Here is a 60,948-nt window from a genome sequence, read left to right on the forward strand (position 1 = left end):
GGCATTCTCGAAATTGGATTATCTTTCTGTCGTTTTTCTGAGAAACGGCCAAAGATAGCTGCCTTTGGATTTATTTAGAATATTAAAAAAGCCATAATTTTCTCGTTACTCGTGATAATTGACCACTACAGGAGTCTTTGGAAACCTTATTCCATGGGTAACAGTTGGGCATTCTCGAAATTGAATTATCTCTCTGTCGTTTTTCTGAGAAACGGCCAAAGGCTACTGCCTTTGGATTTATTAAGAATATTAAAAAGTCCATAACTTTCCCGTTACTCGTGATAATTGACCACTACATGAGGCTTTGGAAACCTTATTCCATGGGTAATAGTTGGGCATTCTTGAAATTGGATTATCTCTCTGTCGTTTTTCTGAGAAACGGCCAAAGGCAGTGCCTTTGGATTTATTTAGAATTTTAAAAAGACCATAATTTTCTCGTTACTCGTGATAATTGACCACTACAGGAGTCTTTGGAAACCTTATTCCATGGGTAACAGTTGGGCATTCTCGAAATTGAATTATCTCTCTGTCGTTTTTCTGAGAAACGGCCAAAGGCTAGCCTTTGGATTTATTTAGAATATTAAAAAGTCTATAATTTTCTCGTTACTCGTGATAATTGACCACTACAGGAGGCATTGGAAACCATATTCCATGGGTAACAGTTGGGCATTCTCGAAATTGGATTATCTCTCTGTCGTTTTTCTGAGGAACGGCCAAAGATAGCTGCCTTTGGATTTATTTAGAATATTAAAAAGGCCATAACTATCTCGTTACTCGTGATAATTGACCACTACAGGAGTCTTTGGAAACCTTATTCCATGGGTAACAGTTGGGCATTCTCGAAATTAGATTATCTCTCTGTCGTTTTTCTGAAAAACGGCCAATGACAGCTGCCTTTGGATTTATTTAGAATATTAAAAAGGCCATAACTATCTCGTTACTCGTGATAATTGACCACTACAGGAGTCTTTGGAAACCTTATTCCATGGGTAACAGTTGGGCATTCTCGAAATTGGATTATCTTTCTGTCGTTTTTCTGAGAAACGGCCAAAGATAGCTGCCTTTGGATTTATTTAGAATATTAAAAAAGCCATAATTTTCTCGTTACTCGTGATAATTGACCACTACAGGAGTCTTTGGAAACCTTATTCCATGGGTAACAGTTGGGCATTCTCGAAATTGAATTATCTCTCTGTCGTTTTTCTGAGAAACGGCCAAAGGCTAGCCTTTGGATTTATTTAGAATATTAAAAAGTCTATAATTTTCTCGTTACTCGTGATAATTGACCACTACAGGAGGCATTGGAAACCATATTCCATGGGTAACAGTTGGGCATTCTCGAAATTGGATTATCTCTCTGTCGTTTTTCTGAGAAACGGCTAAAGATAGCTGCCTTTGGATTTATTTAGAATATTAAAAAGGCCATAACTATCTCGTTACTCGTGATAATTGACCACTACAGGAGTCTTTGGAAACCTTATTCCATGGGTAACAGTTGGGCATTCTCGAAATTAGATTATCTCTCTGTCGTTTTTCTGAAAAACGGCCAATGACAGCTGCCTTTGGATTTATTTAGAATATTAAAAAGGCCATAACTATCTCGTTACTCGTGATAATTGACCACTACAGGAGTCTTTGAAAACCTTATTCCATGGGTAACAGTTGGGCATTCTCGAAATTAGATTATCTTTCTGTCGTTTTTCTGAGAAACGGCCAAAGATAGCTGCCTTTGGATTTATTTAGAATATTAAAAAAGCCATAATTTTCTCGCTACTCGTGATAATTGACCACTACAGGAGTCTTTTGAAACCTTATTCCATGGGTAACAGTTGGGCATTCTCGAAATTGAATTATCTCTCTGTCGTTTTTCTGAGAAACGGCCAAAGGCAGTGCTTTTGGATTTACTTAGAATATTAAAAAGACCATAATTTTCTCGTTACTCGTGATAATTGACCATTACAGGAGGATTTGGAAAACTTATTCCATGGGTAACAGTTGGGCATTCTCGAAATTGAATTATCTCTCTTTCGTTTTTCTGAGAAACGGCCAAAGGCTACTACCTTTGGATTTATTTAGAATATTAAAAAGTCCATAACTTTCTCGTTACTCGTGATAATTGACCACTACAGGAGGCTTTGGAAACCTTATTCCATGGGTAACAGTTGGGCATTCTCGAAATTCGATTATCTCTCTGTCGTTTTTCTGAGAAACGGCCAAAGATAGCTGCCTTTGGATTTATTTAGAATATTAAAAAGGCCATAACTATCTCGTTACTCGTGATAATTGACCACTACAGGAATCTTTGGAAACCTTATTCCATGGGTAACAGTTGGGCATTCTCGAAATTGGATTATCTCTCTGTCGTTTTTCTAAGAAACGGCCAAAGATAGCTGCCTTTGGATTTATTTAGAATATTAAAAAAGCCATAATTTTCTCGTTACTCGTGATAATTGACCACTACAGGAGTCTTTGGAAACCTTATTCCATTGGTAACAGTTGGGCATTCTCGAAATTGGATTATCTCACCGTCGTTACTCGTGATAATTGACCACTACAGGAGTCTTTGGAAACCTTATTCCATGGGTAACAGTTGGGCATTCTCGAAATTGAATTATCTCTCTGTCGTTTTTCTGAGAAACGGCCAAAGGCTAGCCTTTGGATTTATTTAGAATATTAAAAAGTCTATAATTTTCTCGTTACTCGTGATAATTGACCACTACAGGAGGCATTGGAAACCATATTCCATGGGTAACAGTTGGGCATTCTCGAAATTGGATTATCTCTCTGTCGTTTTTCTGAGAAACGGCCAAAGATAGCTGCCTTTGGATTTATTTAGAATATTAAAAAGGCCATAACTATCTCGTTACTCGTGATAATTGACCACTACAGGAGTCTTTGGAAACCTTATTCCATGGGTAACAGTTGGGCATTCTCGAAATTAGATTATCTCTCTGTCGTTTTTCTGAAAAACGGCCAATGACAGCTGCCTTTGGATTTATTTAGAATATTAAAAAGGCCATAACTATCTCGTTACTCGTGATAATTGACCACTACAGGAGTCTTTGGAAACCTTATTCCATGGGTAACAGTTGGGCATTCTCGAAATTGGATTATCTCTCTGTCGTTTTTCTGAGAAACGGCCAAAGATAGCTGCCTTTGGATTTATTTAGAATATTAAAAAAGCCATAATTTTCTCGTTACTCGTGATAATTGACCACTACAGGAGTCTTTGGAAACCTTATTCCATGGGTAACAGTTGGGCATTCTCGAAATTGAATTATCTCTCTGTCGTTTTTCTGAGAAACGGCCAAAGGCAGTGCTTTTGGATTTATTTAGAATATTAAAAAGACCATAATTTTCTCGTTACTCGTAATAATTGACCATTACAGGAGGCTTTGGAAACCTTATTCCATGGGTAACAGTTGGGCATTCTCGAAATTGAATTATCTCTCTGTCGATTTTCTGAGAAACGGCCAAAGGCTATTACCATTGGATTTATTTAGAATATTAAAAAGTCCATAACTTTCTCGTTACTCGTGATAATTGACCACTACAGGAGGCTTTGGTAACCTTATTCCATGGGTAACAGTTGGGCATTCTCGAAATTCGATTATCTCTCCGTCGTTTTTCTGAGAAACGGCCAAAGGCAGTGCTTTTGGATTTATTTAGAATTTTAAAAAGACCATAATTTTCTCGTTACTTGTGATAATTGACCACTACAGGAGTCTTTGGAAACCTTATTCCATGGGTAACAGTTGGGGATTCTCGAAATTGAATTATCTCTCTGTCGTTTTTCTGAGAAACGGCCAATTGATACTGCCTTTGGATTTATTTAGAATATTAAAAAGGCCATAACTTTCTCGTTACTCTTGATAATTGACCACTAAAGGAGTCTTTGGAAACCTTATTCCATGGGTAACAGTTGGGCATTCTCGAAATTGGATTATCTCACCGTCGTTTTTCAGAAAAACGGCCAAAGACAGCTGCCTTTGGATTTATTTAGAATATTAAAAAGGCCATAACTATCTCGTTACTCGTGATAATTGACCACTACAGGAGTCTTTGGAAACCTTATTCCATTGGTAACAGTTGGGCATTCTTGAAATTGGATTATCTCTCTGTCGTTTTTCTGAGAAACGGCCAAAGGCAGTGCCTTTGGATTTATTTAGAATTTTAAAAAGACCATAATTTTCTCGTTACTCGTGATAATTGACCACTACAGGAGTCTTTGGAAACCTTATTCCATGGGTAACAGTTGGGCATTCTCGAAATTGAATTATCTCTCTGTCGTTTTTCTGAGAAACGGCCAAAGGCTAGCCTTTAGATTTATTTAGAATATTAAAAAGTCTATAATTTTCTCGTTACTCGTGATAATTGACCACTACAGGAGGCATTGGAAACCATATTCCATGGGTAACAGTTGGGCATTCTCGAAATTGGATTATCTCTCTGTCGTTTTTCAGAAAAACGGCCAAAGACAGCTGCCTTTGGATTTATTTAGAATATTAAAAAGGCCATAACTATCTCGTTACTCGTGATAATTGACCACTACAGGAGTCTTTGGAAACCTTATTCCATGGGTAACAGTTGGGCATTCTCGAAATTAGATTATCTCTCTGTCGTTTTTCTGAAAAACGGCCAATGACAGCTGCCTTTGGATTTATTTAGAATATTAAAAAGGCCATAACTATCTCGTTACTCGTGATAATTGACCACTATAGGAGTCTTTGGAAACCTTATTCCATGGGTAACAGTTGGGCATTCTCGAAATTGGATTATCTCTCTGTCGGTTTTCTGAGAAACGGCAAAAGATAGCTGCCTTTGGATTTATTTAGAATATTAAAAAAGCCATAATTTTCTCGTTACTCGTGATAATTGACCACTACAGGAGTCTTTGGAAACCTTATTCCATGGGTAACAGTTGGGGATTCTCGAAATTGAATTATCTCTCTGTCGTTTTTCTGAGAAACGGCCAATTGATACTGCCTTTGGATTTATTTAGAATATTAAAAAGGCCACAACTTTCTCGTTACTCTTGATAATTGACCACTACAGGAGTCTTTGGAAACCTTATTCCATGGGTAACAGTTGGGCATTCTCGAAATTGGATTATCTCACCGTCGTTTTTCAGAAAAACGGCCAAAGACAGCTGCCTTTGGATTTATTTAGAATTTTAAAAAGACCATAATTTTCTCGTTACTCGTGATAATTGACCACTACAGGAGTCTTTGGAAACCTTATTCCATGGGTAACAGTTGGGGATTCTTGAAATTGAATTATCTCTCTGTCGTTTTTCTGAGAAACGGCCAATTGGTACTGCCTTTGGATTTATTTAGAATATTAAAAAGGCCCTAACTTTCTCGTTACTCTTGATAATTGACCACTACAGGAGTCTTTGGAAACCTTATTCCATGGGTAACAGTTGGGCATTCTCGAAATTGGATTATCTCTCTGTCGTTTTTCTGAAAAACGGCCAATGACAGCTGCCTTTGGATTTATTTAGAATATTAAAAAGGCCATAACTATCTCGTTACTCGTGATAATTGACCACTACAGGAGTCTTTGGAAACCTTATTCCATGGGTAACAGTTGCGCATTCTCGAAATTGGATTATCTCTCTGTCGTTTTTCTAAGAAACGGCCAAAGATAGCTGCCTTTGGATTTATTTAAAATATTAAAAAGGCCATAATTTTCTCGTTACTCGTGATAATTGACCACTACAGGAGTCTTTGGAAACCTTATTCCATTGGTAACAGTTGGGCATTCTCGAAATTGAATTATCTTTCTGTCGTTTTTCTGAGAAACGGCCAAAGGCTACTGCCTTTGGATTTATTTAGAATATTAAAAAGTCCATAACTTTCTCGTTACTCGTGATAGTTGACCACTACAGGAGGCTTTGGAAACCTTATTCCATGGGTAAAAGTTGGGTATTTTCGAAATTGGATTATCTCTCTGTCGTTTTTCTGAGAAACGGCAGCTGCCTTTGGATTTATTTAGAATATTGAAAAGGTCATAACTTTCTCGTTACTCGTGATAATTGACCACTACAGAAGGCTTTGGAAACCTTATTCCATGGGTAACAGTTGGGCATTCTCGAAATTGAATTATCTCTCTGTCGTTTTTCTGAGAAACGGCCAATTGATACTGCCTTTGGATTTATTTAGAATATTAAAAAAGCCATAATTTTCTCGTTACTCGTGATAATTGACCACTACAGGAGTCTTTGGAAACCTTATTCCATGGGTAACAGTTGGGGATTCTCGAAATTGAATTATCTCTCTGTCGTTTTTCTGAGAAACGGCCAATTGATACTGCATTTGGATTTATTTAGAATATTAAAAAGGCCACAACTTTCTCGTTACTCTTGATAATTGACCACTACAGGAGTCTTTGGAAACCTTATTCCATGGGTAACAGTTGGGCATTCTCGAAATTGGATTATCTCACCGTCGTTTTTCAGAAAAACGGCCAAAGACAGCTGCCTTTGGATTTATTTAGAATTTTAAAAAGACCATAATTTTCTCGTTACTCGTGATAATTGACCACTACAGGAGTCTTTGGAAACCTTATTCCATGGGTAACAGTTGGGGATTCTCGAAATTGAATTATCTCTCTGTCGTTTTTCTGAGAAACGGCCAATTGGTACTGCCTTTGGATTTATTTAGAATATTAAAAAGGCCATAACTTTCTCGTTACTCTTGATAATTGACCACTACAGGAGTCTTTGGAAACCTTATTCCATGGGTAACAGTTGGGCATTCTCGAAATTGGATTATCTCTCTGTCGTTTTTCTGAAAAAGGCCAATGACAGCTGCCTTTGGATTTATTTAGAATATTAAAAAGGCCATAACTATCTCGTTACTCGTGATAATTGACCACTACAGGAGTCTTTGGAAACCTTATTCCATGGGTAACAGTTGCGCATTCTCGAAATTGGATTATCTCTCTGTCGTTTTTCTGAGAAACGGCCAAAGATAGCTGCCTTTGGATTTATTTAGAATATTAAAAAGGCCATAATTTTCTCGTTACTCGTGATAATTGACCACTACAGGAGTCTTTGGAAACCTTATTCCATTGGTAACAGTTGGGCATTCTCGAAATTGAATTATCTTTCTGTCGTTTTTCTGAGAAACGGCCAAAGGCTACTGCCTTTGGATTTATTTAGAATATTAAAAAGTCCATAACTTTCTCGTTACTCGTGATAGTTGACCACTACAGGAGGCTTTGGAAACCTTATTCCATGGGTAACAGTTGGGTATTCTCGAAATTGGATTATCTCTCTGTCGTTTTTCTGAGAAACGGCAGCTGCCTTTGGATTTATTTAGAATATTGAAAAGGTCATAACTTTCTCGTTACTCGTGATAATTGACCACTACAGAAGGCTTTGGAAACCTTATTCCATGGGTAACAGTTGGGCATTCTCGAAATTGAATTATCTCTCTGTCGTTTTTCTGAGAAACGGCCAAAGGCCCCTTTGGATTTATTTAGAATATTAAAAAGGCCATAACTTTCTCGTTACTCGTGATAATTGACCACTACAGGAGTCTTTGGAAACCTTATTCCATGGGTAACAGTTGGGCATTCTCGAAATTGGATTATCTCACCGTCGTTTTTCGAAAAAACGGCCAAAGACAGCTGCCTTTGGATTTATTTTGAATATTAAAAAGGCCATAACTTTCTCGTTACTCGTGATAATTGACCACTACAAGAGTCTTTGGAAACCTTATTTCATGGGTAACAGTTGGGCATTCTCGAAATTGGATTATCTCACCGTCGTTTTTCAAAAAAACGGCCAAAAACAGCTACCTTTGGATTTATTTAGAATATTAAAAAGGTAGTAACTTTCTCATATTTTGAGTAATTATTACTGTATTATACTTAAATTTTTAGTTTTTTGGTTCTATAAAAACCAATGTTAACCGAACCAAAAATTCAATTTTTGATGCGAAAATTTAATATTTTGATGTGGTGTACTTTAATTATTCGTATTTAGGGTATTTTGCTCACTCGTGATTAAGTCTCTGTTTTTCTTTTCCTACTTTTGTGCTCCCTAAAAGAGTTTGAAATAGACTTCACTGAGAAAACTGGATCCATTTTATTACAATAAATATAGTAAACAACAACGCAAAGCCGTGGAGAAGGAACATGATGAAGGGTATTTACATAAGACTACTGACTACAGTACTAATCTTCATTGTTTCTCAATGAAAACCTGTCTGTTTGGATACTGCTCTCGTATCCGCTGCTATCGCCCGCTTCTCCCACGTGCTTCTCCATCTCCCTCCCACCACGATGATGTGATCGTACGTGCTCCCTTCCGCCCCTTCGATCCTGTAAAACGGGTAGCTTTATACGTATCAAAACGAGGCACCAACACCCACAATGTGATATCTACCCAACTGAACAACATTCACGAGACTCAATTTTATATAATCCTTGTGTATTGTTAACCGTTGCCAAAGAAGAATCACATGTTCACATAGTGGCATGTGCAGTTAGGCATATGTAGCCATTAGCACGAAGATAAGGTTTAAACGATGTTTTGAAACTTACATCTCGGAAAGGGAAATCTTCGGCCTCGAGCATATGCACCACATGCCCCATCTTCGGCCTCTTTTGAGCGTTCGGGTCCACACAGCGTAAAGCTACCAAAAGGACCCGCTTCAGTGCTCTCGAAGAAGGCCTTTCGGGCAACTTAGGATCCAAAACCCCCTCAGCGTTCCGACTGGAAACCATTGTCTTGAGCCAGTCAACAAGGTTCACCTGAGAATCCGACCCATTAGAACACGAGAGCAGCCAAAAAACAGTTATTTGAAATCAAGTAAAACTCTTTGTATGTATAGGAACCTCTCCCGGGGGACGACTATAATCCACCGGATTCCTCCCCGTGATCATTTCCATTATTAGAATGCCAAAGCTGTACACGTCACTCCTCTCGTTCAGCATGCCAGTGCTTGCATATTCAGGGGCGACGTAGCTAGAAAAGAACGAGTGCAAAAAGCTATTCATTCATGTGATTTTGTTAAGGCTAATAGTAACAGCAAATCAACAGAAATGACTCCTCACCCGAATGTGCCCATAACTCGAGTCGTGATGTAACTCCTTTCCGAGCCTATCAGCTTCGCTAGACCAAAGTCGGACACTTTAGCGTTCCATTGTTTGTCCAGTAAAATGTTGCTCGATTTGATATCACGATGAACGACCTTAGGCTCGAGGCCCTCGTGCAGATATGTCAACCTGTAAATCACTCAACTTCTTAGTTCCAAAATCGAACCAAAATAGATTATGAAGTTTCTGAAATAGCAATCCACACCTACCCCTTAGCAGTTCCAAGTATAATATGGATTCGAATATCCCATGTAAGGGGGCTTATAGGCCCGACATCTCCATGAAGCCACTGCTCCAAATTCCCATTATCAACGTACTCGTACACGAGCATCCTGAAAGAAAGTTTCACACACCATGTGTGAAATTCCTATCATAGCAACTTCCGACACAAGTTCTTTAACAAAGAACACCATGTTCGAGTTGGGAGTACCGTACCTATGAGCTCCCTCAGCACAATAGCCAAGCAACCTCACCAAATTCTTGTGGCGTACACGCCCTATAGCTTCGACTTCGACCTTGAACTCTCTCTCTGCTTGACCCCTGAAACCACCACTCAAAACTATCACATAATTGTTGTTCTCTTTGATGGGAAACGGTGGAAAAATATGTAACTTTCACCATTTTCCGACTCTTTTCACTTATTCTGTCCTGGAAAAACGCAAGACGGCACGAAGACAACCAAGCTTATACACTAAAGAATAACAACCCCTTCACGAGGAGAAAAAGATCACAAATTGTCACTCCCATCTTTTCTTATTCCTCAATTTCTTTACTAAATTTGCATTCAAAGAGAGTACAAACCTAAATTGGCAACATTCAAGACTTACAATAACTCAATTCATTCCATATATGAATCATTCAATTACCATCTTTTAAACAAAGACAAAAATCAATGTGGACTAACAAATGAAGTCATGCAAATTCAACTCATAAACAACAAAGTCCAAGATTTCGAAGTGGTTACAAATACACAACAACTCAATTCATCCAATCAAAGCATCAACTATACAATCAACAATAAAGTAGTGAAAATAGTTAGAAGAAGAATCTGACCTATTATTGAGCAGATTCTTGACAGCTATCTTAGTATCATCCTTGAGCACACCATGATACACAATTCCATAGCCTCCTTCACCAACAACATTCTCATCACAAAATCCATTAGTAGACTCCTCCAGCTCCCTCAGAGTGTACCACTGGCCCCACCCCAGATGGGAAACCTCCGCCGCCGCCGCCTCGCCGCTCCCCTGACCCGACCCGGAACGAAGACCCGGGTAAGCAATCACGTTTCCCTTCACAATCTCAATGTGGGCCTCTTTCGGGTCGGGCTCCGGATGCAACTCTTTATCCGGGTCGACCCGGATTTCTTGAATTTCTCTTGAAACAGTTGGGATGACGGAGCTTTTGGCGGCGGGGGTGGTTAAAAATGGAGTCTTTCTGCTTCTTTTCTTGGTGGAGAGGTAGAGGGAGAGGAGGAGGAGGAAGACGACGATGGCGGCGCCGACGAAGAATCCGAGAACGACCCATAAATGCAGGCCGAAGATTGAGGTGCGTTTCCAGAGCTGGTCTGTGAGAAAGGAGGAAGAGTCGGCGTTAGGCATTGGTGTGAGTTTGGGTGGAAAGGTTTGACATTGGTATGTGGGTATGTGTAAAGATAGAATTTTTAGAGAGAGATAGTGAAGAATGATGATGAATTGTGTGACACATAGCATAAACCATTGAATACAGCTGCTGTACACGTACGAGATGTTTTGTCCCAATCGAATTTGAGTGATGATTAATGGACTCTATTAATGAAGGCTATTGTCGTTTGTCAGCTGTTGGGAATTCAGCTGAGGATTGTTTGTGGATTCTTGATGATTCTCATTTCACTAAATTACTTGGCCGACGCCAAAAAATTGTTTGGATGGATGCCACGTGTTGTTCTGAATTGAGTTTAGAGTAACAACAATAGCGGATAGCGCGCGACAAGCGACCGGCGAGCCGCTCGTCAGTAGCGCTCGTCCACTATTGCAACCGGCGAGCGCTAAAAGGACAAGCCAGACGGACGAGAGGTTGTCCGTCCGTCTGCTCGTTGGCTCGTTGCACTTCATTTCATTTGCACAACTGATGAGCGACTGGCCAAAAGGACGACTGGGGAGTGGGAGGGGGGGCGCGTGTGTCGAAGCTTTGAGATGATTTTTTCTCTTCGTGAACTATGTATTTTTTTTTATTTAATTATGCATGTTTTTTTAAAAAAATTTGTATAAAATGGTTACATTTTCACTGTATTTTTATCGAAATTTTAATTATGTATTTATGAATTTGTTTGTTGGGAGTCCTAGTGTTTGTCCACTATTATGCACTAAGATATTCTAGTGATGTGGCAGTGCAGTGGGATATCCTAGTGACATAGCAGGAAGTGTTTTGGGGATATCCTAGTACTTGTCTGGCGAGATATCCGCCCTATCGTGGATGCTCTTAGAAGTTTAAGATAAATATATTTTTTTTTTCATTGCAATAATTTGAGGTCGTGCATAACGACCAAAATATCAAAAATTCGAATTTAATCTTAGCCAACACTAGTCTTTAAACCTTAGTATTATCATGCTACATACAATTAATATTACCAAATTACAAATATATAATCTTAACCAAAACTAGTCTTTAATAATAAATAAGTATAAATTGGAAGACTTGGTGGAGAAAACCTTGGCATTTCGGTAGTCAAAGCGTGGTTCAATTGATGTAATTGTTTACTAATTGGAGCTTAAAAGTAAACGTGCATTCATAATTGACTACTAAGTAGTGGATTTGTGTCAGAAATGATTGTGTTGAACCCAATAATTTTGTCCACTCAAATTGTCAATCTTAGGAAAATTAAACTTTATCATCTACACTTTTGGGCACATGCATTTTTAAATAGTACTCCCTCCGTTCCCTCATAGTTGAGGCGGAACTTTTTGGCACAGAGTTTAAGAAATGAATGTTGAGTGTGTTAAATAAATAAATAAAAAAGTAAGAAAGAGAAAAAGGTAGAGAGAATAAAGTAAAAAGTGAATAAAGTAGAGAGAATAAAGTTGGAAATGACTCAACTATGAGGGAACTTCCCGAAATGGAAAAATGACTCAACTATGAAGGAACGGAGGGAGTACTAGTAATATTATATATTTTATAAATAATAATAAAATTATAATTCAAATTGATTTCTTTAAATTCGAATGAAATCCGAATTCAAGTTATCTTTAATATACTTGACTTTTCACTTTTTTGGGGATATTTTTGAAATTTAAGATTTTATTCAAAGTATTTCATACCGATTCAAACTTATATTCTGTCTTAAAATTTGGATTTTTAGTAGGCTTGAATTAGATAAAAATCTAATCTAAAATACGACTGGTATCCCTATAAATAGCATAGCCCACCAATAATCTCTTTTTGTTAAGATATAGCTATACTATTGACAAACAGAAGACCATAAAAGGATAAGCTAAAACAAATTAAATTGGTACTGTAAACAAACTATAAAAGCACATCAAATGATCAAATAAAAAACAGTTATTTTCCATAACCTAATGTTAATTCAACTTTCATTTAAAAATAAAATAAATGTATTATTGATCCTCCACATAAGGAGGGCACAATAAATTCCTTTCTTTCTTTCCTTTTTTTTTTGTTCCTTGAATTTCTGTGGATGGAGTCATGCGTAAAGGCATAACAAGAAGCAAATCAACAAGGTTTTTAGCCTTCAAATGACTCGAGATAAATGACTTGTGTTGAAGAGCAGCTACGGAGAGATGGGACGGGACGGGACGGGACGGGATCTTCATGTAGACAACGCTGCCCTCTTGCATATGGGGCATAAGTTCTTGTGCGTGAGCCATTGTTTCACACAGTCTCTGTGAAAATCATGCCCACATTCCAACGTGCCAAGATCTTCCCCGTCGTTGTACTCCTCCTGCATCAGATAATGCAGACGACGTCAGGAGCGGACGCAGAAAAAACACTTCGATGGGGCTGAATTTTCTAAATATTCAGTTTCAGATTTCGTAGAAGATTATTTCAAGTGGAAGGAAAAAAAAGTTAGTACCCGACAGATACTGCACGGCTCTGTCTCAGCTTGATCTGCCCGTCTATCACCATATTTGCGTTGCTTCAAACGAGCCATTATGGTTTCTTCGTTCAATCCCATGGATACATCTCCAATGCGCTCCCCCAAGGCCAGAAGCTCCTGGAATTTGAAACAAAATTTGTGATTTTGACGAGAAAGAATGTTTTGAGCAAGGTGTAAAAATGGGTGTGGCGCGCCTCACCTCATAGGACATATTGTCGACATCTAGTCTCATGTCCCGGTGACGATCATGTACATCACCCATCCCGAAGAAGACTGACTGATCAAGAATCATCATATCCTAGCAAATGACACGAAAGATATGAAGTTTGGAATCTCAACTGCATTTTCTCAAATCTTGACTGCAATCTAGAAACAAACAAAGTTGAGGATAAACTAACCTCGAGTCTCAAGCCCTCTCCCCTTCGCATGAGATCTATGACGTGACGAATCTGCTAAAAACGAGATACGAGTATAAGTTACTAACAGCAGTTTTCAAGATGATATTTCCAATACTTCTCTTGTCAAAACAGTTTTAAAATTGAGATTTGACAAGAAAATTGGCATCTCTTTCATGAAATCTAATACATGTGCTGTGCAACTTTTCGATAAGTTTCTAGTAGATTTTGACATGTTAAATAGTCCCACACGAAACTCCCGCATCATTAAATGCATCATTTACTTGTAGCGTAGACATAATAATCAAGTTTGTAGCACAACTACATGCATCGTGGAGTAAAACAAAAAGCATCATGGTGGCGTGGATTCAAGCACGATTATTCACATAATAGAAATGAAAATGCAGATATTTAACACATCAATGTACCTCGGTCATCACGCTGCCTCTCCCTTCACCAGCGGCAGCCATGCTCCAAAGTGAATGAGGTAACGCGGAAGCACTATCCAGATGTCTCTCCAACAATGCTGACCTTGTGTTTGATGAACGAGGACCGCGACTGCTAGATCCGGATGGAAGCTCTGTTTCTTGTGATGTACCGGGTGCTGTGCTGCTCTGACCTCCACCTGGTTCGGTACCTGCTGCAGATAATAGAGATCTTCGAACAATTTCTGATAATCTACGAGGATATTGTGGATGATGACTCCTATGGGACCAAGAAGATGAAGGTAAAGATGAATTAACCCCTGCAGTGGGACCTGCCCGAGAAGCAGATGCCCCGCTGGATAAGTTCCAGTTTGGAGGTTGTTGAGACGAACCCCCTGTCTCACTTGGTGGAATAAACATCGGATGATCCGACCAGCTTCTGGGAATATTTCCCAAAAAAGGTTCTTCGTAAAGAATAGGATCCCTCTCCCTCTCGAGAGAAATAGCAGCAGTAGATGAATTGCTAGTTCTTGAGCTAGAGGCTCCACTCCATCTAGAATGATGATTTCGACGAACAGAAGGAATATGCGGAAGAATTGGCTGAACATGATGAGTTCCATTCTCCACAGGAGGGTTTGGGTTCAGACGATTTCGAAGAAGTACCCTTGATGAATGCCGAGAAGAGGAAGACGCATGCGCTTCTCTTGGTGATGGGATATGACCCTGTTGATGGGTGTTACTGAAACGCAAGCGTAAGTTTCTGCGAGAACTCCCAGCAGTTTCTCTACCATTTGAAGACAAAGGATTTGAGGAAACAGCTTCGCCGACTCCAAGCCGAATCCTTGAGTTTCCGTGCTCTGACAAATTGCTGAGGACCGGGCTGTTTGCCGGTGGAGTTGACATAACAACAGTACTAGCAGCAATCGGGGGAGGGGCTGACATTACAGCACGACGTTGACTTCTTTCAGCATGTCCAGAACAATTTGAACTTCCCGCTCCAGAAGACTGTCCAGCTTGTACATCAATGGCCTTTCTCTTGCGTCGACCATCCAAAGAACGATACCCGGAAGACATACCAAGAGCATCGGAGGAGCTGCCAGTAGAAGGCCTTTTCTCGCTCGATGATCCAACAGATATATGTCTATTGGGACGCTCAATTATCTGATGCCCGTCACCTACAGGTCCAGCAAGCTGCAGAGGAGACGAAACGTTTGATGCCTGATTGCCTTGTCCATCAACTACAACATTGTCCAATTGAGGAATATTAGATGATTCAAGCTGACATTCTTCCAAGTCGAGAGCAGCTCGAGAGGGAACACTCCATCTGTGCTCTCTTTTTCTCTTGTTGCGATCAAATGGACATTGTGCTGCACCAGAACTAGTTTCACCTAAACTCCACTGACTGTGCCCTATATGATGTGGATGCTGAGTATCAGTCTCACTTGGCGGGATTTTGTACTCTGGTAGCCGAGCATCTGCAGAAGTCTGCATATTATTCCAGGGCATTCGGGAATCTATGTTGGCATCACTTGACGCAGACCCATGATCATAAGTTAGATCTTCGGGCAATGTACTGATAGAATTCCGTTGCCCTTGCATTAGGCCTCCAAATGAGTTTATCCCAATACTCAAAAGAGAAGAAATGTATGGAAGACTGATTATCTAGAACTTTCGTTCTCAGAGAATCTGAAAGAAAAAACAGAAGGCGAATACCATGTAAGTACTTGAAAAACTTATAGAAGAAGACCGTGCCTAGTAGTATAGCAAAACGAAAGAACGAAAAACAAAAACAAATAAACAGGAACGAATCAAGAAAGGTTAACTGAACTTCGAAAAACCTTGTTCAATTTAAATAGCCGTACAGGGATTAATATCTTATAGGTTATCTGTTTAATGCTAGGTTCTTTTTATTTCAAATGGCTGGCATTGCTCACATCATGTTTACAAGAAGCTCAATTTATGATGAGTTATAACAGGTATCATAACAGGTGGAAGTTTTCCCAATCGACCAATGCCACAAGGCCACACAGTTTTCTTAGTTTTATGTCACTGATATCATAATCTCAATTGTTCAGAGGATCTTAGTTCAAACACGCACCATTATCATATTCTGAGAAATGTGAAACCAGAGGCATCAACCCGTATTGCCATCAAACATCATAAGCAAATAGCAAAGGAAGATAAACGAAACAATCAAGCAATATGCTAGATAGCACTGGAGTCAACAAGATCAAGAACTCAAGATTCTAACTAATGCACCAAGATATGAAACGAAAGCTTCAAAAGCATCGCGAACTGAACACTAATGTAAAAGCAAAGAAGTGAGGTAGAAACATGACCAACCAAACAGAAACATTGAGCTAAAGTTATCCAAAATAGAGGAAACAAAACACACAAATGCTCAAAGAAGAAAACAGCCTTATAAAATTTCATCATTCAATAACCAAACAGCAATTGAAGTTTTAGCTTTATGGTGAATCTCTAGGGAGAAAGCAAGAAACAGTATTTGTTAGGCAAATGAATAGGAAGATGGTACAAAACACTGTTGAGATTAATTAAAACCTCATGTTCTAAAACAAATTATTTCCTCAATCAAGCAGGTATACATCAAACCATTCAATTTTTCTTGATGAAACAAACAGAAAAAGAAAATATGCTAAACCCATCCAAAATTTTGACAAAACAACCAAATAAAGGGTGAATTGCATAAACCAAGAAAGATAAACAGCACCAAAAAACTCAATTTTTAAACAAAAAAAACTAGTTCACATAGCATCAATCAACGATCAAAGGAAGATGACAAATTTTACCAGCCAAAGAGAAGCAGATGAGGCGGTAGATCTACAGCCGATACCTGAACAAATCCAGAAACAACAATTAAAACAATGTTCTTCAAAATTAACAATCTTTAAATTAATTAGATGATCAAAAAAATCCCCTCTCCTCATAGAAAACATAAATAGATGACAGATTGAACACAAACCTCAACTCAGACAACAATAGATATTCAAGAAATAAAAATGGAGGATTCTTAAATGGGATTATTGATAGAGAGAGGGAGGGAGGAGGGGTGGGGAATGAAACTGGTGGGTGGTGTGAAAATATAAGAGATTGGTGGAGGGATTAATGAGGGCAGTAATTTTTAATCTTTAATTTACTCATAACACCCCACCAATAATAAGCCCACATCCAAAATTCATAGGTATAAATTGAGCAATAATACAAAGATGGAAACTTTTTCAATTTTTATGAATGCCCATGTAACAAAAAGTCAGTCAATGAGCCATGAGGTGATTTTCTCTCCCACGTAGTAGTTTCCAGTGATGGGATGAAAACGAAATTAGATTAAAGATAACAAGATTGGGTTGAAAATGAGATTAGATTAAGATAATAAGATTGGGGCAAGAGAAAAGAATAATAAAAAGGGAGAAAGATAGATAATGAAGATTGCAATTTTATGGTGTCAACTGCCTTGTTTGTACACAAAGTAGGTGCTCACGGTTTCAAAACTGCCGGTCTAGATTGAAACCATCAATTCCAATTTGATGAATTATGAACCGCAATCACAATTAGATCGTTAAATATTTTGGCGGTTTCAATTTTTAAACGAACTACTTGTGAATGATAGGGCCAACAAAAAATAGCTAAATGCTTGACTTGGAAACGAAAATAGGTTCTATCGAACAATGTTGAGAAACAGATCCAATCAAATTGATTATTGTGTCGAGGTTTGTTAGACTAGTATCTGTGTGCTCTATCCTGTTATGCATATCACCAAGACCATGCAATTAATATCTTAATTCAATCAGATAATATTGTAATCATCCTCAATAACGAGACATGCATCATGCATGCCACGTTCCGCTGAGAGAGGTCTTGGCCAATGTTGAAAAAGGAATCCAACGAATCGATCATGAGTTCGAGGTCTGGTCAATGGCTTGTTTCCTATGCGATGTATCCCATTATACGAGTCACTAATTAATATCCTAATTAAAAATTAATCACTCTAATTAATATTATACGATGTTTGTTAGACTGGTATCTGTGTGCTCTATCCTGTTATGCGTATCACCAAGACCATGCAATTAATATCTTAAATTAAATCCTAATTACTATTATTAATATCGTAATCATCCTCATTAACGAGTCATGCATCATGCATGCCACGCTCCGCTGACAGAAGTCTTGGCCAATGTAGAAAAAGGAATCCAACAAATCGATTATGAGTTCGAGGTTTGGTCAATGGCTAGTTTCTTATGCGTTGTATCCCATTATACGAGTCACTAAGATCATGCAATTAATATCCTAATTAAAAAATAATCACTCTAATTAATATTATAATCATCCTAAATACTGAGCCATGCATCATGCACGCCATGCATCGCCCAGAGAAGTCTTGGTCAATGTGAAAAAAGAATTTCCAATCCCCTGCATTGGTGCTCCATGACTCGATTGTGCCACCGAAATGACAATCAAGAATAATTTTCATGCTTTATATAAAACACAACGATTTAGGTTGAATTCGGTCTTGGTTTCAAATCCACTGCGGCCCAAAATTACAATTTTTGCATTCATACATTTCCGCATCAAATTCATACACATATTCCATTAAGAATTCATAGCCTGCAATTCCTATTTTAAAAGTGTTTTTCAATCTAATCCTTTGTTTGGGATCAACTATTCTCAACACACATTAATCCTTCTTTAAAATTAATATTTTAAGAATTCATGGGTAGAAGAACAAATTATTGTCTTTAGTTAATAATAAATGAGAAAATATTTACCTCATGTTAAATTTTTGTTTATCCTAGGCGTTTGATTACATAAATCAAATGAATGAATAATAAATTTATTGTAGAATTCAATTGCAGTAGTCTACAGATGCCATATTTAGATTTTATTATGGACTCATCCCTCTAAACATAGCTTTTTCTGGGCTCGATCTTGTTGGATTGCTTTCTTTTGGGCCTATTGACTATTGACTACCTAGTTTTATTAATTAATTTCGAATTATCAAACTAATTAGCATGCCCTAGAAAAGGTTATACCATAGCAAACAGAGCAATTCAATGGCGCAACAAAAACCTTACAATCTTCAAATTCGAACCTCAATTCGATTTGTGTCGGGAAACTTTAATTTCGTGAAAAAAAATAGTACTTGTGTAAAAATTGGGCCTGAAATTTATGAGCCGATTAGTTATATTGGGCCTCAGCCTAACAGTTTAATTTATTTGTCCAAAATTTGATGAATCCAATTTGGACAAAAAATGTTGATTAATCAAGAATTTCCATTTTCTAGAAAAATATAAGCACCGTTTTCAAATAGTTGATCAATTAAATCAATTGTACTACTAATACAATTGATAAAATCAGTAGAGGGTGTTATAGATTTAATCATTGACCCTTTCCAAAACACTATGCACACACTCACCCTATTCCCCACACACTCATCACACACAAATGAAACCAATCTCTCATCAAAACAGACAAAATATACACACAACACCCCCTAAATCTTTACCAAAAAGACAATATGCAAACACACATGTATGTGGTCCCCACAATCAATATAATATTGTCCATGATCTCTTCCACCATGAATGGACTTTTCATTTGGCTCTTCATGCTTCTCTCTTTTGTAGTACTAACATATGACCTTGAAATCTCCTATTTCATGGACACACTTCTACAATCTTTTTCAATCTTCTTTAATCCCAAGATCTCAAGATTTTTCCAACAAGATCATCATTAGATCTTTAGCTTCTTTCGAGATCTTATAGTAATTAATTTTGTCACAATCACATAATTCTTGGTTTTATTACTATATTGTAGGGGTGATGGGGCGATGGTATTAAACTATAATATCAGAAGGGCAAATTTATTAAATGAACATGTTTAGATCTTATCTGCAATTTGACTTAAGGAGCTATTTATTAGCCTGTCAAACTTTTGAAACTTAGACTTAGATAATATTATCAAAATAATTGAATCAAACATTTAGTGTCGGCGGGACCAATCTCCAATCAATTGCCAGCTAATGACATCCAAATATCCAATTGCATGTTGAATTTTCAAACAGATATTATAAACTCACAATGTTGATAAGATAGTAATCTTAATCTATATATCCAGTTCATTTATTTCATATGTTTAGAGCACCAAAAATGAAGCTCCCTTTTTCCATTTCTTTCATTCTCTTCTCATTTCTTGTTTGGGGCAATGATGCTTCATCAAAAAGATCAACTTACATTATCCACATGGATAAATCCTCCATGCCCAAGGCATTTTCAAGTCACCACTCTTGGTATCATTCCCTTGTCAAATCCGCCTCATCAGCAGCTCCGTCTGGAGCTGTTGATGAATCGGGGGCGAAGCTCATCTACACCTACGACCACGCCTTCCAAGGATTCAGCGCCGTAATGTCGAGCGACGAATTGCTGGCTGTAAAGAAGTCGGACGGCTTTGTCTCCGCCTCCCTCAGCAGATCCGTCACCCACGACACCACGCATTCCACCAAGTTCCTCGGCCTCAACACCGTAACCGGGCTCTGGCCGGCTTCCCAATACGGAAAGGACGTGATCATAGGCATCATCGATAGCGGCATCTGGCCAGAGAGCCCCAGCTTCAACGACGACGGGATGACTGATATCCCGTCGTCGTGGAAGGGCACCTGCCAGACAGGCCCGGATTTCAATTCTTCCCTATGCAACAAGAAACTCATTGGAGCCAGATTCTTCGATGCCGCAGCTCGAGAAGCTGGCTCAGAGTTCTATACCTCAGCCAGGGACAACAGCGGCCACGGCACCCACGTCGCGTCCACGGCCGCTGGTAACTTCGTGAACAACGTATCCTTCTTCGGATACGCCCCTGGAACTGCCAGGGGAGTTGCTCCGCGAGCTAGGCTCGCGGCCTACAAGACCGGAAGCTATGAGGCCGACACGCTAGCGGCCATCGACCAGGCAGTCGCTGACGGAGTCCATATAATATCCATATCCTTACGATACGAATCAGCTGATCTGTTTCGGAATACCATCGCAGCTGCTACCTTCGGCGCCAGAGCAAAAGGGATCATTGTTTGTAAATCTGCCGGAAACAGCGGTCCCAGCCTTGCCACGATGGAAGCAGGGATCCCCTGGGAGATCGTCGTGGCGTCTGGGACCATTGACCGATGGTTTGCCGGTACGATCACGCTCGGAAACGGCAAAACCATCACAGGATGGACCATGTTTCCTGCCAGGGCAAACGTGATCAACTTGCCTCTCGATTACAACGAGACTGTCTCCGCCTGCGACTCCAGCGAACTGCTGTCGCAGTCGTTTATAACCCGAATCGTCGTCTGTAACATTACAGACGAAGCCATCAGTTTCGATTCCCTAATGGGGAATCTAGTGGGTTCCAACGCGGCCGCAGCCGTAATAATTTCAGAAGATACAAGCATACTCAGATCAAATTTGTTCCGTTTCCCTGGGGCTGTGATCACCCCAGCGGAAGCAGTGAATTTGATCGAGTATGCGACAACTAGTGTGTCCCCAACGGCCACCATATCGTTCCAGGAAACGATAATCGGGCCAGAGCCCCGGGTAGCTCCAGCCTTGTCTGGATCATCATCCAGAGGGCCGGCCCAGAGCTACCAGGAGATCTTAAAGCCCGACATCATGGCGCCAGGAGTGCTAATTCTAGCAGCATACAGCCCAGTCCAGCTCGGCCCACAAATCGGTAACATATTCCTGTCGAGCGACTACTCTCTAGAGTCCGGCACATCAATGGCGACCCCACACATAGCTGGGGTCGCGGCCCTTCTGAAGGCCGCGCACCCAGAGTGGAGCCCTGCGGCTATACAATCCGCGATGATGACAACCGCCAATCATCTCGACAGCACGAACCAGCCGATCAAGGATCAGGCGTTCAGCTCTTACAGAGTTGCTTCCCCGCTGGGGATCGGGTCGGGGCAGGTAGACCCGAACAGGGCGCTTGATCCCGGCCTTGTATACGACGCGACGCCTCTGGATCTCGCGAACCTCGTCTGCTCGATGAACTACACCCGGGAGCAGGTGCGGGCGATCATAAGGTCGAGCTACAACTGCTCGGGGGCGAATTCGGATCTGAACTACCCTTCGTTCATCGGGCTGTTTAACTTCGACCAGAGAGGGCTGACGCTCACCCGAACGTTCAAGCGGACCGTGACGAATGTGGGGAGCGGGGCCGCCACGTATAGAATGAAACTGGAGAAACCGGAGAATGCGACGGTGACGGTGACGCCGCAGACTCTGGTTTTTCGGAAGAAATATGAGAAGCAGAGCTATACGTTGAGGATGCGCTATACGGGAGATATTGATTCGACGTTCAGACAGGGATCGCTGACGTGGATTGAGAAGTCCGGCAAGTACGTGGTAAGAAGTCCGATTGTGATCGCCGGCGGAGTTGATAATTATGGCTAGTTTTTATTTTGATGCTGTTTAGAGTAGTAATGAATAATGGGTGTAAGAAAATGTGAAAACAAGTGATAATATTGAGGCTGATATGCCCTTCTTTCCTGCCACCCAATATTTTAGTATGGTAATTTATTTATGTAGTATAATCAAACCTAATGTAAATAAGCATATTATATTTTTATTGGGTATATACTCAATTAAAACACGAATTAACCATGAGAAGTTAATTCACCATAAATTATTAAGTTGTGATATCTCTTTCTACTAGTTCGACTACATCAATATTTCTTCATGAGATAATTCTAACATGATTATCATTAACTCTTTTGCTTATCTCAATATCATATTCCCCGTACCACAAAAATATGTGCACTTTCCATTTTTTTCGGTCTCATAAAAATATGAGCATATAGAAGGTTATCCCAATATATTATCCATATACATCAATTTATTTACAACTTATACCACCATCAAACACTAATAATATTGTGGGTCTTACCATCCACTAACACTACTTTAACTATCATTCTCCTCTTTTATATTATCTTAATTCTCATGCTATATTATCCGTTCATATTTTTATGGGACAGTGGAAGCATATAATTTGGTATATTCTCATATTATAAAGGTGATGGTATTAAAATATCTATCACATGGACAATTTGGTAAAGTGAATATGGGGCCAAGGATTTAATTGTGTATATGTACGTTGACTCAACAGAGATGTTTATTTACCTATGAAACCAATTAACACAAACTTAGGTATTATTATAAAAAATTATTGTACGTAGCACAAATTACAGTGTCGGCAGGACCAATCTATAACATCAATTGCCAGCTCGTGCCATCCAAAAACGGTTATGATATGATGATCTCATGCTCAAATTTCCATCTATATGATGATATTTCAAAATATAAAACATTTGATTAAATTGATATACAATATGGATATGGACAAGGTAGGATAATCAATGTAACCCATTCATGTATTTAATGTTAGAGCACCAAAAATGAAGCTCATTCTTATCAATTTCTTTGATTTTCTTGTTTATAATGAGAAAAATTAGAAAAAGAGAAATTCCAGTACTACAATACAGATTAAAATTAGCCTAAAGTTCATGAGTTTGCCGACAGTGATCCCATATTCTAATGGATCTTATAGCATTAAAATATGCTCAAATTAAGTATTTAGTTTTTGTCATTCTGTGGACTTCCACTGCCTAGATATTTATATATCTCTATGTGGACCACTGCTATATGTTCATTTATCCATACAGGGCAGAAATGTTCATATATGATTTGTGAAATGAATTGATGTTGGACCCATCACTAATCAGTTGAAGACTTTAACTTACATTTCTTGCCCCTTGTTTCTACTTCATGAAAGAAAATACTACTCCTCCCACGTCCTACTATCATTTTATATTTAAAACTATTTCCATTATATGAAAGTTATTGTAAATACTAAGTAATTAAATTGCATCATTCCACATTTTTTAGCGAGGCCATAGCGAGAAATTGCAATGTTTCCCACCTAATTTAAATATATTTCTACGACTGCATTTAACTTTTGTGGAAGTTTCTTGTAGTGTAACACTACGAAAGTCCAAACCTCCCTCCCTCCCTCCCTTCCTCTCTCTTTTTTCACACAGTTTCATATGCTGTGCATCCAAAAATGCAGCTTCCTTCAACAATTTCATTGATTATCTTCTCCTTTCTTGTTTGGGGCAATGATGCTTCATCAAAAAGATCCACTTACATTATCCACATGGATAAATTCTCCATGCCAAAGGCATTTTCCAGTCACCACTTTTGGTACTCTTCCATTCTTGCCAAATCAACGGCTCGGGCGTCACCCGAGCCCAAGCTCATCTACACCTACGACCACGCCTTCCACGGATTCAGCGCCGCGATGTCGGCAGAAGAAGTCCAAGCCTTGAAGAACTCAGCCGGCTTCATTTCCGCGTACAAAGACAAGATCGCGGTCGCAGACACCACTCACTCCACCAAGTTCCTCGGCCTCACTAGCGCGGCCGGCCTCTGGCCGGCCTCAAACTACGGAAAAGACGTGATAATCGGCGTTATCGACTCCGGCATCTGGCCGGAGAGCCCGAGCTTTAATGACGACGGAATGACTGCGATCCCGGCAAGGTGGAAGGGAGCTTGCGACGGCGGTGTGGGTTTCAATTCTTCGCTGTGCAACAAGAAAATCATCGGAGCCAGATACTTCAACCAAGGAGGTCGAGCAGAGAATCCTGACCAAGAATTCATAGATTCAGCAAGGGACGACGATGGCCACGGCACCCACGTGGCGTCCACTGCCGCCGGAAACTACGTGGACGGAGTTTCCTACTTCGGCTACGCCCCCGGGACAGCCAGGGGCGTCGCCCCGCGAGCTAGGCTCGCGGTCTACAAGGTCCTTTTCTTCGGAGCCGCCGCTTCCGACGTGCTGGCCGCAATGGACCGGGCCGTGGCGGACGGTGTCGATATAATCTCGATCTCCATAAGTAGCTTTCCAATAGAGCTGTATGAGAATCCGATCGCAATCGCTAGCTTCGGTGCCAGGGAAAAGGGAATCATGGTTTGTATGTCGGCGGGAAACAGGGGGCCTGGTTACGCCACCATACGATCGGGGATCCCGTGGGCTGTAGTGGTGGCCGCGTCCACCATTGACCGTTGGTTCGCGGGTACCTTAACACTCGGCAACGGCAAAACCCTCATCGGATGGACTAGGTTTCCAGCGAGAGCCCGTGTGAGAGACTTGCCACTAATTTACAATCAAACTCTATATTCCAATTGTCAGTCAGATTCATTACTAGCCGAAGCGCCTTCTCCGGGCATAATCGTCTGCGATTTCACCGAGTTCTTCTCCTCCATCGGTGATCGGACCGGGCCAGTTATCCGGCCAGCCGTCATCGTCTCCCAAGACCTCACTGTGTTCCGATTCGTTTCGTTCCCGTACCCTGAGATCGTGATAGCCCCAGCACAAGCCCGCGACTTGATCAATTACGCGACAAACACTTCTTCCCCAACCGCAACAATCGAGTTCCAGCAAACGATTTTAGGTCCAGGGCCGAGAGCTGCTCCGTTGCTGTCGGATGATTCGTCGAGAGGGCCCGCTCGAAGCTACGAACGCGTCCTGAAGCCCGACATAATGGCCCCGGGAGTGATGATTCTAGCTGCATTCAATCCTCAGATCAGAACAACCACTCTGCTTGGAAATTTAGAACTTTCTAGTGACTACAACCTTCTCTCAGGGACATCAATGTCATGCCCTCACATATCCGGGGTCGCGGCCCTTCTGAAGGCCGCGCACCCGGATTGGAGCCCTGCGGCCATACAGTCCGCGATGATGACGACCGCCAATCATCTTGATAACACAAATCAACCTATAAGGGAGCAAGACACCCTGCTTGCTCCCCCGCTAGGCATGGGTTCAGGTCATGTTGACCCGAACCGTGCCCTTGATCCTGGGCTCGTTTACGATGCTTCTGTCCAGGATCTGGTGAATTTGGTATGTTCCATGAACTTTACTGGCAACCAGACTCGGACCATCATAAGGTCGAGCTACAACTGCTCGAATCCATCTTCGGAACTCAATTATCCGTCGTTTGTGGCTCATGCTGAGGGAGGAACGGCTACGGCTTGGGTGTTCCAAAGACGAGTGACGAATGTTGGCGCGGGTGCAGCCAGGTATAAGGCTACGGTGGAAGTGCCGGGGAATGTGACGGCGAGAGTTCGGCCTCAAACGCTGGTGTTTGGCAAGAAATACGAGACGAAGAGTTATTCTCTTACGATTCGGTATAATAAGGGTGTTGATGAAGTATTCGGATGGGGTGCTCTGATTTGGACCGACGAAACCGGCAAGTACAAAGTGAGAAGCCCGATTGTGTTCATTTCTTGATGGATGTCCAAAACAATAAATTGTAGAGGTGGTGTTTTAGTATTATGTGGGCTCCTTGACTTCCTTCTGTTTAAATTTCAGTAAGGACTCATTTTTATTATATATAACCAAAACAATAAAGATCAAAGATGGAATTTCACTCATCATACACGTATTCGGTCAATTCTAATGGCATTATGACGTCATCCTGTATAATAATTGAGTGTCTATGCAATGGCAGGGAAGTAGATTTGGATATGGGAGCTGTATTAAAGATATACTCCGTCTTGTATATGATTTGTATTTTTTTGAGAAGTTCCATTTAAAAATAAGTCACTTTTTTACTTTTATTTTTTTTAGTTTTTTAGTTTTTCTCTATTTAATTAATTAAACATTAGTACTCCCTCCGTCCCGGCTAAGTTGACACATTCCTTAGTCGGCACGAAATTTTAGAAGTTATTGATTAATGTGTTTAATTGGAGAAAGAAAAGGTGGGTGGAAGTATTAAACTAGAAAGAGAAAGAAAGAAGAATATTTTAATAGGGATGGAAAAAAGTGGTTAAGTGTTTATAGAGAAAAAGTTTCTAAAAAAGAAAATGTGTCATCTTAATTGAGACAAACTAAAAAGAAAAACGTATCATCTTAAGTGGGACGGGAGAGTAGATTTGATTAAGTCTCGTACCAATAGAAAGATTTTGTTTATAGCAGACGAAGAGAGTATTACATGTCCATCACCTTTATTTCCTTCACTTTTTTTGTTCTTTTCATTTGATCCCTCTCATATTTATATACTCCTTGGTATGTTTTTTCATTTTATTTCATTTAAAAATATTAATTCAAATTAATGGTTTTATTTTAAATTTTTGGTAGATTTATTTCACTAATAATGAGAGATTTATTTCACTAATAATGAGAGATTTATTTGATATGAACAATACTTTAACCACCTTTTATCACTACTATTTTTCATATTTTACTATCAATTGCACAAAATTTATTTTAATTATTATAGTAATTTTTTTACGTAAAGAATGTGCTTTTTAAATAGAGTAAAAGTCAAAATTAGTCCTAAACATATGATCATTTTATCTTTTTGGTCATAAACTTTATCTTTTGGATTTTTTGGTCCTGCACATATGAAAATTTGATCATTTTGGTTCTCCGTCAATAGTTCTGTTAAAAACTAACGATCAACGACGATTTTGACCAAATTAAACTCTTAATTCTGATTTTTAAGTCACTAATTAACGTCCTAATTAAATATCCATTTAAAATTAGAATTAAATCTAGGGTTTTTATTTTCTTGGCAGAGGCGGGAGTAATGGCGGCTGGATTGGGGGCTGAAGAAGACAAAGCAGAGATAGATGAATCATCGGTGGCTAGCTTCACAGCAGCGGTGGCCTGAGCCGATAGTTTGCGGACTTTTTGGGGGCAAATTGGAATTTTGGAGGGATTGTGGGGATTGTTGTGGGAGATCTCGGTGGGGATGGCGTGGGATGCCTCGGGTACGGAGGTGGCGGGCTGGGGGTGAGGGATTTGGTGATTGGGGTCGGATTTGGGCGGTGATGGATGAGAGTTAGAATCTTGATGCGAATTGGGTTTTTCGATTTGAGATTCTGGTTTAGGTAGGATTTTGATTTGAGTGTGAGCCTGCTCACCCATGAGAATCTATTGCAGCGTGGAGGGGTAGTGAGGGAGAGGGTGTCGGCGGCGGCGGTGATGATGGGTGGGGACTATGAAGGAAGAATATGAAAGATTAGAGGAATGAAGAAGAAAGAATTAAGAGTTTAATTTGGAGATTAATTAGTGACTTAAAAATCAGAATTAAGAGTTTAATTTGGTGAAAATCGCCGTTGACCGTTAGTTTTTAATGAAACTATTGACGGAGGACCAAAATGATCAAATTTCCATATGTGCATGACCAAAAAATCAAAAGATAAAGTTTAGGACCAAAAAGATAAAATGACCATATATTTAGGACCAATTTTGACATTTACTCTTTTAAATAAAATACTTAATTAATTACTTCTCTCCAATTTTACCCACTTTATCTATTTTTCTTACCTACCATATTATCTTTACATTAAAACCCTTTTCATGTACCAAAGGATTGTTTTATTATCTATTTTTCTTACCTACCATATTTCTCATCCACCAAAGGATTGTTTTATATGGACGGACGGAGTATTATTAAAAAATTCACTTTTCATAATTTTAATAAATATAAAATCTCATGTCTAAGTTTAAAAAAGTTTTGGTCATTTAATGAAGGGAAATTGGTCTCTAAAACCATGAACTTTGCCTAAAATTTGGTATTTCCCATGAACTTTGAAATTGGTATATAATATCATGAACTTTGCATTTTGTTTGGTATTTTCCACGACATGTCTATTACTATATTTGACTAACTTACGAGGCTTTTTCATCATACTTCACACAATTAAATCAACGTGATTTTCAACGTAACATTTTATCCTACATGTTATGAACTTTTTTTCAAAATATTATAAAACATATCACGGTTGCCTACGTTAAATAAGATTTGATGAAAATATCTTATTTGAGTGAGTTTGGGAAATACCAAACAAAATGCAAAGTTCGTGATATTTTATACCAATTTCAAAGTTTATGGGAAATACCAAATTTTAGGTAAAGTTCATGATTTTAGAGACCAATTTCCCTTTAATGAATTAGAAAAAATCTATTGTTCGATTAAGAGAAATTCAAGAAAATCTCAAAGTTAGGAAAATTTTTTAGAAAACCTTGAAAATTCATGGATTTTTTTTAAAAAAAATACCGTTTTCTATTCAAGTGACTCAGTCGTTACCACATTGTAACTTTTGACGTGTATTTATAGGCAAATAACCATTAGTTTTTCTTATTCTATGGACTTCTATTGCCTATATATTTTGGACGTATCAAATAATTGAGTTCCGATAAAGTGGACCACTGCTTTATGTTCATATATCCATACATTGCAGAAATGTTCATATAAAAGATAGATAATTCAAGATGATGTTGTGGGAAGTTGGAAATTAATTGATGTTGCACCCATCACTAAAAATGCAGCTTCCTTCTACAATTTCATTGATCATCTTCTCATGCCTTGTTTGGGGCAATCATGCTTCACCAAAGAGATCAACTTACATTATCCACATGGATAAACCCTCCATGCCCAAGGCATTTTCCAGTCACCACTCTTGGTATCATTCCCTTGTCAAATCCGCCTCATCAGCAGCTCCAGACGGAGCTGCTGATGAATCGGGGGCGAAGCTCATCTACACCTACGACCACGCCTTCCACGGGTTCAGCGCCGCGATGTCGGCAGAAGAAGTCGAAGCCTTGAAGAACTCAGCCGGCTTCATTTCCGCGCACAAAGACAAGATCGCGGTCGCAGACACCACTCACTCCACCAAGTTCCTCGGCCTCACCAGCGCTTCCGGCCTCTGGCCGGTCTCAAACTACGGAAAAGACGTGATAATCGGCGTTATCGACTCCGGCATTTTGCCGGAGAGCCCGAGCTTCAGAGACGACGGAATGACTGCGGTCCCCGCGAGGTGGAAGGGAGCTTGCGACGGCGGCGCGGGTTTCAATTCGTCGCTTTGCAACAAGAAAATCATCGGAGCCAGATACTTCAACCACGGAATTCGAGCAGAGAATCCAGATCGGGAATTCATAGATTCAGCAAGGGACGAAAACGCCCACGGCACCCACGTGGCGTCCATTGCAGCCGGAAACTACGTGGACGGAGTTTCCTTCTTCGGCTACGCCCCTGGAACGGCCAGGGGCGTCGCCCCGCGAGCTTGGCTCGCGGTCTACAAGGTCATCTTCTCCGGAGTCACGGCTTCCGACGTGCTGGCCGCAATGGACCAGGCCGTGGCGGACGGAGTCGATATAATCTCTATTTCCATCAGTAACTTTCCAGTAGAGCTCTATGAGAATCCGATCTCAATCGCTAGCTTCGGCGCCAGGGAAAAGGGAATCATAGTTTGTATATCAGCCGGAAACAGCGGGCCGAGTTTATCCACCATAGAATCTGGGATCCCGTGGGCTGTCGTGGTGGCCGCGTCCACTATTGACCGTTGGTTCGCGGGTACCTTAACCCTCGGCAACGGCAAAACCATCATCGGATGGACTCTGTTTCCGGCCAGAGCCCGTGTGAGAGACTTGCCACTCATTTACAATCACTCTCTATATTCCGATTGCCGGTCCCAAGATTTACTAGCTGAGGCGCCTTCTCCGGGAATCATAGTCTGCAATATCACCGAGTTCTTCAACTCGGTAGGACACCAGACGGGGATCCGGCCAGCCGTCATCGTCTCGCAAGACCTCACGAGATTCGGACCCTTTTCGTATCCGTATCCCGAGATCGTGATAAGCCCAGCCCAAGCCCGCGACTTGATCAATTATGCAACAAGCACTTCTCTCCCGACCGCATCCATCGATTTCCAGCAAACGATTTTAGGACGGGGGCCGAGAGCTGCTCCGTTGCTGTCGGATTTTTCGTCTAGAGGGCCTTCGCTGAGCTACAAGCGCATCCTGAAGCCCGACATAATGGCGCCGGGAGAGCTGATTCTAGCAGCATACAATCCTCAGCTCCTAGCAGCCACTCTGCTTGGAAATTTAGATCTTTCTAGTGACTACGGCCTTCTGTCAGGGACATCAATGTCATGCCCTCACATATCCGGGGTTGCGGCCCTTCTGAAGGCCGCGCACCCGGATTGGAGCCCTGCGGCCATACAGTCCGCGATGATGACAACTGCCAATCATCTGGATAACACAAATCAACCTATCAGGGAGCAAGACACCCTGCTTGCCACTCCACTAGGTATGGGGGCGGGTCACGTTGACCCGAACCGTGCTCTTGATCCCGGGCTTGTTTATGATGCTTCTGTCCAGGACCTGGTGAATTTGGTATGTTCCATGAACTTTACTGGCAACCAGACTCGGACCATCATAAGGTCAAGCTACAAATGCTCGAATCCGTCCTCTGACCTCAATTATCCGTCGTTTGTGGCTCATGCTGAGGGAGGAACGACGGCGGCTTGGGAGTTTCAAAGAAGCGTGACGAATGTTGGCGCGGGTGCAGCCAGGTATAAGGCTACAGTGGAAGTCCCGGGAAATGTGACAGCGAGAGTTCGGCCTCAAACGCTGGTGTTTGGCAAGAAATACGAGACGAAGAGGTATTCTCTTTCGATTCGGTACAAGGGTGATGATCAACTATTCGGATCGGGTGCTCTGGTTTGGACCGACGAAACCGGCAAGTACAAAGTGAGAAGTCCGATTGCCTTCATTTCTTGATGCCTAATGGACGTCCAAAGCAATAAATTGTAGTAGTGGTGTTAGTATTATGTGGGTTCATTCACTTTACTATCAACAAGGACTCTTTTATTGTTATATATTTGAGAAAATAATAAATATTACTATCATAAACAAAGTTTCACTCATTATACACATATTAACAGAATTTTAATGCAATATGCATTATAATGTCATCCCATGTTAGTACATATTTGAATAATAGTCTTTAAACAAGGACAGGGAGGTAGATTTGAATGGGTCCCATCGTATTCATGTTTATTATGGCCTTTTTTCAACTAAATCCCAACTTGGTCAAATTTATCAGTCCCCTAAAAAGGGAAGATAAATAGAGTTAGAAAAGGGACTTCAAGAAATACGTAAAACATACAGAAAGGAAATGAAAATATAATAGAAGAAAAATGTCAAATTAATGATATTAGTGGCAAACTTTGAAATTGTGTGATTGGTCAAAAGTTGACCAAATTTTATTCTCCTAGTACCTTTTTCGACAATTAAATTAATGTCATTAGTACAAATAGTGTGTCAAATTTTATTCATCAAATAACACTTCTCAATGCTTAGATCTAGTCATCTAGATAAATAATACTCCAGTATTATCTTATCTCCCAATTTAACATAAAAATTTACTATCAATGAAATTTATTGAAGTCTACTTTTGCTCAAGACAACATTTATAGAGGTTTATCTGAAAGGAAAGCCATGGATCCATCGCCCTTCGTTTCCCTTTCATGGTGGGTATAAGCACCGGTTAGGACCATATGTGCAACATGATTTCATAAAATCCTATCACATGCCTTACTGCAAATCACAAAATAAGTACTGCCTCTCATACATGGACGGATCCAGAAATTCTCTATAAATGGGGCAAAATTCTATACAAAGAGATTTTAAGGTTTTGAGAAGGGGCATTTATAAAGATATTTCAAAAAAAATTAAAAATAGTGATCAAAATAGCACAAATAAATTTTTTTGAGGTGGAGCATCTACCCCTTGTTGAGAGCATATAGATCCGTCTCTGCTCTCACAATGTCCATCAAATGTTGTCCACATTTTACTTTACTTGACATGTCTTTTAAAAAATGAGAAGAAAATAAAATTTAAAAAGTCAGTGGAATGTAAGTTCCAATTTTATAATCAAAATAACAAATGTGAACAATATTTGATACGAGGGAATAAGAATCATGAGAATGGAGTTTTAGAGTTATGAACTTTGGTTGGTATGATATTTAATACGTTCGTGAGTTTTATTTTTTTATTTTGAGTTATCCACAAAAATTACTTATCTTCTAGTATTTTTTTATGTAAAACTCAATTTTCACTAGTAATATTACAGTCATTCTGTTCTCCATCTATCATGTTTTACTGAATTTACATTAAATCTTGCTTTATTCACTAATAAAATTATTAGTAATGAATCTAGGAATACTAGTTTTGGTATTGTTTTTCTTTGAATTCTGCATAAGAAAAATAAATGGAAAACCTTTATAATGAATAGAGTAATTAATTCTATTATACACTATTTCTTGTTGCTTTTCATTCTTTTTAATGCATTATTTCCAACATAATTCACATAATTGAGAAATAATGATTGAGGAAAAGAAGAAATTGAGACGCCAGCTTTGCCAAGTGGGTATGCTTTTAGAAATATAAAATTGGTGAAAACAATAATGTGGTTACTTTTACAAATGATCACATTCATATCTTTTTGATTTAGTAATATTTTATTCAAGATCACATTCGTACCCCATAATCTTATATTGTTAGTTAAATAGACCACTGATCACATTGGAATCTAGAGTGAGAGAAGCAAAAAATGGAGTTTGATAGTACTTCAAAAACTGCTCTGTTTCTGCTGCTTTGCCTTTTCTTTGTTGATGGATCTTCCTCACAAAGATCCACATACATTATCCACATGGATAAACCCTCAATGCCCAAAGCATTCTCCTCTCACCATTTCTGGTATTCTTCCATTCTCAAATCTGTCAATCAAGCCACCAATCCAACCCCAAAGCTTCTCTACGTTTACGACCACGCTTTCCATGGATTCAGCGTCTCCGTGTCGGAAACCGAGCTCGAACTGCTAAAAACATCCCCGGGATTCGTCTCGGCCTACCCCGACACAGCCGTCACGCCCGACACCACCCGCACCCCCGACTTCCTCTCCCTCAGCCCGGCCTCCGGCATCTGGCCGGCTTCGGGGTACGGCAAGGACGTCATCATCGGCGTCGTCGACACCGGAATCTGGCCCGAGAGCCCGAGCTTCAGCGATCGCGGGATCGCCGGCCCAGCCCCGGCGAAATGGAAGGGAGTCTGCAGCGGCGGAGACGGATTCAACTCGTCGCTGTGCAACAGGAAACTCATCGGAGCCAGGTACTTCAATCAGGGTGTAAAAGCGTCGGACACTGCTACTGCAGTGCCCGACACTGCAAGGGACGACGATGGCCACGGGAGCCACGTGTCGTCCACTGCTGCAGGAAACTTCGTGGAGGGAGTTTCCTTCTTTGGCTACGCCCGCGGGACCGCCAGGGGAGTGGCCCCGCGGGCCAGGCTGGCCGTTTATAAAGCCCTGTGGGGCGGCGGCGGCGTCTCGTCCGATCTACTCGCGGCGATTGATCAGGCCGTGGCGGACGGCGTCGACATAATCTCGATTTCTGTGGGTGTCCAAGAAATTGAGTTGTACGAGAGCCCCCTCTCGATTGCTAGCTTCGGAGCTAGGGAGAAGGGGATTCTGGTTTGTATGTCGGCCGGAAACCGCGGGCCGAGTGTTCGGACGATCCGCTCGGGTATTCCCTGGGCTGTGATCGTCGCCGCGGGGACGGTTGACCGTTGGTTCGCCGGAAATTTGACTCTCGGCAACGGGAAAACGATCACCGGATGGACCACATTTCCGGCTAGCGCGATAGTCCGGAACGTGCCTGTCGTGTACAACGAGAGCTTGTCCGGCTGCACCGCGGCTGAGCTGGCGGAAGCGCCGGAAAACACCATCATTATCTGCAACACCACCATCGGAAACACAGATTTCGACACCGTGATGGGAGGCTTATCCAATTCCAACGTCAAAGCAGCTATCATCATAGCCGAAGAAACCTCCATTTTCCGATTCAACACGTTTCCCTACCCCGGAGTCGTGATCACGGCGGCGCAAGGGCAGCAAGTCGCTGATTACGCGCTAGCCAGCGCCGCCCCGACTGCGAGCATCGTCTTCCAGCAAACGATTCTCGGGAAGGAGCCGAGAGCCGCGCCGGCTCTCTCGGACGACTCATCGAGAGGTCCGGGGCGGAGCTACGAGGGCATCCTGAAACCCGACCTGATGGCGCCGGGCGTGTTGATCCTGGCAGCCTTTCATCCCCATCTCACGGCGGCGAGGATCGGCAGAAACATCGACCTCGCCACCGACTACAATCTCCTGTCGGGCACGTCGATGGCGTGCCCGCATATCTCCGGGGCCGCGGCGCTCCTGAAAGCCGCGCACCCGGATTGGAGCCCCGCAGCGATACAGTCTGCGCTGATGACAACCGCCAATCCTCTGGACAACACGAACCGGCCCATTAGGGAACAGGACGGCTCGGTCGCCTCGCCATTGGGCATCGGGTCGGGTCACGTTGACCCGAACCGGGCTCTGGATCCAGGCCTTGTGTATGATGCTTCTGTGCAAGACCTGGTGAATTTGGTATGTTCCATGAACTTTACTCGCAACCAGACTCTGACCATCATAAGGTCGAGCTACAATTGCTCGAATCCGACGTCCGACCTCAATTATCCGTCTTTCGTGGCTCTGATTCGGGCGGAGGAGATAGGGAGGACGTTGACTCGGAGGTTCCGGAGAAGAGTGACGAATGTAGGGAATGGCGCGGCCACGTATAAGGTTACGGTGGAAGCGCCGGTGAACACCACAGCCGTAGTTGAGCCTCAAACTTTAGTGTTTCGCAGGAAAAACGAGACGAAGAGGTATTCTCTTACGATTCGGTTTAAGGCTGATATAGAGATTCAACATAGAGAAGGTGCAGTCATTTGGACAGACCAAACCGGCAAGTATAGAGTGAGAAGTCCGATTATGGTGTCGGCAGCAGCCGACAATTTCGAGTAGTTTTTGTGAAAACAATTACATGTCCGATTATGGTATTTGTTGCTCAATAATGATGAATTATAGTTTAGTTTCATGAGATTATCCTAACAAAGGAAAGCTTCGTATATAACACTTGAAATTGCACGAGAGTGAAACCATTCAATGAAATGCTTTCTTTCTTTGAATTCATTGTTTCTAGAAAGATACTGTATTTAATTTTATATTATCTTGATTTAGCTTAAAGAACGACAACGAAGTTAATTGAATTTGTGGCCCTATTACACGATGACTGTCTTTTGCATTGAAAAGTCTACGTAGTGGGTCCTCGCCATCAATTTGTTTTTGCACGATGTCGAATTTTATCAAACTATATGAATATTTTAGATCTAGGTCTCACAGGATAATAAAGTTTTTTTCGGTTTTTTACTACTAGTCTACAGTAGGTTGGTAGTAAGAATATCGACTTTATTTATCTTTGGCAATTCTGTTGTCATATTTGTCCAATCTTAATTGTACATTGTTAATGGTGTAGATAATGATGACATGTGATTTATGGCTGTTAGCAAGGTATGGTTTATCTTTAGGTTTGTCTTGTGTCCCAATCACACGTTTTCTAGTTTGTCTTGTGTCCTAATCACACAGAATATGTTTTATCTTTAGATGTGATTTAATTGTTAGTGACCAGAGATGCAACATAGAGTAGACAAGACTTGGGTTTGGATTGCTTTTGGTTATTGTTTTCAATAATGCTTTCTTTTGTGTCTTCGAATTTGCCATGCTCGCCAACTATTTGGGTTTGAACTTTTTTAATCAACTTTTTTGTGTTAGTTCAATTAACTATGTCAAGTGTATAGAAAATGGACTATGTCAAGTTCCTAATAATATGGTGATGCGTTCATATGTGGAGTACAAAACAATTCTTATATAGTCTAAACAATACTACTACCTCCGTCCCCCAAAATTTGCTATACTTTGACCCCACACGGGTTTTAAGAAATGTAATGGAAAGTGAGTTGAAAAAGTTGGTGGGATGTGAGTCCTACTTTTAAAGTATTAGTTTTATAATAAAATGTGAGTAGGAATGAGTTAGTGGAATATGGGGTCCATTACAAAAAATGGTAAAAGTGAAGTGTATCAAATTTTCAGGGACGGACCGAAATAGTAAACTGTATCAGGGACGGAGGTAGTATTAATTTCAAATAAAAATTCAGGTTTTATATTTGCCAAAAATGAAATAAACAAAACTTAAAAAACTCTCAAGCTTTCCAATATGCTATTAAAGGCCTTTAAAGGATGACTAAAGGGCCTTAGGTTTGAGATTAAAGGGCTATGAATATGATTAAAAAGGCTTTTAAAAGTCATGATGGAATTGCAAAATAAACAAAGAGAAAAGAAAAGTAATTTCATTTTGTAAACTAATGTGCGCAGTTTTCAGCCCATCAAAAGCCCAAAAATATCTTAGCATGCAGGGCCCACAATGACTAAAATCCCTCTTTCTTCCCCACTATTGACTAGGGTATAGGGTTTAACTTCAGCTCAAATCACTCTCTTCACTCTGTAGCCGTTTCGGCATCTGGAATTTCGTAAGTTTTGCACTCGGTTGTTGGAGCTTGATTAAGTTGAAATGGCGAAGAAGCGAAAGCACAGCGAAACCAAGGCGGCCGAGAATGAGAAGAAGGAGGAAACCGCGCCGGAACGGCCGGAAAGAACTCTTTTCGGATTCAAAACCAGTCCTGAGGAATCAAAGGAGAATAATTCCGCCCCCTTTTTCCGGAATAAAGAGAAAGTTTTGGTTACTTGTTCTCGCCGCATTAGTTTCAGGTTCAATTCTATAATTATTTTCAGCAATTGATGATTTGAGCTTGTTAATTTTTGCCAAATTAAGTTGGCACCTTGTTTCTATTTGATTTCTGTTGTTGTTGGAAATGTTGAATGTTTGATTTTAAGTTTTACTGCGTTAGAATTTGATTCATCTTTATATTGGATTTGTTGATTGGGTGATTTTAGGTATAGGCATTTGATGATGAACTTGGTTGATTTATTGCCTCATTGTAAGAAAGATAACAAGGTCGAGTCCAAGGGGAGCAAAGGTGCGGATTTGAACGAGCTTGTCGAGCTCAGGAGCTGCTCGTCTTGCTTGTTCTTCGAGGTATTCGGAGCTTCTGAACTTATCTTGTAATTGTTTTGATAGAAACATCAATTGTAATGTAACTGCAATGCTTGCTCTCTGCAGTGCAGGAAGGGGAGAGACCTCTACTTATGGATGGCTAAGTGCCCCAACGGTCCGTCCGTTAAGTTTTTGGTTAATGCGGGTATGGCTGGTTGTATTTGTTGCATTTTCAGTTTTTGACTCTCCCCACGCCCCATAAGCATTTCCTCTGCCTTTTAGATTGTTTGTGATTATGTTTGTTGCGTATATATGTCAGTGCACACAATGGAAGAACTGAAACTTACTGGAAACCATCTCAAGGGTTCACGTCCTATCCTGACGTTTTCGTCCAACTTTGATAAAAGCCCTCATTGGAAGCTCTTAAAGGAGATGATTACTCAGGTAGTTCCTCCATGCCTATTTGTTTTTCTTTTTGCTGATAAATGGTGAATTAGACATGATATGCGAAAATTAGTTATAAGCATGTCTTAGTGTATACAAGAGCTACCTTACCTTGGTTGGTATTTTCAAATTGTAAGTGGAGTTGTCTTAATTTTAAGGAAATTTGCATTTTCTAGCACTAGAACTGATGTAAAATGCTATATTTAAAATCTGTCTTAGTGATTGCATTGATTATATATTTAAGGAGTTTTATAGCTTGTTCTCACGCGTTTCCCACCATCTTTGTGTATTTATGTATGGTTTCAAATTTCTATATGTTGCTTTCTGTTATTCAGGTATTTGCCACACCGAAGGATCACAGGAAATCGAAACCATACCATGACCATGTATTTGTCTTCTCTATTGCTGATGACCACATATGGTTCCGGAATTACCAGGTTTGTGATGTTGTATTAGCAAAATATGTTGGTGGAGCAATCCTATCTTATTAGTAATGTTTCATTATAAGAGGAATTTATGTTAGCATCTTCATTTCCGTGAATCAGATATCAGCCGACCATACTGGTACATCACAAAAGTTGGATCGTGGAGATTTGGAAAAGATGACTCTGATTGAGGTTTGCAAACGAACACCGCATATATGTACCTAGTGTTTACATTCCAAATGTTCGTATTTAACACATTCCTTGTCCAGGTTGGTCCAAGGTTCTGCTTAAACCCAATTAAGATATTCAGTGGTAGCTTCGGCGGGCCAACATTGTACGAGAATCCTTTCTACGTTTCACCCAACACGGTTAGTTCTGTAGTATGTCTTCATGTTTCCGCCTTAAAGTTTCACTTTCTTTTCCCTCTTCTAATGCTTGGTAAAGGTGAAAACATTGCTTCAAATGAATCGACAATTTTTGAATTATGATAAATCAGCAAATTAAACCTTATAATTGATCCTTCCCCCATACCTTTCGCCAGATTCGCTCTATGGAGAAAAGACAGAAGGCCGGGAAATATGCAAAGAAGGTTAAGGCCAAGACCAGGAAGAAGATGCACGAGATGGAAAATCCCCTCGAAGTCGATGAGTTTGCTGATATGTGGAAGGAGTAAGAATCTAATACTAACCTTTAGCGCATGTCTTTTTATTTGCTTTCCTGTAGTCAAAATTCAGTTGCCTCCACACAACAGGAAGAGGTGTATTTGATTGTTTAGTTGCACTTTGTACCAAATATGTAGTCTTTTTGGTTCATATATAAACTGTATTTTCTCTATGGATTAAACCTCTGCCTACATATATATTGAAAGCAAAAGCTTATCCAACTCCATAATACTTTAGAATTCTTTAGATACTACTCCATAATTTTGTGATTTGGAAATTAGCATTTAAAATATAAAATGATTTTTCATTCTCTTGTATTATTAGTGCAATTTTGTCTGGTGGCAAGCATGTGTCTTAGATGAGTATGAATGATTCTTGTTACTACTCTTTAAAAAGGAAATACCTGCAAATGTTTTTTCTGCTGTTTTGTTTTGCCATCACATTAAAAAACAGAGAAAAAGTAGGACTCGACTTCTGCTTGTTTATGAGTATTATAGTCAGCATGTTCTTGCATAAATAATAGACGGGTATTTGATTTAACAAGAAAAAGCTTCAATATAAATTTAAATTTAAGTTTTACTCCCTCCGTCCCGCTTTAGCAGTTCCAATGACTTTTTTGCACTCGTTTTGTAAAAATGATAATAAATAGTTAAAGTGGAGAAATAATAAAGTAAAAAAGATAATAATGTAGATAAGACTCTTCTCTATATTATTCTTTTTTTTACTTTATTATTTTTCCACTTTAACTATTTATTATCATTTTTACAAAACGAGTGCAGAAAAGTCAATGGGACTGCTAAAGCGGGATGGAGAGAGTATTAAACAAAACGATAGCAGTTTGTTCCTCCATTTCATCATCCATTAGTATAAAAAATTAGTAATATGTGCATCAAAATTATTACTCACTTTAGTTTCGTATTTGTCATAAAGCTAGATGTGGGATGATTATAATAACACAACAGAAATATACGAAAAACACCCAAATTTTGTGAGGATACCTTCCAAAAAGATGGCGGCTAAACATTTAACCAGTTTTGGAGGGCAGCCAACAGATTGGATTCCATTACCGACAATAATAGCCACTTGCGAAATAGATAATGTTATTATAATCGAAAGTTCAAACCAAGGAATCAACAATTCTTGCTGTCTTAGTAAAAGCAATACAACTTTCAACATTCAAGAGCGGACTGTAATAACAGATGAGTCCTTCACTGAAAATGGAGTTTCCAAATTCAGCTGTTCAGCTTCTCCTCTCACTGTTTCTGCTTGTTCATCATGTTTCATCACAAAGATCCACTTACATTATCCACATGGACAAATCCTCCATGCCTATGGCATTTTCCACTCACCATTTTTGGTATTCTTCTCTTCTTACATCATCAAAATCAACGTCTCAAACTTCTGCAAATGCCGACAAATCCGAGCCCAAGCTCATCTACACCTACGACCATGCCTTCCATGGATTCAGCGCTGTGCTGTCGGAAGACGAACTTGATGCCTTGAAGAACTCAGCTGGCTTCATCTCCGCCTACAAGGACGGTGTCGTGACACCGGACACGACACACTCCACCAAGTTCCTTGGCCTCACCAGTGCCTCCGGTCTCTGGCCGGCATCCAACTACGGCAAAGATGTTATAATCGGCATTATCGACACCGGTATCTGGCCGGAGAGTCCCAGCTTCAAGGACGACGGGATGACTGAGATCCCTGCAAGGTGGAAGGGGGCTTGCAACGGCGGTGAAGATTTCAACTCATCGCTGTGCAACAAGAAAATCATCGGAGCCAGATACTTCAACCAAGGAGGCCGAGCAGAGAATCCGGATCGGGAGTTTAAAGATTCAGCAAGGGACGACGATGGCCATGGCACCCACGTGGCGTCTATTGCAGCCGGAAACATCGTGGAGGGAGTTTCCTTCTTCGGCTACGCCCCCGGAACGGCCAGGGGGGTTGCTCCCCGAGCTAGGGTCGCAGTCTACAAGGTCCTCTTCTTCGGAGCTGCTGAATCTGATATGCTGGCTGGAATGGACCAGGCCGTTGCAGATGGAGTCGATATAATATCCGTCTCAATAAGCAGCCGCGCGGAAAATCTGTACGAGAGCCCTTTCGCCATAGCCAGCTTTGGCGCGAGGGAGAAGGGGATCATGGTTTGCACGTCGGCAGGGAACCGCGGGACTCGTGGAGTTAGGACTATATTTAAAGGAGTCCCGTGGGCCGTGGTTGTCGCTTCAGGAACCGTTGATCGTTGGTTTGCCGGTACTTTAACTCTCGGCAACGGAAAAACCATCACCGGATGGACCACATTTCCAGCAAGAGCCAATATCAGAAACCTGCAGCTCGTCTATAACCAAACCTCATCTGCTTGCGACTCGCCCGAGTTCTTCACAGAAGCGCCTTCCGACAGTATCTTCATATGCAATCTGAACACCGGAAATGCAGATCTTGGTACGGTGATGCTCTACCAGCCTGGTACTAACGTCCGAGCAAGTATCGTCATCACTTCAACCACTGCTGAGATTTTTCGATCGACTTCATTTCCTGAACCGGGAGTTGTCATTACCCCGGAAGAAGGGGAAGAAGTGATCCGTTACGCATCAACTAGCGCTTCCCCGACAGCAACCATTGATTTCCAGCAGACTATTTTAGGAAGAGACGGGCCGAGAGGCGTACCGGCTCTTTCAGACGACTCGTCAAGAGGCCCCGGGATAAGCTATGAGCGTATACTGAAGCCAGACTTGATGGCACCCGGGGTGTTGATCTTAGCAGCCTTCCATCCTCAGCTCATGGCGACAAGAATCGGTAGAAACATCGACCTCTCCAGCGACTACAATCTGTTATCAGGCACATCCATGGCATGCCCTCATGTCTCGGGTATAGCGGCCCTTCTTAAAGCCGCGCACCCTGATTGGAGCCCTGCAGCCATACAGTCCGCGATGATGACAACCGCTAATCCTCTCGATAGCAACAAGCAGCCCATAAAGGACCTTGTGGGGATAGAGGCCTCGCCACTTGGCATTGGATCGGGCCATGTTGATCCCAACCGGGCGCTTGATCCGGGTCTTGTCTACGATGCTTCTGTACAGGACTTGGTGAATCTGGTGTGTTCCATGAACTTCACTCGCAACCAAACTCAAACGATCATAAAGTCAAGCTACAGTTGCTTGAATCCGACGGCTGATCTCAATTATCCGTCGTTCGTGGCTCTGATTCGGGCGGAGGAGATTGGGAGGACGCTGACTCGGATGTTCCGGAGAAGAGTGACGAATGTAGGGAATGGCGTGGCCACGTATAAGGTCACGGTGGAAGCGCCGGTGAACACCACAGCTGTAGTTGAGCCTCAAACTTTGGTGTTTCGCAGGAAAAACGAGGCGAAGAGGTATTCGCTCACGATTCGGTATAAGGCTGATATAGAGATTCAACATAGAGAAGGTGCAGTCATTTGGACAGACCAAACCGGCAAGTATAGAGTGAGAAGTCCGATTATGGTGTCGGCAGCAGCCGACAATTTCGAGTAGTTTTCTTGATTTCAACATGACCTCATTTTCTTAACTTGTGGAAGCCTGTACGTTTTAAGATTAAGTTGCCTTCACAGAACAGGAAAATATGTGTTTTGATTGTTTAGTTGCATTTTCTATGAAATATTAGTCTTTTGTTTATACTATAACACTGTGTTTGCTTGTGTTTTTCTTTGGTTTTGTTTTCTTATTACATTAGAGTAAGAAAGTGGTAAATTGAAATGTTATCTTTAAAAAGAGTATAATATATACTCCCTCCGTCCCAATAAATATGAAACATTTGGTTTCCGGCACAGGATTTTATGCAAGTGTTGTTTTGTGAGTTAATAAAGAGAGAGTAAAGTAAGAGAGTGAGAAAAATAGAGAGAGTAATGTTTCCATTTTAGGAAACGTTTTATTTTTAGTGGGACAACCCAAAAAGGAAAACGTTGCATTTCTAATGGGACAGAGGGAGTATCTTCTAAAAAAAATAGTCGTAGTACTTAGAGAATTATTAGGAAAGAAGGTAAATATAGTAGGGACCCGCCTATTGAAAAAGAAATATCTTAGCAGCATACTCCTACTCATGGTCAATTTATGTGTTTATAATCTTTTTATAGTTTCATGAAATCATAATGACTCAACCATATTGTCATATCAACATTAGTATACTGTCTGCTCCGCTACTCAGCTTCGTTCTTCCTAAAATAAAGATGGCAGCTAAATATATTCTTTAAGCGAATTTTCGACCATACACACACTTACACAGATGGTGACCCCTTACCGACAATAATATTAACACCCATCGAAGCCACTTGGGAAGAAGATATTTTTTCAAATCCCAATAAAAACTAGTAGTAGTAGTAGTATAAGTACAGAGTTAATTTTGACATATATGTGCCTTGAAATCATCAACTTCCCAGAGTGGGCAGAATAGCACTCCAAAGAAAATGGAGTTTCTAAATGCAGGAATATATCTTCTCATCTCACTGTTGTTTCTTCTAGTTCATCATGTTTCATCACAAAGATCCACTTACATTATCCACATGGACAAATCCTCCATGCCCAAGGCATTTTCCAGTCACAATTTTTGGTATTCTTCCCTTCTTACATCATCATCAAGACCAGTCTCTCAAACTTCGGAGGCCAAGCTTATCTACACCTATGACCACGCCTTCAACGGGTTCAGCGCTGTGCTGTCGGAAGACGAACTCGAAGCCTTGAAGAACTCAGCTGGCTTCATCTCCGCCTACAAGGATGGTGTCGTGATGCCGGACACGACACACTCCACCAAGTTCCTTGGCCTCACCAGTGCTTCCGGCCTCTGGCCGGCTTCCAACTACGGCAAAGACGTTATAATCGGCATTGTCGACTCCGGCATCTGGCCGGAGAGTCCCAGCTTCAGAGACGACGGCATGACTACGATCCCCGCAAGGTGGAAGGGGGCTTGCAACGGCGGTGAGGGTTTCAATTCATCGCTATGCAACAAGAAAATCATCGGAGCCAGATACTTCAACCAAGGAATTCGAGCAGAGAATCCGGATGTGGAGTTTAAAGATTCAGCAAGGGACGACACTGGGCATGGCACCCACGTGGCGTCAATCGCTGCTGGAAACATTGTGGAGGGAGTTTCCTTCTTCGGCTACGCGCCCGGGACAGCGAGGGGGGTCGCTCCCCGAGCTAGACTGGCGGTCTACAAGGTCCTCTTCCCCGCAGCCACTGAATCCGATTTGCTGGCGGGAATGGACCAGGCCGTTGCTGACGGAGTCGATATAATCTCCGTTTCAATAAGTAGCAGTGCTAATAATCTGTACGAGAGTCCTTTCGCCATAGCCGGCTTTGGTGCGAGGGAGAAGGGAATCATGCTTGTTACGTCCGCAGGGAACCGCGGGACTCGTGGAGTTAGAAGTATATTTAAAGGAGTCCCGTGGGCCGTGGTTGTCGCTTCGGGAACCGTTGATCGTTGGTTTGCCGGTACTTTAACTCTTGGCAACGGGAAAACGATCACCGGATGGACCACATTTCCTGCTACCGCGATACTCCGGAACCTGCCTGTCGTGTACAACCAGAGCTTAACCGGCTGCACCGCAGCTGAGCTGGCGGAAGCGCCGGAAAACACCATCATCGTCTGCAACACCACCATCGGAAACACGGATTTCGACACCGTGATGGGAGGCTTATCCAGTTCCAACGTCAAAGCAGCTATAGTCATAGCCGAGGAAACGTCTATTTTCCAATTCAGCACGTTTCCTTACCCCGGAGTCGTGATCACGGCGGAGCAGGGACAGCAAGTCGCTGATTACGCGCTGACAAGCACCTCCCCCACCGCGAGCATCGATTTCCAGCAAACAGTTCTCGGGAGGGGGCCGAGAGCCGCACCGGCTCTCTCTGACACCTCGTCCAGAGGTCCGGGGCGATCCTACGAGGGCATCCTGAAGCCCGATCTGATGGCGCCAGGCGTGTTGATCCTGGCAGCCTTCCAGCCCCACTTCCCGGCTGCCAGGATCGGCAGAAACATCGACCTCTCCGCTGGCTACAATCTCATGTCGGGCACGTCGATGGCGTGCCCACACATCTCCGGGGTGTTGGCGCTTCTGAAAGCCGCACACCCCGATTGGAGCCTGGCAGCGATACAGTCTGCGATGATGACCACCGCCAATCCTCTGGACAACACGAACCGGCCAATCAGGGCGCAGGACGGCTCGGTCGCCTCCCCTCTGGGCATCGGGTCGGGTCACGTTGACCCGAACCGAGCGTTGGATCCGGGCCTTGTTTACGATGCTTCCGTGCAAGACCTGGTGAATCTGGTATGTTCCATGAACTTTACTCGCAACCAGACTCTGACGATCATAAGGTCGAGCTACAACTGCTCAAATCCGTCGTCCGACCTCAATTATCCGTCGTTCGTGGCTCTAATTCGAGAGGCAGAGATCGGGAGGACATTGACTCGGAGGTTCCGGAGAAGTGTGACGAATGTAGGGGATGGTGCTGCCACGTATAAGGTTACGGTGGAAGTGCCGGCGAACACGACAGCCGTAGTTCAGCCTCAAACGTTGGTGTTTGGGAAGAAATACGAGACGAAGAGCTATTCTCTCACGATTCGGTACAAGGCTGATATAGAGATTCAGCATAGAGAAGGCGCAGTCATTTGGACTGATCAAACCGGCAAGTATAGAGTGAGAAGCCCCATTATGGTGTCCGCTGCCGCCGACAATTTCGAGTAATTTTGATTGACAATGGTTACAAGGCCGATAATGTTATCTGATGTTCAATAATGATGCGGTTATTTGTTATTGTTTAGTTTCATGTCTTATTGTATCTTCCTAGAATGGGAATCTTTTTATGTAATCTTTGTTTGCATGGGAAATTGCATAAAATCATTCAATAAACATATGTTTTCTCCTTGGGAGGTTGAATCTCGGAATCCCCTAAAAGGATGAAATATTTGTATATTCTTTCCCTTTTTTTTTTTTCATAAAAATAGATTATTTGAGGAATTATGAGTTTTAATGAGAAAAAATAGTTGAAATTGTATACTGTAAATTGTAGAATAAAAGAGAATAATAAAAAGATTGCTATAAATAGATATTTCTGTGGGATGGAAAAAAAAAATGGACTATTTCTAGGTCGGTGTAGTATTATCTTGGTTTAGCTGGACCAATGTTTGTGCATGCAATTGAATGAGTTTGGGTCCAAAAACAATGGTTCATCTTTTGCAATTGAATGAGTTTGGGTCCAAAAAACAATGGTTCATCTTTTGCAATGAAAAGTCTACGCCGGGTAAGTAAAGAGTGGGTCTTTGCATTCAATTTGTTTTTATACGATGACAGATTAGACGACACATGATAAGAACATACTTCCTCTGTCCCATTTAAGATAATATGTTTTTTTTTTCTCCCAATTAAAATGACACATTTTCTCTTTTGGAAACTTTCTCTCTCCAATTAATACATCCAACCACTTTTTCTCATTATTATAATATTCATCTTTCTTTCTCTCTCTATTTTAATTCTTATATCCACATTTTCTCTCTCCAATTAAACACTTTAACCAACAACTCCTAAAATTCCATGCCAGCTAAGAAATGTATGATCTTAGCCAGGACGGAGGGAGTGATATATTTTAAGATAGATAACTCCAAGACTAGATTTTTTCACTTAGCTTGCTTCCAATTACCATTTTGGTTCTCCGGTCATCCACTCCACCCCAAACCTAATCACATCCTAACCCTTCAAATGTGTCCCGAACTCAACTTTGTTCGCTGCAACATCTGTAGGTTCGACACAAATGGACTTGTATATTGGTGCAAACAGTGCGACTTCATAGTAGATATAAAGTGCTTTTGTCTGCCCGACACCATAAGACACGCGGCTCACCCGCGCCACAATCTCAACCTGCTCACACAACAGAGGACGAGGGGGAAATGGTACATGTGCAGCGCGTGTGGTGAAGATACATATGGTGGTTTCTGCTACAGATGTGAGGTCTGCGATATCATACTGCATTCATGGTGTGCGCTGCTGCCGTCACAAGTGAGTAATCGTAGATGGGATAAGCACCCGCTGCCGCTGACTTTTGACGCTACCGCCAACCATCCCAGTGAATTCTACTGCGAACTCTGTGAAAAGGAGATGAATCCCAAGACATGGATGTATCACTGCCGAGGCTGTGATGCTTCTGTCCACCCTGCGTGCTTGCCAAATGCGTTGGGATGGTCTCGGAACATCAAGTTTGGGCAGCGATATATTATCGGGGCATTTCACAAACACAATATCGGGATTTCTGCAACCTCTCCTCGACGGGCGAGGATCTTGTCGGCCTGGTATGAGAGCATCACGGAGTTTGCGCAGCGACATGATGGCATGACGCTTCACCAATACCCTGTCCCGTATCAACTAACCAATAAGTTAGGATGCAGCATATGCGGCGTAAGGAAGGTTTATGGTACCCATGGATTTCAGTGTGACTCACACAAATGTGACTTCTTCGTATGTTTTGACCTGTGTGCTAGATATCTCCAAAATCAAACACACTTCAAATGAAGAATTACTCCTACTTACTATCTTCTCTATGTCTTACATCTATCTTTTGTTATCCTGTAATATATGAAGTTATATTACGAATTCAATGTCATATACTACTATTTGATGTGAAATAAAAATTACTTTGGCATGAATCTCAAAGCACTGTAAAGAAAATTCTACTTCCAATGACATGATTACATTCCTCAGTTTGCCATTATATTTGCTGACTACTCTCCTATGAATCCTCTCTTGAAATGCTAATATTTTAGATTGGAGTCTTATCTCCACTAGGCTTATAAATGAGATGAGAGTATATAATAATTTGATAATAATAAAACAACCAAAAATAATAGGACACCAGTACCCAAAGAGAAATTGCAAAAACCAACGAACTAGGATTAATTCAGAAAAGTAATTGCAAACCAACAGAAAGTATCTCAAATGCAAAAGAAGGCGATTCTAAAAGAAATTCTAAGGCAAAAACAATTTCTTTTGGATATTCTTTACTCACACGTGAAGTTTAAGATATTCTAACCTTGTGGGATTTAATCTGATACATATCGCCCATGGTTGAAATCTTAGTTCAGCAAATCTCACACACGCGCCTGTTTGTTGGAGTTTCGAATAATAAAAGTAAGAGACGACCAATGAGAATCCGTGTCATTTTTTATTTCTAATTGTTGACGGAGGAAGGGAGAGACTCACATTCCACTATCTTCTTCCACCCATTTTTCTTCACAATTGTTAACGTTTTACGAAGTCAAACCGGGAATAAACAAATTGTATCCATCGAGCCATTCATCCAAGATTTATGATTTTGACTAGAAGATGACCAACCTGGCACCTCTTTACCAGCAATGCAATGCCGCCGTTAATTGCTAAAATAAACCAAACGAAAAGTTGAGGACCAGAAAGTACCAAACAAATATTTTGAACTACAATCGTAAAATAGAAATGATTAGGAAAAACAAATTGTTTAAGATGATATTCTTTGATGAGACGTGAAGTTTACAATATTCTAATCTTGTGGAATTCATTATGATTAATATAGTACTTTAGTGAAGTACAAGGCATATTAGTGTCTATCTAAACACATTCTATATATAGTACTAATTAAGATTGAAATCTTAATTATCATCAATTCACACACACAAGACGCAGTCTTTTTGCTGAGAGTTTGAAACAAAAAAAAAAGAAAAAAAAAAGAGAGAAGATGAGTGATATTGAGCAAGTGAAGAGTGAGGTGTTTCTTCATCATTCTGTCCATCCACACGCACTCAATCTCACCGTAGACAATGTCAGTGGACCAAAATGTGAAGTCTGCCATGACTACACCTTCTTCGGACAGATTGTCTACAAATGCAGCGATGACAACTGTGGCGACGACCTAACATTACACCAAAAATGCGCAGAAATGCCGCTGGAGATCAGTCTGTCCCTTTGCATTTTAAGTGACTATGGTCTATCTTTTGCAATGAAAAGTCCACGCGGGGTAAGTAAAAGTGGGTCTTTGCATTCAATTTGTTTCTTTACAATGTTGGGTGTTTACACGGGAAAGACAGATAAGACGACACATGATAATAATACACATTTTAGGTCAGATAACTCCAACATAAAGGAGTTATTTACCCTATCAAATTGATTGAACTAGAACCCTATTATGTCTTGAATTAGGTTTTGTTGTTTTGGTCTATATATTTATATACGATCTCCCATTGTATTATTCTAAACAATTAATATAGTACTCCATCTGTCTGCCAATAAATGTCTTAATTTTGATCAATGCGGGTTTTAAGAATTGTTTGACTTTATGAAAGAAAATGGAGAAAGAAGATAGTGGAAGGGGATCATACTTTTATATATTGATTTTATAATAAAATGCGAGTAGAATGAGTTAGGGAAATGCGTTATTCTCTTATCAAAAATAATAAAAGTGAAAATGAACATTTATTGGCGAACATATTAAAAAACAATAAAAAATGGGATATTAACCCTAAAACTCTTTAGTTAGGCATAGCCTACCTCTCCTAAATGTAGATACACATTGTATGGAATATAATTGGATAAATATTTCATAATTTATTTTTATATTCATGATTACTTTTGTTATCCCTAACATAACCAATCTAATATGCCTTCTAAGTATATGAACAGTACAAACAACATTTTCCTTTGTAAGAAGACAAATGAAATATGAATGAACAACAAGCTTAATTAAGCCCAAATGATTGTGATTATGCAATAGCAAGTCAAGAAAATTCAAATTCTAATGAAAACCCGAAAATGAGAACATGTTTATTCATTAGACCTGAATCTAACTCAATTCAATACATATAACTAAATAAGCCACAGTTTACAAAATTGAAGAATAAATCATCCACTCTAGCTATGTTAATCATCGTGAATAAATTCTTAGGCAAAAATGATTTCTTTTGGATATTCTTTGCTGCTAAGTGAAGTTTATAATATTCTAACCTTGTGGGATTCATTCTGATAAATACTTTCAAGTGGTCCCTTATATCACTTTGGTAAGGAGCAAGATTTGTAAGTATAAGTATGTACGTAGATAGTAATTTCAGCTGCAAATTCATCAAAACACACACACACGCACTATTCGAAGAAGAAAAGAAAGAGAGAGGATGAGTGAGAATGGAAAGAATGAGTTGCTCCAACATCCCCTCCATCATTATCCACTCATTCTCACCCAAACATGTTTTGGTGAAAGATGTTATGGCTGCGAGGAGGCTATCTTCCCCGGAGAGAGGATCTACAAATGCAATACAAAGGGGTGCTATTACTATATGTATTTACACGAAGAATGCGCAGAAATGCCGCGAGAGATCACTCACGCCTTCCACCCTCAACACTCCCTCATCCAACGACGAGTGTATCCTTTTAGTCGCAGGCCAACATGTTCAGTATGTCGACATCGGATTACAGAGATTGTGTACTCGTGCAGTAGCCCCCACTCGTGCAAATTCCATATCCACGTAAAGTGCGCGCACAGCATGGACATGATGGGCGAGCGAAGCAGCTTCACCAAACATCCCAGCCATCCACAACATGACCTAAAGCTGTTGTGGAAGCCGGGCCGTGGCGCCTCCATCAGGTGCGATGCTTGTGGAGTCATACACCCAGGGAACTCCTATATCTGCACCACTTGCCAGTACTGCATCAACGAGAGCTGTGCCGCCTTGGGCCCCACCACCAACCGCCTTCTCCACGACCACCCTCTCTCCCTTGCTTACCGTCTTCCACAAGAATATATCGAGTGCGGATTCAGGTGTGATGTGTGTTTCAAGCGATTTTTTCCTTATTATTGGGTCTATCATTGTGTCATCTGCAGATATGTTGTCCATATCAACTGCGCCTCCACACTATCTCCCCCCATCAGGTAAGATTCCACATTCTTTCTTATTTTGAATTGCATTTTTGTAGAGGTAATTGATTGCACTTTAAATTCCAAATTATACTAGTCTATAATACTGCTCCCTCTGTCCCTGAAAATTTGTCACTTATTTCCATTTTCGTCCGTCCCAAAAATTTGTCACCTTTCACTTTTACCATTTTTGGTAATAGGCTCCATATTCCACTAACTCATTCTCACTCACATTTTATTACTACCTCTGTCCCTTAAAATTTGATACAGTTTACTATTTCGGTCTGTCCCTTAAAATTTGATACACTTCACTTTTACCATTTTTGGTAGTGGACCCCATATTCCACTAACTCATTCCTACTCATATTTTATTATAAAACTAATACTTTAAAAGTAGGACCCACATCCCACCAACTTTTACAACTCACTTTCCATTACATTTCTTAAAACCCGTGTCGGGTCAAAGTATAGCAAATTTTGGGGGACAGAGGTAGTATATAACTAATATAGTACTCCCTTCGTCTGTAAATAGGAGTCCCGGTTCACTTTCACCATAAATAGTAATAGGGTCTCACCTTCCATTTAAAACTAATATATGCATGTGAGACCCCTATTATACTAACTTTTTTCCAATCACTTTTCTTAACATTTCTTAAAACCCGTGCCGCCAAGAAATGAGACTCCTAATGGCGGACGGAGAGAGTATAAAAATAGGACACACCTACCACTAACTTTCTCAACCCACTTTTTATTACATTTTTTAAAACCCTTGCCGGATCAAATAATGACAAATTATTGGGGATTGGAGGGAGTATTTGATAATATGCAACTTTGTCGCTGGTATTTCATTGCACAAGTTTAGAGACGAGATTCAGACATACATTACATATAATAAGGCACATAGTCATTCAAATCACAAAGTTTGATCGATCTTATAAGACTTGAAATTGGAATATAGTAAAATAAAATGACCAAGTTAATATTTTTTTTCCATCCGTATATAAAACGTTAGTCTTTTGGTGATATATAAAATAACATTGTTTCATTAAATTGGAAAAAAATATAGTGAAACACGTTTTGAGAGTTTTTTTCCTCCTCAATTGGCAACCGAATCATGAATTTTGAGTGTCTTTTAGCTATCTTACTCCATTAACTAGAATAAATTAAATATACAGTATATTTGAATTGTTTTTGGTAGGAGCAATAATGATGGAGATGTCCTTGCGTTGCCCTCAAATGACATAGCGGGAGATGTGATCATTGGAGCTTTTGTTAAGAAATTAGGAGCAACTGTGATTTGCAATGATAATGATTTGCTGAAAGGCAAATATAAACTCCATAATCCTGAGCATCAGTTACGTTTAATCTCAGTATCACTGCATGATGATGAAGAAGAAGAAGAAGAAGAAGAAGGAGAAAATAATAATGATGATGATGACGATGACGACGACGCTGAACTTAAGTGTGGGTCTCAAATAGTATGTGATGGATGCACCGATCCAATTTCATGGTGGTCAAATTACATAAGTTGTGGTGAATGCAGTTTCTTTCTCCACTTAGCTTGTTTCAAATTACCAGCGGAGCTCAGCTGTCATCCACTCCATCCCGAACATGATCACATCTTAACCCTTCAAATGTGTCCCAAAGTCGACTATGTTTACTGCAGGGTCTGTTGGGACTCTACAAATGGGCTCTTCTATGGGTGTAAAGCCAAAGAGTGCAACTTCCGAATAGATATCAAATGCGTTTCTCTGCCCGGCACCATCAAACACGCATCCCACCCACATCATCTCAACCGGCCCACGTCAAGGACAATCTACTGGGGACTCAAATGCTGCGCATGTAGTGATCAGGCATATGGCCCTGCCTGTTACGCATGCGATGTCTGCCAAATCATATTTCATTCTAAGTGTGCGTTGCTGCCCGCGCAAGTGAGTAATCGCAGATGGGATAAGCATCCGCTGCCGCTGACGTTCAACGCTGCAGCCAACCATCCCAGTGACTTCTATTGCGAAGTCTGTGAAAGAAAGATGCATCCCAGGAGCGGGATGTATCACTGCCGAGACTGCGATGTTTCCATCCATCCCAGCTGCCTCAAGACAGTGGGGGGCCGGTATCGGAACTTCAAGTTTGGGCAGCGATATGATGTCGGGGCACTTCACCAACACCCTGTCGTCCATCAACTAACCAATAAGCTGCAGTGCAACGTTTGTGGGCGAAGGAAGGTTTATGGAACCCAAGGATTTCAATGTGCTTCACAGAATTGTGACTTCTTCATGTGTTCGGTAACGTGTGGTGCTAAGCACAAAAATGTCATACACGCCATTGATTGACTAAAATTTACAAGTAGAAATGCCATTTGCATTGGAATAGTTTTCCCTTCCTTAACATTCCCTTGTTTACCTTTCTTTTTATTTATATAAAAGTTTATTGGTCAAGTATATTACTGGTAAATAGCTAATCTTTTCCTATGTTTTGGTATATTTGCTTCTGCGTGTGGAATGTTCGTCAGAATTTTCTGATATGACTTCTATCATTCGATGTGCATGCTCATGAATATAATATGACTCGTATCACTCACTATCAAAACTATTTTTCGTAGATGGGGGTAATATAAGTAAATATTGGTCTTATGTGTCATGTCATCACTAATGTACTAACTAATAACATCCCCAGACCATGAGGGTACATATAAATGTAGGCTACTGCTTGGACAAGTTAATCGAGCTACATAAAAGGAGATCACAAGAGACGTGAAAAGAGTTGTTGCCTCTTGCCTGTTGTTTGTTGGTTCCGTTTGTGGTTCTCTCATCACCTCGTGTTCCAATGTGACAATTCCCCTTCAAACTTTCTGATTACCTAAGTTCAGTCAAGTCACTAGCTCCACTTTAATCTCTAGTAATTTAATATAATTGTGTTCATGCCATTGCTAACTCGGACCATTTCGTTTAAGCCTTTAAGTTTCCGTAGCTAATGACATGTTTATTTGTTTTTAATTTAGTGGTTTGCGTATTCAGCTTATTCTCGTATGTTAATTTGAATTTTGAAAGATCTAAATTTTAGCCTTGTTGTTCTCGCAAATAACCAAGCAGTAAAGTTTTCAGTTTCTCATGTACATATATTCTAAAAGCAACACAAACTAAAAGAAATTCTTAGGCAAAAACAATTTCTTTTGGATATTCCTTACTCACACGTGACGTGAAGTTTATAATATTCTAACCTTGTGGAATTTAATCTGATAAAATTCGCACATGGCCGAAATCTTAGTTCATCAAATCTCAAACGCGTATGTTTGTTGGAGTTACTAATAATAAAAGCAAGAGACGACCAATGAGAATCCATGTCATTTTTAATTTCTAATTATTAACTGATAAAGGAAGTATTTAAAAGTGAGACTCGCATTCAACTATCTTCTTCCACCATTTTTCTTCACAATTTCTTACCTTGCACCAAGCTGTCAAACCAGAAATATAAATTTTGGACTAATAGAGTTTGTATTAAATTAGTTTCTAAAACAAGCAAATTATATCCATCGACCATTCATCCAAGATCTTAAGATTTCGATGGACTCTACTTTGACCTTGACCAGAAGTTCAACGTTGATCCACAACAGAAGATGACCAACCTTGCACCACTTTACGAGCAATGCCACGCCACCGTTGATTAGGTTCATTATTCTGGGTCAAAATTTATGAAAAATAATTTGTTTAAGATATTCTTTGATGACACACCAAGTTTATAATATTCTAATCTTGTGGATGATGAATAATTAGTGTACTTTGGTGAAGGACAAGGTATGTGAGTATATAAGTAAATGCTAAACTCATGGAAAACTCAATTCATCAAAATACACACATACTAGAATTTGTTTGTTGAGAGTTTGGAAATAGAAAAAAAAAAAGAGAGGTAGGATCATGAGTGAGAATGTTATGAAGAGTGAGGTGATTCTTCATCATTTCCTCCATCAACACCCACTCATCCTCACTGTAGCTGATGCGACTGGAGACGACCAGCAACGGTGCGACGTCTGTGGGTGTGACATCTTCTCCAGAGACGCGATCTACAGATGCAGCCACGACAACTGCAGCAGCGGCCGCATAGCATTACACAAAGAATGCGCAGAAATGCCGCGAGAGATCAGTCTCTCCTCCCACCCTCAACACTCCCTCATCCAAAAAAAACTCCCTTATTCAAGTGATGTACACACGTGGGATGTACCAATGTTGATTCCCCCATCATGTGCAGTGTGCACACTTATGATCAGAGGAGGGAAAGGGTACAGCTGCAGCAGCTGCAATTTCTACATCCACATAGGGTGCGCGCATAGCATGGATGTGATGGGCGAGGCCAGCTTCACCAAACACCCCAGCCATCCGCGCCACGACCTCACGCTGCTGCGGAGGCCGGATGCCTTGTTGATGTGCGATGCTTGTGGCACCGCACACAGAGGGAACTCCTACATCTGCACCGCTTGTCCGTACTGCATCAATGAGAGCTGTGCGGCCTTGCCTGCTGCCTTCGACTGCGGCCACCTCCACGGCCACCCGCTCTCCCTTGCTTATCGCCTCCCGCTTGAATATATCAAGTACCGTTTCAAGTGTGATGTGTGTTACAAGGACTTGTCCCCTTATAATTGGGTCTATCATTGTGGGATTTGCAGATATGTTGCCCATATCAATTGTGCCACTACATCTTCCCTCATCAAGTAAGATCCCTCATTCTTCATATACTATCAGGTTTTATGCATTACTCCATAATTTAGTGCATTAGCCGTGCTGTGTTGCAGATATGTTTTTTTGTTATGTTGTTGAAAGTTAGTTTTCTTTGGTACACGGACTGAGATTTAGACCTTCATCGCAATGTGGAAACACAAAATTGATCCAGGGTTCGTTTGGTACACGAAAATTAAAATCAAATTGGAATTGGGATTGGAATTCTCTAGAATTAAATCGAAAGGAATATAATTCAATTCCAAATTGTTTGCATGGTATGGAGTTGAATTTGAAAAATTGTGCGAACACACAATACACACATTGCACATAATTACTAAATACACACATAGCGCACACATGACACACATAATACACACTGCACATACACACACATCCATAAAACACTATATACACACACTACATGTCGTATGTGTGGACTGTGTGTATTGTGATCAATGTAGCTGCAGTTTATGACGTCCAACAATTGATGGAGTAAGACGAGAGACAGGTTAAAATGTCTTGAATTCATTTTGAGTAATTATTGAAGCATAAGTCCAAATATTGTTGTATCTTAAATTAATTACCATGTTATTAGTTTCTTTAAATTGGAATTATTTTAATTGAATTATTTATTCTTAGGGACACTGTTGATGTGGATCCGGATGTCGTTGTATGTCCCATAAATGACATAGCGGAAGAGGTTATTGTACCATTTGTTAGGAAATTAGGAATGACACCCATCTCTAATGTTGATGAGTTCGTCAAATGCAAAAATGAATTCCATAACCCCGATCATCGGTTACGTATAATCTCATCTTCACCGTGTCATAACCAAGAAGAAAAGGATGAAGATGATGACGATCTTAAGTATGGGTTTAAGTCCAAATTGGTATGTGATGGATGCACCGCACCTATTTCATCATCAAGTGAATACATAAGTTGTGGCGAATGCGAATACTTTCTCCACTTAGCATGCTATCTATTACCATTTGGGTTCTCCGGTCATCCACTCCACCCCCAACCTAATCACATCCTAACCCTTCAAATGTGTCCCAAACTCAACTTTGTTCGCTGCAACATTTGTAGGTTCGACACAAATGGACTCGTATATTGTTGCAAACAGTGCAACTTCAAAGTAGATATAAAGTGCTTTTGTCTGCCCAACACCATAAGACACGCAGCTCACCCGCGTCACAATCTCAACCTTCAGCTCATGGAAGTGATGTCGACCAAGGGGAAAAGGAACATTCCGCGCATGTGCAGGGCGTGTGATGATCCTACAAGTGGCTATGTCTGCTACAGATGTGATGTCTGCGATATCGTATTGCATTCACGGTGTGCGCTGCTGCCGGCACAAGTGAATAACTGTAGATGGGATAAGCACCCGCTGCCACTGACGTACGATGCTAGCGCCAACCATCCAAGTGAGTTCTACTGCGATCTATGTGAACAGGAGATGAATCCCAAGACTTGGATGTATCACTGCCGAGGCTGCGATGCTTCAATCCATCCCAAGTGCTTGCCAACCGTGCTGGGATGGTGTCGGAACATCAAGTTTGGGCAGCGATACGTTATCGGGGCATTTCACAAACACAATATCGGGATTTCTGCATCCTTTCCTCGACGGTCGAGGATCTTGTCGGCCTGGTTTGAGAGCATCACGGAGTTTGCGGAGCGATATGATGGCGTGACGCTTCACGAATACCCTGTCGCGTATCAACTAACCAATAAGTTAGGCTGCAGCATATGCGGCGTAAGGAAGGTTTATGGTACCCATGGATTTCAGTGTGACTCACACAAATGTGACTTCTTCGTATGTTTTGACCTGTGTGCTAGATATCTCCAAAATCAAACACACTTCAAATGAAGAATTACTCCTACTTACTAACTTCTCTATGTCTTACATCTATCTTTTATTATCCTGTAATATAAAGTTATATTACTAATTCAATGTCATATAGTACTATTTGATGTGAAATAAGAATAAATTTGACATGAATCTAAAAGCACTCTCTCCGACTTCTACCATTCCTTGTCATCAAATTTCTTTCCGTTTAGAGCTTCAACAGCTTTGGCAGCATCATCAGCATACTCAAAATTTACAAATCCAAAACATACAACACTAGTGATTACTCCATATTCATCAAAAGTTGTTTTCAAATCATCATCTGTATTTGTATCAAACCATGATAAAAAAAAAACAATTATTGCATATTTTTTGGTATAAAATCATCATCTGTAAGTTTCCTCGTACGCATGTTAGTTTAAGAGATCTAAGTTTGCCTTGTTGTTCTCGCAAATCACTACGTAGTAAAGGTTTCAGCTTCTCATATACATATTCTAAAAGCAACACAAAAGAAGGCGATGCTAAAAGAAATTCTAAGGCAAAAACAATTTCTTTTGGATATTCTTTACTCACACGTGAAGTTTATGATATTCTAACCTTGTGGAATCTAATTTGATGCATATCGCCCATGGTCGAAATCTTAGTTCAGTAACTCTCACAATGTTGGAGTTTTGAATAATAAAAGTAAGAGACTACCAATGAGAATCCGTGTCATTTTTAATTTCTAATTGTTAATTACAGAGGAAGGGAGAGACTAAAATTCTACTATATTCTCCTACCATTTTTCTTCACAATTTTTAACCTTGTACGAAGTCAAACCGGGAATATAAATTTAGGATGAAAACAGTACTCCCTCAGTCCCCTATTAATTGTCCACTTTGATTTCGGCACAGGGTTTTAACAAATGTAAGGCCATCCACAGTGGGACGGACGATGCATCGTCCGCCCGATCGATAGTCCGCAGACGAAGCGCGGACGATGCGACGCGTTTTTTATTTTTAATTTATTTTAATTAATTTTCAAAACCTATATATATTCTCACTCTTTTCACTCATTTTTCACTTCTTTCACTCTCAAATTCACACTACATATTCTACACTTCAAACAAAATGAATCCCGGAGATTACCCAAGTCCGAATAGTCCGATGTTCGATGGCCTCAGCCGCAGATTGGGACTACTCTAGACCGGATTTAGTGCACTTTTAATTTCATAGTTTGTAACTTTTTTTTATTTCTTATTTTGTAACTTTTTTTTAATTAATTAAATGTAGGATTTGTCTTAATTGTGTGGTTTTTATTTATTTATTTTGTTTGACATATTTTCATAAATTGTATAAATACAAAATAGAAGTAAAATGCTTAGAGTGTGGCTTAGGGCGGGCTATAGTCCGTCCCATTGCAGGTGGAAGTAGCGGATGATAAAATGTTGATGTGGCGGTGCATAGGGCGTGGCTTAGGGCGGGCTATAGTCCGTCCCACTGTGGATGCCCTAAAGGATAGTAGGTTAAAAAAGTTAGTGGAATATGAGTCATACTTTTATTTATTGGTTCTATAATAAAATGTGAGTGAAATAAGTTAGTAGAATGTGGAGCCTACTTACTATTTATGGTAAAAGTGAAAGTGGACAATTAACGAGAGACGAACGAAAATGACAAAAGTGGACAATTAATAGAGGACGGAGAGTAATTTAATTTACAATAGTTTTATTTTTACAACATAGTGTTTGATTAACTTAACACACTACGTTTAATTAAATTTTCTAAAATAAACAAATTGTATCCATCGCGAGCCATTCATCCAAAGATTTATGATTTTGATGGACTCTACTTCGACCTCGACTAGATGTTCAGCGTTGATCCAGCAATGCAATGCCGCCGTTAATTGCTAATCAAAACTTATCGGCTTCGTTACTTTCGGACTAAAATAAACCAAACGAAAAGTTGAGGACAAGAAACTACCAAACAAATATTTGAACTACAATCTTAATTCGTAAAATAGAAATGATTAGGAAAAACAATTTGTTCAATTAGACGATATTCTTTGATGAGATGTGAAGTTTACAATATTCTAATCTTGTGGAATTCATTATGATTAATATAGTACTTTGGTGAAGTACAAGGCATATTAGTGTCTATCTAAACATATCCTATATATAGTACTCCCTTTGTCCCGCTTAAGATGACATGTTTTCCTTTTTAGTTTGTCCCAACTAATATGACACATTTCCTTTTTTGGTAATTTTCTCTCTCCAATTAATACACTCAACCATTTTCTCTCACTCCTATTAAAATATTTACCCCCACCTTCTCTCTCTCAAATTAAACACTTTAACCAATAACTCCTAAAATCTCGTGCCGGCTAAGCAATGTGTCATCTTAGCCGGGACGGAGGGAGTACTAATTTACACACAAAACGCAGTCTTTTTGTTGAGAGTTGGAAAAAAAAAAGAAAAAAAAGAGAGAGAAGATGAGTGATATTGAGCAAGTGAAGAGTGAGGTGTTTCTTCATCATTTCCTCCATCCACACGAACTCAATCTCACGGTAGCCAATGTGACCGGAGAAGCCCGAGCAACATGTGAAGTCTGCCATGAATACATCTTCACCGGACAGACTGTCTATGGGTGTAAACACCAAAAATGACTTCCGTTGTAAATTAATTTACGATGCTAGCGCCAACCATCCAAGTGAATTCTACTGCGATCTCTGTGAACAGGAGATGAATCCCAAGACTTGGATGTATCACTGCCGAGGCTGCGATGCTTCAATCCATCCTGAATGCTTGCCAACCGCGCTGGGATGGTTTCGGAACATCAAGTTTGGGCAGCGATTTTGGGTATTCTACAAGCCATCCTCAACGGGAGCGGATCTTGTCGGCCTGGTCGCAGAAAATCAGGGAGTTTGGACAGCGATATGATGGCATGACGCTTCACCAACACCCTGCTTTGTATCAACTAACCAACAAGTTGGAGTGTAGCATCTGTAGCATGAGGAAGGTTTATGGTACCCATGGATTTCAATGTGATTCACACAAATGTGACTTCTTCGTTTGTTTTGACTTGTATGGTAGATATCTCAGAAATGTAACACGCTTAAAATGAATTACACTCTTCCATATCTCGACTGCTTTCTTGGAA

General features: G+C 40.6%; 5 protein-coding genes and 6 pseudogenes across 6 annotated transcripts; 9 read left to right on the forward strand and 2 right to left on the reverse strand.

Annotated features, from left to right (window-relative positions):
* Positions 1 to 8,076: 8,076 nt before the first annotated feature.
* Positions 8,077 to 10,865, reverse strand: LOC125223242 (putative serine/threonine-protein kinase At1g01540). The gene is made up of 7 exons (XM_048126293.2): positions 10,162 to 10,865; positions 9,544 to 9,648; positions 9,318 to 9,440; positions 9,067 to 9,237; positions 8,848 to 8,977; positions 8,554 to 8,763; positions 8,077 to 8,331 (listed from the first exon to the last, which is right to left on the reverse strand). Exons 1-7 carry the CDS (start codon positions 10,818 to 10,820, stop codon positions 8,185 to 8,187), a joined length of 1,545 nt encoding a protein of 514 aa, XP_047982250.1. The 5' UTR covers positions 10,821 to 10,865; the 3' UTR covers positions 8,077 to 8,184.
* A 1,762-nt stretch (positions 10,866 to 12,627) lies between these two features.
* On the reverse strand, positions 12,628 to 17,156 carry LOC125223314 (putative E3 ubiquitin-protein ligase RHG1A). 2 transcript variants are annotated; one of them, XM_048126398.2, is made up of 7 exons: positions 17,005 to 17,156; positions 16,832 to 16,875; positions 14,025 to 15,707; positions 13,600 to 13,650; positions 13,401 to 13,499; positions 13,178 to 13,318; positions 12,628 to 13,045 (listed from the first exon to the last, which is right to left on the reverse strand). In XM_048126398.2, the coding sequence occupies exons 3-7, from the start codon at positions 15,618 to 15,620 to the stop codon at positions 12,914 to 12,916; spliced, it is 2,019 nt and encodes a 672-aa protein (XP_047982355.1). In that variant the 5' UTR covers positions 15,621 to 15,707; positions 16,832 to 16,875; positions 17,005 to 17,156; the 3' UTR covers positions 12,628 to 12,913. The 2 variants fall into 2 exon arrangements, with proteins under 2 accessions (XP_047982355.1, XP_047982354.1); XM_048126397.2 differs by having other exon boundaries at positions 13,600 to 13,653.
* A 2,996-nt stretch (positions 17,157 to 20,152) lies between these two features.
* On the forward strand, positions 20,153 to 22,560 carry LOC125222375 (subtilisin-like protease SBT3 pseudogene; annotated as a pseudogene).
* A 1,346-nt stretch (positions 22,561 to 23,906) lies between these two features.
* On the forward strand, positions 23,907 to 26,686 carry LOC125218539 (subtilisin-like protease SBT3 pseudogene; annotated as a pseudogene).
* Positions 26,687 to 29,269: 2,583 nt separating this feature from the next.
* Positions 29,270 to 31,773, forward strand: LOC125185458 (subtilisin-like protease SBT3 pseudogene; annotated as a pseudogene).
* A 1,624-nt stretch (positions 31,774 to 33,397) lies between these two features.
* On the forward strand, positions 33,398 to 35,909 carry LOC125224350 (subtilisin-like protease SBT3 pseudogene; annotated as a pseudogene).
* Positions 35,910 to 36,045: 136 nt separating this feature from the next.
* Positions 36,046 to 39,583, forward strand: LOC125222280 (ribosome biogenesis protein BRX1 homolog 2-like). Its single transcript, XM_048124803.2, has 8 exons — positions 36,046 to 37,545; positions 37,732 to 37,873; positions 37,958 to 38,036; positions 38,151 to 38,275; positions 38,611 to 38,712; positions 38,821 to 38,892; positions 38,970 to 39,068; positions 39,242 to 39,583. Exons 1-8 carry the CDS (start codon positions 37,349 to 37,351, stop codon positions 39,371 to 39,373), a joined length of 948 nt encoding a protein of 315 aa, XP_047980760.1. The 5' UTR covers positions 36,046 to 37,348; the 3' UTR covers positions 39,374 to 39,583.
* Positions 39,584 to 40,452: 869 nt separating this feature from the next.
* Positions 40,453 to 43,042, forward strand: LOC125222279 (subtilisin-like protease SBT3 pseudogene; annotated as a pseudogene).
* Positions 43,043 to 43,723: 681 nt separating this feature from the next.
* Positions 43,724 to 46,269, forward strand: LOC125217781 (subtilisin-like protease SBT3 pseudogene; annotated as a pseudogene).
* Positions 46,270 to 49,028: 2,759 nt separating this feature from the next.
* LOC125219283 (uncharacterized) lies at positions 49,029 to 53,697 on the forward strand. Its single transcript, XM_089057818.1, has 3 exons — positions 49,029 to 49,265; positions 50,674 to 51,271; positions 52,455 to 53,697. The coding sequence occupies exons 1-3, from the start codon at positions 49,091 to 49,093 to the stop codon at positions 53,587 to 53,589; spliced, it is 1,908 nt and encodes a 635-aa protein (XP_088913944.1). The 5' UTR covers positions 49,029 to 49,090; the 3' UTR covers positions 53,590 to 53,697.
* Positions 53,698 to 55,114: 1,417 nt separating this feature from the next.
* On the forward strand, positions 55,115 to 57,968 carry LOC125224456 (uncharacterized). Its single transcript, XM_048127858.2, has 2 exons — positions 55,115 to 55,961; positions 56,608 to 57,968. Exons 1-2 carry the CDS (start codon positions 55,171 to 55,173, stop codon positions 57,833 to 57,835), a joined length of 2,019 nt encoding a protein of 672 aa, XP_047983815.1. The 5' UTR covers positions 55,115 to 55,170; the 3' UTR covers positions 57,836 to 57,968.
* Positions 57,969 to 60,948: the final 2,980 nt, after the last annotated feature.

This window comes from Salvia hispanica, chromosome 1, assembly GCF_029641045.1.
Source record: "Salvia hispanica isolate PSC_SH4W2 chromosome 1, Shi_PSC_v1, whole genome shotgun sequence".
NCBI lineage: Eukaryota > Viridiplantae > Streptophyta > Magnoliopsida > Lamiales > Lamiaceae > Salvia > Salvia hispanica.

Bases quoted from the DNA above. Each gene is read 5' to 3' on its own strand.
- LOC125223242 (XM_048126293.2), bottom strand. From the start codon at position 10,820: ATGCTATGTGTCACACAATTCATCATCATTCTTCACTATCTCTCTCTA. The intron at 9,238-9,317 runs GTAGGTGTGGAT...AGTGATTTACAG, and splicing joins ATACTTGGAACTGCTAAGGG to GTTGACATATCTGCACGAGG. The intron at 8,764-8,847 runs GTTCCTATACAT...TCGGATTCTCAG, and splicing joins ATAGTCGTCCCCCGGGAGAG to GTGAACCTTGTTGACTGGCT.
- LOC125223314 (XM_048126397.2), bottom strand. From the start codon at position 15,620: ATGCAAGGGCAACGGAATTCTATCAGTACATTGCCCGAAGATCTAACT. The intron at 13,654-14,024 runs GTACATTGATGT...TCTCGTTTTTAG, and splicing joins GAGGCAGCGTGATGACCGAG to CAGATTCGTCACGTCATAGA. The intron at 13,500-13,599 runs GTTAGTTTATCC...GTCATTTGCTAG, and splicing joins GAGAGGGCTTGAGACTCGAG to GATATGATGATTCTTGATCA.
- LOC125222280 (XM_048124803.2), top strand. From the start codon at position 37,349: ATGGCGAAGAAGCGAAAGCACAGCGAAACCAAGGCGGCCGAGAATGAG. The intron at 37,874-37,957 runs GTATTCGGAGCT...TGCTCTCTGCAG, and splicing joins CGTCTTGCTTGTTCTTCGAG to TGCAGGAAGGGGAGAGACCT. The intron at 39,069-39,241 runs GTTAGTTCTGTA...ACCTTTCGCCAG, and splicing joins TCTACGTTTCACCCAACACG to ATTCGCTCTATGGAGAAAAG.
- LOC125219283 (XM_089057818.1), top strand. From the start codon at position 49,091: ATGAGTGATATTGAGCAAGTGAAGAGTGAGGTGTTTCTTCATCATTCT. The intron at 49,266-50,673 runs TAACATTACACC...AGGGGTGCTATT, and splicing joins TGACAACTGTGGCGACGACC to ACTATATGTATTTACACGAA. The intron at 51,272-52,454 runs GTAAGATTCCAC...TGTTTTTGGTAG, and splicing joins ACACTATCTCCCCCCATCAG to GAGCAATAATGATGGAGATG.
- LOC125224456 (XM_048127858.2), top strand. From the start codon at position 55,171: ATGAGTGAGAATGTTATGAAGAGTGAGGTGATTCTTCATCATTTCCTC. The intron at 55,962-56,607 runs GTAAGATCCCTC...ATTTATTCTTAG, and splicing joins ACTACATCTTCCCTCATCAA to GGACACTGTTGATGTGGATC.